At 55.3% G+C, this 58,355-nt stretch overlaps 1 protein-coding gene across 1 annotated transcript; it reads left to right on the top strand.

Annotated features, from left to right (window-relative positions):
• Positions 1-660: 660 nt before the first annotated feature.
• Positions 661-55,493, top strand: SRRM3 (serine/arginine repetitive matrix 3). Its single transcript, XM_077908151.1, is given in 17 exon segments — positions 661-794; positions 20,799-21,063; positions 27,139-27,240; positions 36,009-36,137; positions 36,224-36,304; positions 36,767-36,796; positions 37,198-37,260; positions 37,380-37,415; positions 39,216-39,266; positions 39,719-39,823; positions 40,219-40,396; positions 50,529-50,917; positions 51,712-51,936; positions 52,040-52,177; positions 52,505-52,550; positions 52,552-52,584; positions 53,940-55,493. Coding segments are annotated over 16 exon segments (2,340 nt in total). The 5' UTR covers positions 661-794; positions 20,799-20,830; the 3' UTR covers positions 54,441-55,493.
• Positions 55,494-58,355: the final 2,862 nt, after the last annotated feature.

Genomic DNA, 58,355 nt, shown 5'->3' with positions numbered 1-58,355 from the left:
AAGGTCTCTGGACTTCCAAAGCCTCTTCAGGAGCCGGCCCTACCCTTGAATTTCCAACTCTCAGACTGCTCACTTGTGGGGCAAGGAAAAGAAGGTGGAAACTGCAGGTCAGACAGCTGCCCAAAGTCACAAAGAGAGTAACCAAAAGGTGACTTGAACCTATGACTCCAGACGCCCAAACAAGCACCACCAAAGGTCCAGAGATTCCGTTCTCAAATTCCTCTCCCAGTTAGGATGGCCCTCCCCCACCCCACCCCCGCACCACCCCTCCCAGCCTCAGTCAGCTATCGGGATGCAGGATAACAGGGACCTCCTGAGGCATCTCCCAGTCGGATCCCAGGACCCTATTAGACACCAGCTGCGCAGTGCCCTGGAGAGAACTCAGGATAGCGAGTTCTGCTTCCAGTTCCAAATTAATAATTCCCTGGCCCCAGGAGCTTCCGGGGGCTGGAGTGCTCCCACCCGCAGGGAGTGGAACTGATGTCGCTGGGGTGGAGTCCTTGCCAGACGCCCAGTTCCTTGCCTCCGCGGCGGGGGGCCCTCCGGGCCTGCTGGGGGCGCTGTGGGGTCCGGGCCGCTCTGGCCGGCGGGCGGACAGGGAGGCCGCCTCCATGGTGGTGCGCTGTCCAGCATTTCAGCAATCGGCGGCGGCGGCGTCCGCGGGGAGACGGAGGGCGCGGGGCCGTGGGGGCCGCGGAGCTGCCCTGCCGAGCCAAGCGGAAGAAGCAGCCGGGACCAGCGGGGCCGGAGGGCCTGGCTTCAGCACCCGGCGGAGCGAGGCGGTCAGCGGGGAGGTGAGAGCCCCTAGTGGGGCGGGGGCATTTCCCAGAGGGGCTGGGGCTGGGTTGAACCTTGGGCCTCCACAGTCGGACGGGGGGCTCAGAGTCCGCAGGCCCTGGAGCAGGGGATACGTTGGGGGACTGCAAGAGTGTTTGATAGAGGGTGTGAGACACTGGGAAACAGAGATAAGGAACATTGTTCATTTCACTGAGAGGAATAGAGAAAGTGGGAACCCTACGGGGTCATGGACAGGATTCCCCTGGGCATAAATGACCATGGCCTGGCCCATGAGAGGCTAGGGAGGCCCCCAGCTGCAGTCCAGTTGCCCTCCCCCAACTGAGGAGAAGGACCTGCTCCCTAGGGAAGGGAGAGACCAATGCAGGGACCCCGTGGAGATGCTGGTCACTGGCAGGGGTGGGGGGAGCAAGCCCCCACCTGAATGCTGGGCTTCTGTCCAGCAGGAGGTGGCAGCACAGGGGACGGCCTGGCCCCTTTCCCAGCTGTCCAAATGCCCCTAGGGAGGCAGGAACTGGCAATGAGAACTGGGTCTCACACAGGATGGCATTTACTCTCACACTGGGAAGAGGATGGAGGGCATAGAAGAAAAAAATAGCCATGAGGAGTTTCGAGGGGATCTCTGTGGCTTCCCTGTATGCCCGGGGAGAGTTTCTGAAGCTCAGAGTGGGCCTGAGCTCAGAGCAAATTTCTGGTAAAAAGGAGAGATGAGAGAAGAGACGCAGCCTCTGCCTCTCCTCCTCCTCCCCCTCCCTCCCAGGGCTCCTGCCAGGGCAGTGTTGAAGCCTCCTGCAGTTCCTGCTCCTGGCAGCAGGTCCATTGTGGGGATGGGTTTGGCAGAGAGCAAGAGAAGGGCACCCAGGTCTGGCCTGGTACTCCAATACCTGTGCTGTATCTGAGCTGCGACTTCTCACTCCCTTCAGACCTCACTCACTCACCCACTTCTGGCATCAGAGGGCCTGAGCTGGCCTTTTGTCCTGCGTCAAGAGAAGAGGCAGGAACTTAGATGGAGAGCAGGACAGGGGCTGAAGACTTTCCTTGTGCTTCTTAAGGTCGTGGCCCCAACAGATACCAAATTCCTCCCCAGACAGAAATAGGACCAAGCTGGCTAGGAAATTGCTCCCACACATTACCAGCTTTTTGGTTCCTTAACTTTATGCCCCATCCTACTCACCTGTGAGGGGTGGAGGAGGAATTCTTGAAGGGTGAATAAAGACTTGATTAGATTTTAAGAAGGGATAGGTGGGTAGGGCATCATGAAGTCTGAGAGTAATGAGTTCAAACCTAAGCTACATGACTTCGGATACACCACTGATCCTTCCTGAGCCCATTTCCCAACCAGTAGAACAGGTGTCATGTTAACAGCATCTACTTTGCCATTCAAAGAAATAATCCAGACAATGGATGGGAGATTACTTTGGGGCTATAAAATACTGGGCAAGTGTTAGTCGATTGAATGAAAGTAAGAATTTTGTAAGGAGGAGCTGGATAAAGGTGGGAAACTTTTCAGCATTGTTTGAAGCCCGTCTTTCTCTTCCCAGAGGAGCTAAACGTTGGCTGACGGCCTCATACCAGGCTCCATGCTAGGCACAGTACTACAGATGACTCAGTTAATCCTCACAAAAGCCTCCCAAGGAAGATATCATTGTCCCTATTTCACAGCTGAGAAATGAGACCAGTAACTTTCCCAAGGTCATGAAGCTACCCAAGCTGTCTTCCCTGGGACAAGAGTATAGCTGATGACCTGTCCCAGCCTCTTGATAGCAAGGCCCAGTTAAATGCCAGTTTCTTGATTCATGATGCCAGCTTTCCAGGTGGGGAGCCTGAGGCGTATGAATGAGGGTGTGCGGTGCAGTGAGGAGCTGACTCCCCCAAGGTCACTGGGATATTTCGGAGGTGGAACGTGCTTTGAACTGGCCAGCTGGGTGCCCCCATCGCAATCCACCCCTGCCACTGTCACTCCTGCCAGAGGGGGACTCTGGGTCTGGCAGGCCCATCTGCTCACTGCCGTACCCACTTCTCACCTCCTCTGCCTGCCAGCCAGTCTCTTGCTGACCTCAGCAAGCCAGTGACTGCCTGTTCCTTTCTGAGCAGCTAGCCCCTACTTCCCTGAGATGGGACCGTAGTCAATAGCCACTGCCAGCACTGCTGGGGTCAGCCTCCCCTACTGACTTTTCTCTTCCTCTGTCTACTTCTCATTGCCCTGGGGGCAGAATCAAGGCTCCTCCTGTCCCAGCAGCCATCAGGGGCTCTGCTGAAAGATGAGGGGAGCCCACTCTCTCTTCCTTGACTCCTTTACACACTCCAAGCCCCTGCTGGGCACCTGTCACTTCACACACATGACCTCATTTCACCCTCACAAAACCTGGTATCAAAGGTGTTTTTGCTCCCTTTCACAAAGGAGCAGACCAGGGCATGGAAGTGACATGACTTTGCCAAGGTCACAGAGCAAGGTCTCGGTGCAGCCCATGCCCACTGCTGCAGAGGCCCAGTGTGGCTTCCACATCATTCTGTCCTCAATTCCCCAGGCTCTCCTGGGTGAGGGTCAGCCAGGGCACTGTGGCACTGTGGGCTGGCAGGAGGTGGGAGGAGGCAGGTGGTACAGGTAACTGAAGGGCTCTGGGACAGGAGTCCAAGGACCTTCTTTCTGGGCCCATCCCTAACTGACTCCTTCTGTGACCTTGAGCAGGTCCCTACCTGTCTCTGGGCCTCAGTGTCCTCAGCCATAAAACAATAGGGTTTGACTGGATGACCCCCAAGAGCCCTGCCAGCACCACAATTTTAAGATCTCTCTGCTCTGTAGATCTGTATGTTGGGAAGCCTGTGGTTCTATTGGCAAGCTAAGAAGTCACCTCCAAGTGTTTCAATGTTTGCTTTATTAGTTGGAGCTGAGATTTAAAATTCATCCGTCCCTCCCATCTACAAACTTGGGGTCTTTTTTTTTCAAACTTGGGGTCTTAACTAGAAGGTAGACCTTGAAGAGGCCCAGTAGCTTACGTGGAGACCCCAGATTCTTTGGCTGAGCCAGGATTTAGCTGTCCTGGCCCAGGATTGGAGGTGACCTGCAGTGTCACTGAAGGTATCCCACACACACTTCCCAGAGCTGTTCATCAGACTCCAGGAGCTCCCAGGACACATGTGCACAGGCCCTAAATCCAGGGAAGCATCAGTGGTGCTGTGGTTGAGGCTTATTCATAATGTCTTGGAGAGAGGGAGGGATTTTGCAGCTGATGCTCTGAAGAGCAGATGTGGGGCCCTGGAGAGGGAATGAGTCGGTCCGGTGACTAGTCCAGTCTGAATGGGGAGGGATGTCAGGCCAGAAAGTTCCTCCTCAATTCTAACACCCCCCTGGGCCCAGTGAAGGGGTAGGGAGCTCAGAGAGGTGGAAGGATCACAGAGGGTACTCAGTGAGAGTGGGTTTGGAGAGGAAGGGGTGTGATGGGCTGCTCTGTGAGAGGAGACAGAGATTGGTGAGAAGGCAGGAGGCCCAGGTGAGCAGAGGGGCTTATGATAGGGAGGGGCACATCACCAACAGTTACAGACCCAGTCTCCTGCCACCCTCACCCTGGCCTCTTGCCCACTGTAGAGGCTGCTGTGCCAGCTGAAGTTGGCAAGCAGCACCACAGCTCCCTTAGCATCCTGCTGGGGTCTTTGAGCCCTATGAGGTGGTCTGGGCCCATTGAACTGGACCCTGAAGTACAGGTAGCTTTTACTGAACTGGGGAGCCCTTGGCCTACCTGTTTTATTTCTAGCTTTGAGTATGGCCTGTGACTTGAGACCCTTCCCACACTGAACTCCATCCCTACCACCATCTCCCACAACTCCTCAGGTTGGAGACAGGTAAAAGCAAGTTTCATTGAACTCTTGTGATTCCAAGAATGGCACATCTGCCTTGTCCAAGACTTGAGAAATAGAAAAACCGAAGAGAAAATAGAAATCACCTGTAGTTCTGCCACTTGGAGATAGCCACTGAGAACATGGGGGATGTTTCTTCCAGGATTTTGTCCATGTGTTCACAGATACGTAGAGTTAAATAACTGAGAACACACTGGTGAGGGAAGCCAGCATCCTATATTTCACTCTATCATGAGAATTCTCTGATGTCTTTAAAGATTCTTCAAAAAACTTGCTTTTAATGGCCATTTGAAGGCTGGACATGGGTGGAGCTGCTTCCCAAAGGAGCTGGTGGGAGCTGAGAGGAGAACATCCCCCCCTTCCCTCCTGAGTGGAGCACACCTTTCAGGTCTTCTTGCTTTGGGTTTCCTAGGAGAGGATGGCCATGGGCCCTATGACAATCAGCCAGGGATTGAGGAGAGAAGGGCCAAAGCTGCTGGGGGAGGAGGAGCATGTGAGGGTCATGCATCTCCTGGAAAAGGTGAGAACCTGGATCCAACAAGACCTCAGAAGAAAGCTTATAAGGAGAAGTCAAGCGATTGCCAGTCTCCTGTGCTCTGATCTCATTTGGGCCCCAACCTCCACAATCAAGTCTGTTTCCTCCCCTGTAAAATGGACATATTGATATCTGCCACCTGATGTGCTATGAGAAGTGACTCAGGCAAGGATAAAATCGAGTGTACTCCCCTCAGACATGGCAGTCATCTGAATATGAGACCACACAGTCAAGATCTACTGAATGCCTCATTATAATGAATAATCTAATGTGGCCATAGCACAGAGGGCATGCCTGGGAGTAGAGGGTGGAGGGCAGCCCAGGGGGAAGTGACAGGCCCAAACAGGTCGTGAAGGATCTTAAGAACCACTGTAAGAACTGGAGATTTATCTGGAAGGCAAGGGAAGTCAAAGAAGGCTTTGGAGCATTGTCATGAAATGGTCAGATATGCACTTTAGGAAGCCCACTCTGACTGCACTGGGGCAGGGGGAAGGATGGAAAGAGACCAAGGACAAACACGCGGGCGGGGGGGTAGGAAGAGGTGACTACAAAGGGGTCAGGTACTGGAGACATGCCACTGGGAGATTTGAGAGGGGTATATGTGGATGTGGGAGAAAGAAAGAGCTGTGGGCCAGGGGCAGGGCAAGTTAGGAGGCAGCCTACCCCTATGCCCAGCTCCAGCTGCCGGCATAGCCCTCAGTATCAGAGAACTCCAGGCTGGGGGAGCCAGCTTCAAGACTGGCAGAGGAGCCAAGCCACCCCTCCTCCCATGAGGAAGCTAGGACATTCAGCAGGTCCTGCCTCTAGGCAGCCCTGTCCCCCCTCCCTGTCTGGCCTTGTCTGACATATGTTTATTGGTCCTTGTGAACCATCCATTAGTGTCCCCAGAACACTTCTGTTCCCTGCCTCAAAATTCTCCTTCTGTCCCCTGCTCCTCATGTATCAGAAAGCAGAGATGTTCATTCATTCATTCATTCATTCATCCATCCATCCATCAAACTTTTGCTCAGCAGCTCCTCTGAACTTAAAAGCTCACTTACCATTGTCATCCCCAAATTCTGTGCTAGGCACTGGAACCCAACATCTAGCGGGGAGCAGGCCCATAAACTGGTGAATGTTTTGAGACAGAATATGGGTTAATGAGGGAGCATTCCAAGGACAGCTGAGGCACTGGCAGTGGGAGAGGTTGCTTGCCCAGTTGACTTTGGAGCCAGCTTCACAGATGGACTTGATAGGAGGAGTACAGGTTTGCCAGGGGAAGGAAAGGCGGAAAGCATTTTGGGAAGAGGGAATAGCGTGAGCAGAGATATAGAGGGAAGGACACCAGGCACTTGGGGAGCAGTGTGGCTGGAGAGTCAGGGTCTGGGCTCAGGTACTGAGAACCAGGCTGGAGAGGGAGGTGTCCAGGGAGTCTGGTCCGCAGGAAGAACCAAGAGATGTTCCCAGCAGGTAAGCAAACAGCCAGAGCTGTTTCGGGAAGGTCACCCCCGAAGGGCGAGCATGATTTGGACAGATGGAGAGAACTGGGGACCTGCAGTGTATTTTCAGGACACGGGTCACATGGCCTGGGGCCTCTCCTACTGCAGCTCAGCTTCTCCCCACCCGGGCACCCAGAACCACTGCAGCCATGGTCTCTGGGTGCAGCGTACCTGCCTTGGGGTTTCCGGACCACCAGTGAAAAGCAGATTCCTGGCACCCACCCATAATGATGGAGTCAGTGTGGGTCCTAGGGGTCTGCATTTTTAAAGCTCCCAGGTGAGTGTCCATGCCAGAATTAGGAACCAGCATCTCATCACTTAGCACACACTGTTGCCTTTGCCAGGATGCCCTTCTTCCCCCTTCCTCTACTTCTCTGAACTTCAGCCTTTGCTCCCATGTCTTATGGACAATTGCTCATTCCAAGCTCTCCTCGCTCCGTGGGCCCCTAAGTGTCCTGTGCTAAGTGTCCTGTCCTTCCTTCTGGGCCGTTTTGTCCTCTGTCCTGGCTGGTTGTCTGCCCTCCCATCTCCCTCGATAATCACTGTGAACACCCATTAGGCATTTCCCAAGTGCTGGGCACCGTACACTGTACTTCCCACGTACCAACTCATCCGTCCTCACAACATCCTATGAGGGAGTCAGGTCAGGTGCCAGTGTGGGGGATCCTTGAGGCACAGGGCGGTTAATGAGGTCACCAGCATCACCCAAATAAGACCCGGTAGGAATAAAGAGGCTGCGCCGTTTGATGATAACACAGACCAGCTCTTTGAGGGCAGAAACCCCGTGTTAGTCACTGTCACAGGTCCTCAAGGCAAACACAGGGTCTAGCCAAGGGGAGGTGTTCAGTGTCCTCATCTGTAGGATGGGTTAAAGATGGTGATTTCCTTCCAGGGCTGCTTTGCAGCTTGGGAAAGTCCATGGCCCTGACAGGGTTTGAAGCATCGAGGCACAAGGTGCCTGGTCTGGAGTGCGGATGGTGGCAGCAAAGGCGGGAACTCCTCTCTGGGATTTTAGGGCAGAAGAGTTTTCCAGACAATAGCCTTCCTCTGCTGTGCTGAGGTGTGGCTTCTCCTGAATAAATCAGATCCTCTCAAACCTGGCCAGGGAGCAGGGGGCAGGGCTTGTGTTGAGGGTGGGGTCAGACGAGGCCCCAGGTGGAGACTCAGAGAACAGCCTCCCCCACAATCTGACCTTAAGGGACTCACCCCTTTCCAGAGCAAGGAGAGCCTCCCCCTTCCCGACCATTCCTGCCTCCCACCCACAATCCCTCAGGAGCCATAGGTTATTGTCAATGATGTTGTTAATTAACTGCTTAATTAACTATTTAGGCTAATCAGATTAATTGACATTAATTGGCTACCATTTGTCAAGGACCCTGGAAAGCTGTGCCTCTCAGAGTTGAAGTGTGTGACTGGGGCTGAGCAGGGGAGTCAGGGAGGAGCTGTCACCATGCTGCAGAGCTAAGGGAGCAGGTGGCAGGCAGTGGCAGGACCAAGGGCACCAAGACGGCCATACAGGGACTTTGTGTCCCCCAGTGGCTCTCAGGGGTGGGCCCCTGAACTCCTGAGTTCTGGCTCTTCATACTCTTCCTGTCTTTTTTTTTTTTTTTTTTTTTTTTAAGATTCTTTATTTATTTGTTCATGAGAGTCACAGAGAGAGAGAGAAGCAGAGACACAAGCAGAGGAAGAAGCAGGCTCCATACAGGGAGCCTGACGTGGGACTCGACCTGGGACTCCAGGATCACACCCTGGGCTGAAGACGGCGCTAAACCACTGGGCCACCTGGGCTGCCCGTCTTCCTGTCCTTAGTTGTGTTGAAAAAGGTCTGATGAGGGACCAGTGGGAAAAGGGAGATGCCTACCAATCCTAAGGGTTGTAAAGACCTTGGAGTAGGGGAGAGAGACCTTAAAATCCTAAATAAGTCAGGATCTAAGTAGGTCACCACATAACAACTGCTGGGTGGCATGCATATATTCGGTTCAAGAAAAAGAAAAAAAAGGAAAAGATGAGCAGTAAAGGGTAGATAAAATATGCATAATATTAAATGTGATCAAGTGATCAGATTTGCATTATTTAGTCAATTACAGCCCCCAAAGCCCACAGTACATTTTTATGCCTGTTTTAAAACACAACTTACAGTTTTAAATTATAGCACTTGAAACAAAAAAGAAAAAAAACTACTATGAAATGCATCCTACGTTTTAGAAAAAGAAAAAAAAAAGCCAACCCACTCAAAACTGGGAGTGTGAATTCAGAGCCGCTCTCTGAAGCTTAAATGGCTCCTACATCCAGTCCAATGCTGGGCTGGAAGTTGGTAGCCTTGACTTTTTTGCAGAACTCCTGTGGGTCCCTTCTCTTCTCCAAAATCTGGGCCTGTCTTCCTGAGAGAGTGTTTAACGTGGAGCACAGGAGGTGTGAATTTTCAGTATTCCGGAGATGAATACAAATGTGAGGGGAGAAGAGGAGTCCATTTTTGCAGGAGGGTCAAGTTGCCAGGATGAGGTGGGGGAGCACTTCCTCGGTAAGAGGAGAGCCTTGGTGACAGAGATCTCGAGTTTGGTAAGGGAAGACCTAGAGAATGAATGTGGGGTCTCTCTCTTCCCCTTTACTGCCCAATCCTGCAGCCCCTGGGGGAAGAAGGACCAGAAGAGACTGGAGGCTGTTGCCTAGCAACAGGAGGCGCATCTGGATCGATGGGAATGGCAGGCGAGGCTCCAGCCCCCCAGCCTGGCTCCCTCTTTGATCTCTCCCGGCCCAACAGAAACCTGGGGGGGATGCCCAGGGCAGCCTGCTTGATTAGAGCTGAGTCAATACAGCGAATTTTCCATAATGAGATTGTGTGGGCCTTGGAGGCAGCTGCCCTGGCTTCTCCTGTCACCCTCCCCAGTGGGTGGAAGGGGCTTGTCTCTGTCCCGTACATGTCCTTCCTGCTGAGAACCCCTGGGGCAACACATCACCACCAACTTCGATTCTTCGAAGTCTTGGACTGCCAGAGACTCAGAGCCCAGCCCGACCCTGGCCCCAACCGTACCCAGACCCCTGATACTTAATCCAGATGGGAACACTGAGTCTCAAACAGGAAAAGAGATCTAATCATACAGATTCTGGTCCACTTATCCTTCCTCAGCCCAGCTCCCAAGTGTGGGAGGGAGAAGCAAAGTAGGCTGGGTGGGATAGGGTTCCTGTTCCACTGGAGTGCAGGGGAGGGAGTCTAATATATAGACTTACCTCTTTGGGATCCGCACTGGTCTATACAGATCTGCCTCCCAGGTTGAACTCGTCTGCATTATTTTCTTTCTTCCTTTCTTCCTTTTTTTTTTTTTTTAAGATTTTATTTACTTACTCATGAGAGACACAGAGAGAGAGACAGACATAGGCAGAGAGAGAAGCAGACTCCCTGTGGGGAGCCCGATGTGGGACTCGATCCCAGTACCCCGGGATCACAACTTGAGCCGAAGGCAGATGCTCAACCACTGAGCCACCCAGGCACTCTGCATTATTTTCAATGACCGGTATTGCATGTTTGGCTCTATTACACTGGACTATAATGCTGGTCTGCATCGGTCTCTGGGTTCCCCCACTGTCCTCTGTTGATGGATCTAGTCTGAACTCCAGCTTCAGGCTGTCCATGGCCTGTCCTGGGCTATACTGGCCTGTGCTGGTCTCATCTGGCCTGTACTGCCTTTACTGTGGGTTCCTCTATGGGGAGCAGACAACAGAATCCTCCTTATCCATAGAGACCTGCCTCCCAAATCCTCTGCTCTAGGAACCTAAATCAGACCCAACAGGAACAGAGACAGAGGCCCTGGGCTGATAGGTGGGAGCCTGGGTGCCAGGCAAGTCGTTTCTGCCCATTCAAAGACAGAACTGAACTCCAAGTTTTGCAAAGTATATGACAATGTAACCTGTGCAAAAATGCCGACAATTGCAAAGTCTGGGCATATTGACAGTAGGAAACAAGGACCTTTCCTGCTGAGGTCTCTGGCAGTGGTAAAAAACAAATAGTGAGCTCCCCATCTGTGCAAACACAGACTGAATTTCAACAAAGTCTCACAGATGGTTCAATAAAGGTTCACAGCTTGGTTGCTTTGTGCCAAGCTCTGTGCTGGGCAAAAAAGAGACATAAGGTTGGATGTTACCCTTGGAGAGCCCTTGGAGCCACAGGTCTTGAAGAGCCCTCACTAGGCCAGGGAGCAGTCACAGTAGAAAGAAGTAAACGCTGAGTGGTGGCCGGAGAGCAAGTCTCTGAGAGCACAGCAGAGGTGCATCCCCCACCCGAGGTCAGGGAAGGCTTCATAGAGGAGGAGATGCTTGAGTAGCATCTTGTAGGAAAAAATGGAAGGGAAAGGGCATTCCAGGCAGAGGGAACAGCGGGGACTAGTGTGTTCTAGAGTGCCATGTGCCTGAGACACAGGGGGTCTGTACAGGTTGCTCAGGACCCAGATGCCAGCTAAGCTGCCTGGGCTTTCTCTGTAGACAGTGGGCTTGCCCTCCCTCCCTGCCTGCCCTGACTCCCCATCCTGACTCTAGGATCTTGGCCAGCCCTGCCGCATCCATTCCACAGCAAACCCAGGCTGTAGGGAGAGGACAGCTCCAAGCCCCACCCGGGCCAGACTGGATGGGAAGGAGGGGCAGGAGTTGGACCACGAGGGCTGCAGCCCAAGCTGTGGTACCAGCACCCTCGTGGGCCAGGCTGCCTGTCCTCCTGGAACTGGCCCTTCCCCCAACCCAGCCAGACCCAGCCCAGGGGCTCTGGCCAGAGCCTTCCTCTGGCTCCAACGGGGGCAGCAGGAAGCTCAGCTGCTGAATAATTAAAAGGAAGGCTTTCAGCGGTTCTCCCTACCCCCTGCAGCCTCTTCTCGTGGGTTGGGTAACAAACAGCAGTGCCAGCACCTCCCAGGAGAGACTCCAAGGAGGCAGGGAGGAAACTCACTCTGCTAACCCTCTCGTTGCCAGCCTGTCTGAATGCCTTGCTTCCCAGCCTCATGCTGCAGGATCTTCTTACCAGGGGATTCTGGTCTAGGTGGTTTGGTATCTATGAAAAGCCACCTTGTTGGCCTGCTAGTCTTTCCAAGGTGGTGCTGATTTGGGATGGTACTTATCTACTCGATCTGTTCTGATTTATACTGATCTTTATGTCTTACTGGTTAACTCATGCCTGTAGTGGTTCAGACTGGGTGGCATTGTTTATGGGTAAAACTAGCAGTTAACTTACTGCGTACCCTTAATTTAAGGGCTAATTACTTCGTCCCTAAACAGAGGAGGCATTTATATTAATCCCATTTTACAGGTGTGGAAACTAAGCACAGAGGTTGTCAGTTTAGGTTACGTCAGTTTACCTAGTAAGCGACTTGAACCCCGGGCTGGCTCTTTGGCCACTTGCTGGTCTGCACCTGGACTGGGCTATCTCTTAGGGTCAGACCTCTCTCCAGAGGGCAGGGACCCCCAAAAGTGAGAGCACTGGGCAGCAAGAGAGCTTTCCAGAATGAAATCTGACCATGACCTCCCCAGCTCAACAGCCTTCCCTGGCTCCCCATCGCCTGCAGAGTATGGTCCTAGCTCCTCTGTTCCTTCTCACCCCCTCTCTGGGCCTCTGTGCTCAGTCATGCACAAGCCCATGCTCTTCCCTCTTTTCTCTTCAAGACTTCTTCCCACACACCCCCACATTCTGCCCAGAACATCTTTCCTCCCCTTCACTGTCCCACAGCTCCTCCTTAAGCTTTAAGATCTTGCCTCCAAGAAGACCTCCCAGCTATGCTCCTCTGCAGGAACCCCAGCTCAGTTGATATCTCTGCCACATCCCCCATCCCAGAACTTATCTTGCTACATTATAGGCATCAGTGGCCACTCACTGAATAGCTGTGACATGAATAAGTGACCTGAACCTAGAGCTGAGGGGGCTGTTACCTGATCCTGTGGCCCTTAGCCCCCAGCCCTGCCCTCTTGCACAGGTTGCACAGGAAGGCTTCCAGTTTGTTCCACCCACTACTTGATTATCTTTGCCCCTCTGCCCATACTCATGCTTATGGGCTGGAGGTTGAGAGAAGGGTCCCCCAGGGAAGGGTGGGGTTAATAGGAGACAGTCCCCTACTGCTCCGGGAGACATGTCAGTGCCATGGGTGCAGCCTGGCTTCAGTGCCAGGGATGGGAGTTGGGGTAGGGACACCTTGTGGACTTCTCAGAGATGAGTTTTCTTTTCCAGCCTGATAACCACTATGGTTGCACACTCATTTTTACAAAGACCTGGACTTAGTTTCACAATCTAAGTACCTGATTTCCTGTGTGTTTGTAAGTTCCACCCTGTTTCTTTTTTTTTTTTTTTAATTTTTTTTTTAAGATTTATTTATTTATTCATTCAGAGAGACAGAGAGGCAGAGAGAGAAGCTGGCTCCATGCAGGGAGCCCGACGTGGGACTCGATCCCGGGTCTCCAGGATCACGCCCTGGGCCGCAGGCGGCACTAAACCCACCACAGGGGCTGCCCTCCACCCTGTTTCTGACAGCCACAAAGAATCTTTTTTTCTCCAAGAAGCTCAGGAGGCCTGCCCCGCCCTGCCCCCCTGTCCACACACTGGGCTTCTTCTCCAGAAGGGCTCACCCTCTGTTCACAGACCCCATCTTCACCGCATCATGCATCCCACACACCCTGGCCCTCTGTCCTAGATCCCTGGGCCCTGCCTCGCCTTTGCCATCAGCCCGTGCTATGCCCTGCCTGCATCCCCCCTTCCTACCAAGGACTGAGACTCATCCTTTGAAGGGCCCATTCAACCACCATCGCCTTTGTGAAGCCTTCCCAGAGCTTCACAAACACAGACAGACCCCCTCTGGTCTCTTTTGTTCTCCCAGCATGAGGTGAGGTGAGGAGGGTAATCAGGATCTGTCTTCATAACAAGCTTGTCACTGAAAGAACAACCATTCCATCACACTAGGAAGTAGGGGGTATTGTCTCCATTTTACAGATGAGAAAAAATGAGGCTTGGGGAGGTTTACTGACTTCCCCCTGGCTGCCCAGACACAAATGGTAGAGTTAGAATTCAAACTCAGGTGTTCTGGCTCTGAATCCAGTGATCCTTGTCTACCCACGCCCCACCTCCATCTCTGTCCTGGGCCAATGGGAAACAGCAGGAGGACCTTAGTGACAAGATGGTAATTGAATTGTGGGTGACCAGGGATCCAGGGCTTGCTTGAAGCTGTGGAAATCTGTACCTTGAGGGGGTGGTGGCACTGAGTACCAGCACTGTATCTGGGGAGGTGGTCTCTCAAGGGCAGGGGCAGGTAAAGGAGCCCCCAGGGGAAGGGTGCTGCGCTCTAGGGGAACCAAGGGGGCCCCTGGGTACCCACCTTGGGGGTGCCCCAGTGCTGGAGGCTTAGAAGATGGGGAGGGGGAGAAGTGGCCAGCAAGGAGGAAAGGGAAAGTAGGCAGAGTCAGTCCAGCAAGCTCCTTGGAGTGGTGCCCACCCACTGGCCTGGCCAGCCCCTGCCTCACCTCCCTCCACAATCAACCACCTGGTTCACTCTCGGGTTTTAGTATTCCCAATGTAATGACAACTCCTACATCAGGCCCAGATTACAGCCTCCCAAGTGCCAGACCCCTGCTCTGAGGCTTCCTAGACCTCTTCACCTGCACGTGTAGGGATTCCTCATACCCGCTATGTCCTGAAGAGGACGGTGCCACTGACAAAGCAACAAGGGTGACCCCCAGGACCACCGATGAGACACTCATCAAAATGCCAGGCTCTGTGAGGGATTTCCCAGGGGTTGGTCCTTTACAACGAACCTGGAGGGAGGATGCTATTATTAGTTCTACCTTACAGGCAAGGAAACTTGAGACATAGAGTTTTAGTCAATTGAACAAGGTCACTCAGCTCATGAGTTCCCCCCAAAGCCTCCCTATCTCCCCATCAAACTGAGGTTCTCCACGGCAGGGCCAGGGTTCCCACTCAGATGCATATGTGGTTCAGTGCCCCCTCTCCCAGACCTGGCCAGGTTGCTACTGACCTGAGCATCCTATCCTTCTGAGCCCCAGGGTGAGTGATCAGTTCATTAGCTGTGAGGCCTCTGTGACTGTCAGCCAACTGGACACTGCTGTATGGATGGGCTGCTTCGCCCTCAGTTAATCTCTACCAGCAAAGCTGGACTTGAAAGTCCTAGCAGCCAGACTGTGTTCCATCCTGTTCTCAGCCAAGCCTGCTCAGGGGAGCCTGGATTGGGTCTGAGGGAAGGAGGTCAGCCCAGGGACTCGGCCATAAGGCTTGGAGGTTAGGGCTCTGGCCCTTGAACCACTTCCTTGCCAGCAGAAGAGGAGATGCTCCCCCGGCAGCTGGTGTTCTCTTAGAGTTCCAGGATGTAATGTGCACATGGATGTGGCTGGCCCAGCATCTGGGCTTGCCCTTGGGACCTGACCTGATGCTGGGGACAGCCTTAGGGCTGAGCTCTGGGGGTTGATGGTGTGGCTCCCGCCACTGACACCCTCAGCAGGAAAAGGCTAGGCTGAAGACTTGCAGTATACATATGAGTTAGTATTACCTAGACTTGCAGAGGAGAAAAGGATTTATGGGATCTTCAAGTCCAGCATCCTCATTGTCTGGTGGAGATAACAGAATCCAGAGAAGGGGAGTGGCTTTCTCAGGGTCTCACAGCCAATCAGCAGTAGAGAAAAAAACTTCCCCATTTTCTGCCCCACCTCCAAAGAGACTAAATGTAAATGTCCCCAGGGACCTTAACATGTTAGGGTCAGGGTGAGAGTTATGGCTCTGGCCCCACAACTGTCTGCTTGATCCCCACAAACTCCTTGTTCTCAGTGTACCCCCATTTTACCCTCCATGTTCCCCATCCCAGTAAATGGCTGTACCATCCATCTGGTCTTCCAGGCCAGCCCATGAGCTCCCAGATGGCCAGGCTAGGGTCGTGTGCATCTCCAATGCTCAGCTTTTCATAGTGTAGGGCCCAGAGTAGATGCTGGGTGGGTATTTGTTGAGTGAATAGAATGTCTACCTCCTGTTCTGAACATTCCTGTGATGGGGAACTCACCTATCCTGCAAGGAACTGAACTGCTTAGTTTTTTTCTTAAAGGTTTGATTGCTAAGAAAAAAAAAAAAAATACTGTCTTGGACTCAGCTGAAATCTACTCTAGATGACTTCCCTGCAGGAGTCCTGGCTTTCTTCTGGAACAGCCCAGATTGAGGAGGTCCTTCCTCTTCTCAGTGTGATCCAGGACTGGCAGCATCAAGGGCACTTGAGAACTTGTTGCAAATGCAAATTCTCAGACACTACCCCAGATCTACTGAATCAGAAAATGAAATTGCATTTTAACAAACCCTCTGGGTGACTCTGATGCCTAAAAAATCAGAGATCTGCTGCTCCAGACACCAGATCCCAATGGCTGGTCCAGAGAGAGTCTGTATTAGAATCACTCAGGAAACATCAACAATCCCCCAGACATTCAAGTTTGGTAGGTCTGGGGTGGGTCCCAGGTAGGATTGATGTCAAGATGTAAAGATTCAAGACACCCAGTTAAGTTTCAGTTTCAGATAAACAATGATTATTTTTTTTGCCTAAGTATGCCCCAAATATGAAATTCATGAAATTCAAATTTGATTCAACTGTGCATCCTAGTATTTTTGTCAAATATGGCAACCCTACCTTTTTTTTTTTTTTTTTTTTTTGTGAGAGAGAGAGAGCACAGGCATACATGCAGGGGACAGGGGCAGAGGGAGAGAGAGAATCTTAAGCAGGCTCCACACTCAGCACAGAGCCTGTCCCAAGGCTTAATCTCATGACCCTGAGATCACGACCTGAGTGGAAATTAAGAGTCAGACGCCCAAGTGACTGAGCCACCCAGGTGTCCCAATCCTATCTAATTCTAACAAGCTTCCCCATAGATTCAGCCAGGTTTGACCTAAATCCTCTACAATCCTTCAGATATTTGAAGATAGGGATTCTGACCACCTGTATATTCTTATCACCTCCCCATTCTAGACATAATGTCTTTGTTGATGCAGCCTAAGATAACATGCACTTTTGGCAGCCACAATATGATATTGACTTCAAATTGGGTTTGTGGCCATTGAAAACCCCTAAATCCTTCATAAATATGCTGCTTCTAAATCATGTCTACCCCATTCCAATTTTAGAAAGTTAACTCGGGGCACCTGGGTGGCTCTGTGGTTGAGTGTCTGCCTTTGGATCCCGGGGTCCTGGGATCGAGTCCCACATCGGGCTCCTTGCAGGGAACCTGCTTCTCCCACTGCCTGTGTCTCTGCCTTTCTCTCTCTGTGTGTGTCTCATGAATAAATAAATATAATCTTCAAAAAAAAAAAGTTAGCTCGGGAACTGGCTTTAGAGTGAGGGATTTGTCTCTGTCCTGTTTTACTTTCTTCTATTCTTTCCATCTTTCCAGCCTACTGAGTCCTTTTAAAATTGACTCTATTTAAAAGGCTTCCCAGGCGCTGCCCTCGATGAATCTGATCATCAGATTATCAGTGTTCTATCCAGTCAGTGGTGAACATCCAGATCAGACATGGGTGAGGACCAAGCCTTGTGGTCCTCCACTAAATACCTTCATCTAATGTGACATCAACTCATTAATCAGCTCCCTTTGAGTACAGGTCAATCTATCCACCAATTACTACAGTGCAGACTATTCATTCCAATAACTGCAGTGTCTCTGTCTCCTTACACAATTTCACAAGTATTCCATAAAAGATAATGTCAGGTGCCTCTCAGAGAGATCTCCTGCCTGCAGTAAGGTGGATAGATCCCTGGTCTGCTGGCCCAGCACCAGCAGCTTGGAAGGAAGTGGGCTCCATGTGCAGTGACTGTTCTTAGGGGCCAGGCCCCTCCTCTCAGGGTTCAGGGGTCATTCTTCAATAACCTGCTTCTGATTCTTGCCTGGTGGCAGCCTCTAACACATCAGGTGAAGTTAGTAGAATCCACCAACTATCTTAGTGAAAATCCAGGCTGCCCCAGCCCCATTGCCCATATGCCCCTCTCTTTTCCTTCTAAGAGCCATTCCTGAAGATTGCACTCAGCCGGCAAGCAATCTTAGCCAGGCGTTCTCCTAGTGCTGGGGGAAGAACTGCTTGGGGTCTGGAGATCTGAGTGTGTTCAAAACTGCTCCCACCAGCTTCCCCTCCCCCACCCTCAAGGAGCTCAGGCCAACTTCCAAGCCAGGAAGCCTCGCCCAGGTCAGAGGGAAAGCATGCAGAGCAGCATGGCTCAGAACCTGGCTCCATGGGCTCCCCTGGGGCCTAAGCACTTTCTCCCCATACCCTCAGCATGCCTCTTCCATCGCCAGGTGCTGGATAGGCTCTGGGGAGCCAGAAAGAAGGGATCCCTCCTCGCAAAGGGCTCACAGCTCAGAAGGAGAATCAGATGCAAACAAGTTAAACTTCAGTATCTACAGAGGTGAGGACAAAAACTGGAGCACAAATAGATAATGGCTCATCCTTCCTGAGAAGCTGGGATAGCTTCCCAGAGGAGGTGACATTTGGGCTGGGCCCTGAAGGGTGAGCAGAAGCTCCCCAGGGGGACAAGAGAGGAAACGGAATTCCAGCACAGGGGAACCTATGGGCAGGGCCCAAAGGAATGAGAGCACATGTCTGGAGACAGATGACCAAAGCCAAGAGGCTAGATGTTGGCTGCAGGATGAGGCGCAGCAAGGGATGAAGTTGTGAGATAGCATAAGGCAAAATGTGAAGGGGTCTTGCACGCTGTATTAAGGACTGTGCCAGGTATTCCTCTATCCCACCTCCCCTTATAATTATCTTCTATTTGTTCCACCCATGTGCTTTGAGCTTCACCTGCTCACTCAGGCACTTTGCTGGCACTAGGACTTGAAAGCTAAGCTGCCCTCAGTGTAGAGGGGGCCAGACCTGTGAGCCCGCTGTAACAACAGTGAGTGGCAAGAGCTCTGGCAGGGTGGCACCAGCTAGAGGGGTAAAGGGAGCCTTCAAGAAGATGGTGATGCCTCTGAGCAGGGACTCCGAGGGCACAAAGGAGTCAGGAGAAGAGTGTCCCAGGGAAAGAGAGCACCAAGTGGAAAAGCCTGGACACAAAAGAGTTGGAGAATCTGTGTGGCCCTGTGAGTGGGGAGGGTGGTTACCACTAGACCAGGAGGCAGGCTATGCCATGACTTTAAGCAACGGAAAGCCACTAGAAGCTATTAATCAGGGCATGACATAGTCTGATTTGCTCCTGGACTGATCTGTCAGGTTGCTGATGGCGATGGGAGGGTTGGGTGTTGGTGTTGTGGGGGAGGGAGCAGGATGCAGAGGTAGCAGATCAGAGTGAGGGGCTTGGGTTTTGCTGGGGACAGGAGGGGGGAAAGTGGATAAATGGAAGTGATGTGGAGAAGAGGGGATGGGGGGCCACATTTAGTGACAGGTGAGCTGTGGTAGGCCAAGGCAACAGGGGTCTCCAACTCCACACATGTCCCTGGTGCAGGTGACCGACAGCCAAGAGAGTCACCCCTGAGCCAAGCACTAAGACCAAAGCAGGTAGAAAGCAAGGCTCCCAGAGCTCTCTGTGGAGCTTGGTGAGTGTGTGATGCTTGTGGCCTCTCACCCCAGGAGAGGCCCTGGTGGAACTGGGGTGCAGGGCTGGGCTAGGACAGAGGCAAGAAGCTGGCAGGGCTTAGGGATGAGAAAGAGGTTTGAACGAACAGTTTGGTCTGTAACGCCACCCCAAGAGCGTCCCTCTCCTAAAGAGTCAGGATGATGCTCACAGGCACAGGTAGGCACCAGAGGCTCAGAGAGGGTCAGTGACATCCTCGGGGGTCTCACAGCAAGGAGTAGAGGAGCCCATCCTAGAATCCAGGGGCTTGGGGTTTAGTGGGATGGACATGAGAAAAGACTTTATGTTCTCATCATCGTCACTGCCTGTCACTCTGTCCCCTTCCCTGCCTTCCAGGGTTTTGTGGCTCTGAACACCCCCACCCACCCCCCATCACCCAGTGAGGAGAGTGTGATTTGGGGGTTGTGTTGCAGGAAAGGCCCCATCCAGGATGTCCAGACATGCTCTTCCCACCTCCCTCCACTCTCCTCTCTCTCATCCTACTCCCTGGGAAGAAGGCCTCCGTGTTGCTTAGCAACTAGCTGGCGCCTTGGAGAAAGGAAATGGAAATAGCTGGAGGTACCTCCCCTCTGTCAAGCTAGGTCCTTGGTCTGTGCACATGAGTGTGCATTGCACCTGTGCGTGTGCATACTCTACTCTGAGCCTGGTGTGGAGCCAGGGTCTCTGACCTTTCAAGCCATGCTGACTCGCATCACCCTGAGCCTGCCGGAGGATGTGGCTGACTGGAAAGCTAATGTCACTGCCATTTTGGTCACATCTTTAGGAGCAGTGTTTCTAGAACAAAGGAGGGAACAGATCTATGGCCTTCCATCTGGACCTGGCACACACCTGGAAGGCTGGCTTTGGAGAAGTTGGCCAGATCAAACCGCCTGCGTGGTGGGAATGCAGTGGACTCCATCTTCCCATCTCCGCAGGGCTGCCCTGGGAGCAGATGGGAGGTGGGAGCACATGTAGCTTGTGACCCCATAGGCCAGCAGGACAGTGTGTGTCCAGAGGGAGGTGGAAGTTTAAGTGAGGCTGGAGGAAAAACAAAAATAAAACTAATGAATTTTACCTGGGGCGCCTGGCTAGCTCGGCTGGAAAAGCACAGGAGTCTTCATCTCAGAGCTGTGAGTTCAAGCCCCACCTTGGGTGTAGAGATTACTTAAATAACACAACAAATTTAAAAAACCAACTAACAAATTTTCCCAGAGACTGATGTGGTTGCCTGGGAAGTTGCAAGCAGGTGCCCAGGAACTGTGACAAGGGAGAGAGGGTTGCCCTAGGTGGTTACTAGGTCCCTGGAGATGACCATTCCAAGGCCAGGGCCCTAGGAGGCCCTCTAGTCCAGCCTGCATCCACCCACTTTGCAGGCAGGAAAGCCTGGTGTCTAGTCCCCCGCTCATGCCCTGAGGTGTGACCCAAAGGTGCTAACCTGACGTCCGCCCCCCTCTGCAGCATGAGGGGAAGCGGATTAGAGCCATGAGTGGGCCTTTAAATCTCCCGGATTAACCCGCGCGCAGAGGAGTTTAGCAGGTGGCCGAGAGGTGACCATCCGGCCTGGTATCTGTGTCTGTCTCGCAGGGCCGGGGCCGGCGGCTCCGGGGCCAGCCGCCATGTCCTCCACGGTGAACAACGGGGCGGCGAGCATGCCGTCCCCACCGGACGCGGCCAACGGCTTTCCGCAGCCGGGCGCCTCCTCCGGGGCCTGGCCGCGGGCGGAGGAGGAACTGCGCGCCGCCGAGCCGGGCCTGGTGAAGCGCGCGCACCGCGAGATCCTGGACCACGAGCGCAAGCGGCGCGTGGAGCTCAAGTGCATGGAGTTGCAAGAGATGATGGAGGAGCAGGGGTGAGCGCGCCCGGGGCGAGGCGGGGCCGCAGCCGGGGAGGAGCCGGGGCGGGGCCGGCGAGGGGCCAGGCCCTGATCCAGTCGGGGTAGAGCCCTCGCAAGGCGCAAGGCCCGACGACCTTCATTCATTTATTAGTTTATTCAGCCTATAAGCTGTCTTGAACGCCTGCTCTACGTCAACCTCTGAACTAAGCTCAGATTCACAGACGCCGAGGAGACAGTCCATGTCTTCCAGAAACGTCCAGTCCAGGCAGGGGTGGGGAGGAGAGAAGCATAGAAACCCCTATGACAAGTCAAGGTCTCAGTTTGCCCTTCTCTAAAACGGCTCTATTGAGCTTCCTGGACTCTGCCAGCCACGAGAGCACAATGGGCCCTTATTACCATTACCAGGGAGGCTGCCTGTGGTTTCAGCAGAGGAGTCCCTCCAGCAGCCATGCCTGGAAGCTTCAGTTTTACCTGTCCAGTTCAGAACCAGTGACAGGGAGGGACACATAAGTGTCCTAGGCACTGCGTTGGGCAATGTTGGAGAACCAGAGCCAGACTGGAGTCACCTCCTCAAAGACCACCCCTCACCCCCACCCCCTACTCCCATCTCAGAAGAGAAACAAGCATGTTTACGACCACTCCATCATAAAACAGATTAGAATCATGGTGAGGGGGCCAAGTGTTTCAGGAGCTCAGAGGAAAGATTCTGAGAAAGGATATTTGAATGGGCCTTGAGGGCTGAGTACGAGTGTGTCAGGGCTTATGTACTGATCAGTCAGTAAGGATCTTTTTAGGGACTTCCCTCGAAAGTCCAGGGGAGACAAGACAGGTCTAACACATGGAGCAGGAGGTAAAGAAGCAGAACAAAGTCATTCTTTGTGCAGCTCCAAGAAAGCTGGTGGTCCCCAAGATTCCGTTTAGCATCTTCCCTGAGTGTTTTGAAACTAGTGGGCTGGCTGCTGAGGGAGTCAAAATGGGTAGCAGGGCCCACCCATCAGACTGGCACTGTCGGCAAGCTGAAAAATCAGAAATGCCCAGTGCAGTAGGGCCTGAAGCCACATTGGGACAACAGCCTGGACCCAGCAATGCTTCCAAACCACACCTTTGTCCATCCAGGCCTCCTGGGCTCCCCAAGAGGCAGCTGAGACATGGCTCACCATTGCTGTAGCACCCAGGGAGACACAGGCTCAGAGACAGTCACTGGCTGCAGGCAGGGCCAAAGCTGAGACTGGATCCAGGGTCCTCAGGGGGGCTGCCAGGCAGGGACCCTGGGGCACAGAGACTTGGTGTTCATCTCCAGCTGGCCTGGTGACCAGGTTGGGGGGGGGGGGTGTCCCTGCAGAGAGGGATAAAAGGATGGAAGGCAGACAGAAAGGAGGCTTCCAGCTGGCAGTGAAACCAGGTTTGATGAGCCGTGGATGTGGACAGAGGAAATGATATCCCCAAGGGCAGGATCAAGTTAGGGAGTGGGAAGAGGAGAAGAGCTCAAGGACCTTAATGCAACCTATAAATCCTGCTAAATTGGGAGACTCCGGCTGTGAAGAGGTTGTGGGCAGGTGGGCAAGGTTAGGGAACAGGAGGGGTGCCTGGGCCAGAAGAGGGCCAGCCTTCTGTGCTGTATTCTTGGAAACTGCCCCCTTCCCCTCCCAGAGCCCGACCTCCTACCTGAGCCCCCTCCCTCTTCCTTGCAGAGCCCCATTCTCTCAGGGAACTCCTAAAGCCCCTATCTCCTGGCACCCCTCCCCTCCCAAGCCTCCTCCCCCTGGCTGAATCTCCTCCTCCAGAAGCCCCCAGGCCCTCACTGCACATAGAGGGTATTATCAGATGAGGGCAGCCTCAGGCAGGAAGAGATGGCATTTGGCCAGGCCCCTGATGTCAGTCCCCTGGCATCAAGGACAAACATGTCTCTCTGGGAGGGACCCACTAAGTCTCCAGGCAGGGCCCTTTCCCCCACCCAAGCCCTCACTCCAGGTGGGCCTTGCACTGGAGTCTCCCAGGAAGCTAGCTCTCAAGTTACCAGCCCCCACTCCCACCCTTTAGCAGCAGCCTAGCCAGTGGAGGCCACAGCCACTCTGGAACCCCACAATCCAGACTTGAACAAGCCTTAGCTACTGGCCTGTAAAATAAGGAGTCGTTCTGAGAGTACTGTGGGCTAAAGATGTATGGGGCTCCCCCATCTTCAGCCAATGCCCATAAGCTGCTCCACAAACACCAAGGACCCTTGCTCTGTTATAAAATCCAGTCATTAATATCCATTTCTACAAACACTGGTTCATTTGAGCTTATTTACCAGGTTCTCGGGCATTTGACAAATATTCCCACTAGTCACAGGAACACACATTCTTTGGCCCCATTAAAAAGCAATCCCTTCCCTAATATTGATGGATGGCCCGCTAATTCATTGGTGATTGATGCCGCTTTGGAGTCACCTTCCCCGGCAGCCTCCTTGTGCAGCCTGCAATCACGGTGGGGCTAGGGACAGAGCCCCAGGCCAGTGTGGTGTGCTGTTCCTACCCCAGCACCTATCCACCCCCCATACACACTCACCTGTGCCTCTTCCTGCGAGGACACGAGGACACGGGAGGCGCACAGAGAATGGCTCCGCCCCTGGGACTTAGAGCTTGGAGGTCTCCCTTCTCCCTCTTCTGTTTCCTCATCCATCAAATGGGAAGAGGAAGGCTGCCCACACCCTGAGAGCTGCTGTGGAGAACAAATCAGTGACCAAGGAAGCAACAGTGTGGGAAACTCCAGGTCTGGGCAGAAGCGGGCAGAATGGTACATGTTCTACTCTGGGGACCCCTTTTTAAATGCAGGATCTCCTTACCACACCCCAACCTCAGAGGACGGTCCAGAGAGGAACAACGAATCTGGCCTGTCCATCCTTCATGACCCATAGAGTGGAGGGGAGACAAGGGAGCCAGACTGTCACAGCCAGGAGGCAGGGACACTGAGACAGGCCTTACCACCCACCCTGTCCTCAGTTCCCTGGCCAAGCCTTCAACTTCTAGTCTGAGGCTCCAGCATGGCAGCCAGACCTCATGCATGGCTTTAAGTCAGCAGGTGCTGCCACCTCCAAGGAGTGGATGATTTGAGTACCAGCCTCCCTATCTCAGCCTTTGCCTCCAAGAGAACAGAGAGAAGAAGCCCGGGTGATTCTCGACCTGGGACAATGCTGACCTGGCAGGAGTGTGGTGTGGAAAAAGGGAGGGAGACTAGGACAACTAGACCCTCTATCCTTCCTGCACGAAGACGAATAGTCCTTGGTCACTACTATTTATTGAGCAGCTACTATGTGCTACACACTGCACAAAGTGCTTTGTAAGCATCATTTCCCTTAATCCTTGCCACAGCCTTGAGAGACAGGTTACTATCCCATTTCACAGATGTAGAGGCTAAGGCTAAAAAAACTATATTCTTGTCCAAGATCACAGAGCTAGAAAGTAGGGGGTGCTAGGACCCAAAACTAGGACTACCTGGCTCTCGGCCTCTTCCTTTAATCACTGTCCAGTGTGGCCTCAGCTGAGGGTTGACCTCAAAAGGCATGAAGGAGCAGGAGACTTGGAGGTAGTGATTGTACCAGAGATCTTTTTGTACAATAACCAGTTGTTCGTCCCGGATCCCCAGATTCTCCCAGCATGTCCTGAGGCATAGGAGGTCCTCCCCAAGCCTCCAGGTCTATTCAATCCAACCCTCTTGGCCTCCCAATGATATATGCTGGACTTAGTCAACTTGCCTTAGACCTGCCATCTCTGGGATGAATCCTAAGTCATGAACGTGTGTCCTGCTCCAGGTCTTAACGAAACCCTGATTTCTGCTCCTACCTCCCAGCCTCATATACTCCACAGACCCCAGGAGTCTGGGGAACTTGGACCCTGGCCCGAAGCCTATCCCATTCCACTGAGGATCTGGCCCAGTCTTGCTCTTGGACCATCTCCTCCCCAGCCCCACCAAGCCCAGGGCCCCATGCCTAATGGCCCGGCCAACCTGTCCCTCCCTCCCAGAGCCCTGTGAGTCAGGGGCTGGGCAATGGAGAAGGGCCCTCACTGTTTGTCTCTATGCTGGTGCCATCGACAAGCTGGTCTCTTGAGGAGCAGGTGAGATAGGAGGAGTTCCTCCATCCCTCCACTGCTCAGAAAGCGCCACCACCCCTTCTCCCTGGGCTCCAGGACAACCAAGCCAGACCAGGGTTGCACTGCCCAGCAAGCAAGGCCAAGGCGCCTCCAGCCAAATGCCCAAGTCAGAGGCTAACAGCGATTGTGGTGGACATTGATGAGCCAAGACCCCAGGCTTGGAAGAGATGCCCCCACACCCCACCGCCTGGCAGGCAGGACATAGTCCTCCCTATGGTGGGCCACACAGGAGCCTGAACCCACAAAAGGACAGACCATAGCTGGGGTCAAGGGGCACCTACCTGGCTAAGAAGCAGCTAGTGCCCCGCATGTAGCCTGTGACATATTCAGCAGGTCCCCAGGTCCTGGTCATCCTGCATCCTTGATGGTTTGTTGCTCCCTTCCTCCCCTGCATCCTCACCAGCTCTGACTTCACCATCTCCTGCACAAACCCCACCAGAGGCAAGTGTCCCAAATGAAAATCCAACCTTCAAATGGTTCAATGCCTCTCCATCACCAGCCACTCATTTGTCTAAAAAAAAATGTGGATGCCACATGTGGCAGACGCGGTGCCAGGTGCTGGGGACACAGTGGCAATCCAGATGACAAGGTCCCTGCCCTCAGGGAACTCCCAGGCCAGGGCCGGATGTGGAGAAGTCAGTCAACAGGTAAAGCTAGCCCATGAGCCACCTGCTGGCAACTAGAGGTAGAGGTTGCTATGGAAACACAAACGTTGACACCTAACTTGTTTGGGGATATCCATCCTGCTGTAAACATCCCATGAGTCCCATCTTTGTGCTTAAGCCGTGATTATTTCCACGGGGTAAACCTGGAAGTTAGTTTTATGAGTCAAAAGACGTGTTCTTTTTTTAAGGCTTTTGTAAGGAATTGCCAAATTGTTCTCCAAAAAGGCTGGACCAATCCCAAATGCTTGTTGGAGAAGGGTAGGGAAGGTGGAAGAAGAAGAGGGAGGATAGCCGTGGTATCCCCAAGGGGCAACAATGTGCCATTTTCATGGACAAGCTCAGTGCAGAGGCCTGGGTCTACTGTGTGGACAGAGCGGATAGTGAGGGCACATGACAGAGAAAAGACAGGACCCTGTTCCTATTTTGCCACCATGTTTTCCATCCAGGACACTGACCTGCAGCCCAGGAAGTGGGGAGTGAGGGGTTTAGGACCCCAGGATTCATTCAGCAACAGATATGACACCTGCTATGTGCCAGGGACAGGGCAAGGGACTGGGTGAGCAAAGACCTCCCCTCCCTTACCGCACCCCGAACCTGCCGCCGGAACAGCATGGACTCATGCTGGAGGGGACATTTCAGATGCCTGAGAGGCCTTGCAGTGGCTGTCACAGGGGCACAGTGAGAGAAGATAATGACTGACCCCAGGGCATGGGAGCAAGGGTGACCATTCTGGACTTTGGTCCCTAGCGTGAGCCCGGGCTTAGGGAGGGAGGGGGAAGGGAATAGAGAAGTCAAGGGATTCATTCAAGACCAGACTTTGCCCACCTCCTCCCACCATCACCCTCCCTCCCCAAACCGAGAAGCAATGGATCTACCACTGGGATCTGGGACAAGCCACTTGGCAGCCCTGCTCATGCAGAGGTTGGGATGTTCTGAGGACTTCCCAAGGCTATTGTCAGGATCAGATGTCCTTGAGGCCAGGGAAGCAGAAAAGGCCTGGATCTCCTTTTCTCCCTTAAACTGTCTCCAGAGAGTGACTGTAGTTTGGATGTGGGCCAGCAGTCTGCCCTGGGAGTAGAGGAGGACTGGGAGGAAGGGCACAGCCTCCTCAGGACGGTCTCCCCACCTCCAGGAATAACTCTTCCCTTGGTTCATTTGGATGAAAGCCTTGCTTGGTGGTGGGACCTTGGACAGGTCAGTGCAAGCTGGAAGGTGCACTTGTGATGGAGGGTGGGGGAGGCGAGGAGGTAAGGAAAGCCAAGAAGGCAGCCCTCACCATCCCAACATCCCTGCAGGTACTCAGAGGAGGAGACCCGGCAAAAGGTCAGGACTTTCCGGCAGATGCTGATGGAGAAGGAGGGCATGCTCACCAGGGAGGACCGGCCTGGGGGCCACATGTGAGTGCTCCCCTGCCTGGGGGAGGGACAGGGGAGTGTGCAAGCTCAGGCAGCAGCTGGGTGCCAGAAGAGCTTTCCAAGCTCCCTCTGTGGGGCTGGAGGAGAGAGCTCGAGGAAGAGGAGGAAGACAGGGTGTGCATCCCGTCCACTGGAAGCTCCAGCCTGACTCCGGGCACGGATCAAGAGCCACTGGTCCCCTGGATGTCACCCCAGTCTCCCCTGCTGCCTTGGGTTCCCTCTATGGCTCAGCGGTGGGGGAGGCAGCCCAGAGCCCAACTTGGGGAATCCTGGACTGCAAATCGGGGAAACTTAGAAATGTTCTGGCCCTACCATGGCCACCAGGCCAGTCCATCTTCCCCAACTGTTACCACCTGTAAAATGGGCCCCAGAGTAAACATAGGTTCTGGAAAGTAGGAACCAACACACCGAAGGCCATCGCTAGTGTGGCCGAAGTCTTGTCAGGTAAAGAGAGCAAGGGCTCTGTGGTGTCACATCTTGCACCGGTCATGGGGCAGGAGGAGTGCCAGTGTGTGGGGGCCCCTGGGCATCAAACAGGGATGTTATGGGGAAGCAGATTTGTCTTAGGTTAGAGAACCAGGAACCACTTGAAGCCATAGGAGGAGATTGCAACAGGCTGCCATAAGAGGGTGAAGGCAGCCTGTCCCTGGCATGTCCAGGCCCCAGGGGGATAGCTGAATGAGCCCCATGCCCAGCGGTAGGGGAGTCCCACTTTACCCCACCTACACCTCCCCTCTCTGGTTCGGGTATGGGTAGGAGCATAAAATGGTCAGAGCAGCCCCAGGCTTGTGGAGGTTCCGTGGATGATCTGGGGGAGCCAGGATCAAAGGTGATGAGGTGATGCTATCACCACCTCCCTCTCTCCACTACCCTGTACTCACAGCACCCTCAGCCACTCCTGTGCACCACCTTCAGGGATGCCCACCCAGACCTCACCCTGCAGGAGCAGGGCCAGCGCCTCTCTTCCCTTCCCAAAGCTCCTGACAACCAGATCCTCCTGCTGCTGCCGCCCGTGCCACCTCCAAACCAAGAAGTCCTGGCTTTCCAGCCTGTGTCCCCTCATCTCACCCCAGGGCTTCTCTGGAAAATCTCACTTTTCCAGACAGTGTGAGGGTGGGAGCGCTGTGTGGACTCTCCTGCCATCTTCCCTGGCCCTTCCAGCAAGAAGCCTACACTTCTTCCTTCTCTCTGGCTCCTTTTAATCAAATTCCCATCCTTCCTTCCTCAACTCCGCTTCCTCCTCCAGCCACCACCCCCAATTCTTTTCTTTCTCAATCGAATTTCTGTAGAGTGCATGCATGCGTTACATCTACTTCCTTAGGCCTCGGGAGCCATGGTGGACTTCTGCCCTAACTCCTGTGACCTGTTCTCGCACTGCAGCCTCCAGAGTCCTCCTTCCCATGGCCTGTGCTTCTCTGCAGGCCTGGCCTCTCTCTGGCAGGTGCCACCACTGTGCTTTCCCTTCTGGAAGCCTCCTTTCCTCCCTGGCTTCCAGGATGCAGTTCTATGTTTCCTCCTGTCCCTCTGGTGGCTCTCTCTCTTGATCTCCCCAGCTACTGCCCTCCTCCCAGACGTGAGACCCTTCCCTCCACCTTCCCTCGACTCCCTGGGTGGAATCTCAATCTGTGTGCCAGCTGGGACTGCCTCCTCTGGGCAGGTAACCCTCAGGTCTTCTCCAGTAGTCTTGATCTCATCTTCTCTCCAATGAAGGAAGGATGCATTTAAGAACCAGGGACGCGCTGAGAAATCTGCTGGTGTGTCCATCACCAGAAGGAATGTCCCTGAGGGTCTGTGCAGTTGCTAGGAGCAGGGAGGAGAAGGAGGAAAGGTAGGACCCCTGCCCTCTGCCACCTGAAACCAGGAATTACCAGCAACTCCCAACCAGAAGGAACAACAGCACGGCCACCTGAGCCATTTAACCTTTGTCCTGTCTGTGTCCAGTGGAGAAAGAGAGAGAGGCAGGCTGGAGTGGCCACTTTGGAAGGGTCCCTTGGAAGAGACAGTGTCTAGAAGACTTGATGTCCAGGGAGGAAGACTCCTGCTCTGGAGACAGAGGAGAGTCTAGCCTTGGCTGAGTCCTGGGATCCCACTTGCATGTTAAAAGACATTGAAGACAAGATCTTTATCAGTTTTGCTCACTCTTATATCCCTGGTGCCTAGAACAGTAAAGCTTGCCCAATTTTCCTCAGAGTCAGTTTCCTCTAGTTGGGAAAAGAGGGGGTGCACCAGAGGCTTCTCCTAGCTCACGCTGCCCAAACAGTGAGAAAATAGCACTCGGGTGACTACAGCAAGCTAAGGAGGCTGATAGCAACCTGGAATACATCTAAGGCAGAGAGGTGACAGAGAGCTGGTGACAGATTTGTCGTGTGCCTTCCTTTGGGCCTGGCCTCTGAGCAGGTCTTCAACTTCCTACCCCAGCTCAGAGCCTGGGGTAGTGGAAGGAGAGTGTGGGCTCTGGCATCAGACACCTCCCCTGTCCCAACCTCTAAGCTCAGTGTTAACCCCCGGAGCCCTGGATCCCAGCTCTGCCATACCCCAGCTCTGCAACTCGGCCAGGTCCTTGAATTCTCTGGGCCTTCACTTCTTTATGTATAAAATGGACCACCCAGCAGGCCTTGTGCTCCTACCTCTGGCTTCCTGACCCTGATACCCTACCCGCTCACAAACTGGCATTTGGAGATATGAAGAAATCCAGTGCCCTCGTAGAGTGAGGTGGCAAAGCTAGAGCCAGAAGAAGGGTCACCACACTGGGAGGAAGTGAGGAGGGCTGTCTGACTTTAACCAGATATGGACTGTAAGAGCCCATGGCACCCACCACTCAGGAAGAGTCTCAAGGGGGCAGAGTCACTCCCAGAGCTTTTTGTCCCCAGGGGTCATCTTTTTTCCTTAAGTTAATCGACTGGTCTGCGTCCTGAGACAGACCACCTTCCTCTCCACACTGGATACCAGGCCACCATATTGGTGCAGTACTGGGACCAGATTCCACAGATGGTGGGAACCCATGGAAGGTTTTTGGGAAGGTGTGATGTGGCCAAACAGTTGTTTGGGGACTTTCTTCTTGGGTAGAAGGATCAGAAGGGTAACACAGCCTAGAGACCTGTGGGGCAGCTGGCATTCTAATCTGGAAGCAGGGTGATAGAGAGGAAGTCCCAGAGGCGTTGAGAGAGGACACGCCTTTGTCCTTGGAAACTGATGGATGTGGGGAGCCTGTTTTGCCCCAGAAACCCTCTATGGTTCCCCACCATCTATGCAGCCACATCTGGACTCACTGGTCTGGCACCAGTGTAGAGGCTCTCCACACTCAACCCAGCCTGGTTCCCCACTCCCAGCCTCACACAGCAGCCAGTTCCCAGCTAGCAGTTCCCAGCTCCCTCCTGCACACTCTCCCTCCTGTCCAGCGCCTTTGTTCATACTAGCCCCTTCCGCACTGGCTCGCATTCACCCCATCATCTGGGCTGCCTCTAAAAATCACTTTACCAATATTCTCAGGATAAAAGTAAAACCTTCTCCTCCTTGGAATCCACACAATGTTTTCTTACTTCCTGTGGTTGCTATCATTCCTTTTTTTTTTTTTCCTCCCTCACTCTGATAGACAACCTTTAAGAATAATTGCTTTCACAGTTATATAACATGACAAAATGCTTGGGAGAGAGGGTTTATGGAAAATAATATGCATAAGCTACTCCCTAACACAGTGAGCAAATTCCAGTCTTTTTCTCCCCCCATGCATCTAATTTTATGCATCGTGCCATTTCTCTGTGCCTCATTAGTTTATCAAGAAGATGGGAACATTAACGGTGGTACCCATGTCACAGATTCATTCCATGCATTAATGATTAAATGAGATAAACACATCAAGCGCTTAGACTAGTACCTGACACCTGTGTTAGCAATTATCCATCACCATACACTCCAGGCACTGTAAGGAGAGAGAGGAGAGATCCCAGGCCTGCCTCATGCCCCTCCTACCACTGCTCCCCACCCCCACCCCCACCCCCAGGCAGGCCTGGCACATTGGCCAAGTGGATGAGCGAAAAGGGCAGACCCTGTGCCTGGAATCCTCCCCTCCTCTGCCTCGATTCATTCATCTGTCAATTGGCCATTATGCTCCTGACTAATGGCAAACAGAACCAATTAATTAGAGAAACTGCTGGCATGAAGAAAAGCATGTGACAGGCGGTCTTTACCCCAGGTCAGAACCTTGCCCAGGGCGGCCAGTCCAACAGTGTCCTGTGCAGTGCAGAACCCCCATCCAATTGTGGTCTCTCTGTGGTTAGACCCCACTTGTGTGGCTGGCTCTGGTTAGCATAGTGGGGCTTGGTTTGTCTTGTCACGCCTCCCCTACCTGTTCCACAGATGTGCTGAGGAGTCGACTAGGTAACAAACATGAATTTAAGAGCAGGAAGTGCTGAACAAATCTGGAACTTGGTACATGTACCCATAACTATGTCTCTAAAACAGAGTGGCTGTGGCTGAGCTAACATCTGCAACAGAGAAGGCCAGCCAGCAAAGTCAAGGCTGGTTTGCACGTGAATTCTCAAAGCCAAGTGCCTAAGTGAACTTACTTATATTCTTTACTCAAAGGTTCCAAAATCGTGGGGGATGTTTCTTCTCTGGGCCTCAGTTTACTCATCTGTAAAATGTGTGTGTGTGTGTGTGTGCAATTTCTCTCAATCAGGTAGTGGCTCTGATTGGGATATGTGAACCATAGAGAGCTATTTAAACATTAGAGAACATGACTGTTAGTGACATTATCATCCAGGAAAGGCAGGCTAGGAGAACCCAGGGTTCTAGCCTTAGGAGAACCTACAAAACAGGGGCACGTGGGTGGCTCGGTCAGTTAAGCATCCAACTCTTGATTTCAGCTTGGGTCATGATCTCCGGATTGTGAGATCAACCCCGGCATCTGACTCCTCACTCAACTGGGAGTCTGCTTGGGATTCTTTCTCTCCCTCTGCCCCTCCCCTCACTTGTTCTCACTCTCCTTCTCTCTCTCTCTCTCTCTCATAAGTAAACAAAATCTTTTAAAAAATGGGGGGGACACCTGGGTGGCTTGGTGGTTGGGCGTCTGCCTTTGGCTCAGGGGCTGATCCTGGAATCCGGGATCAAGTCCCTCATTGAGTTCCCTGCATGGAGCCTGCTTTTCCCTCTGCCTATGTCTCTGCTTCTCTCTGTGTCTCTCATGAATAAATAAATAAATAAATAATTTTTAAAGAAAGACTACAAAGCAGGTGTCCTGATACCAGCTGCACAAAGTCAGCAAGAGAAGTCACAGCCTAGGCCCAATCTATATCTCTGGAACATGCAGGGCAAGTGTTACCAGAAGATTCTGAGCCCTTGCACTTCTCCCTGAGCCCACTACTCATGCCCTATGCTTGCCTTTCAATGCTCCCAGCAGACAAGAACCCCAAGTAAACCCCTCAGAAGAGACCGGAGAGTGAGAAAGGCCACATGAGAAGAACCCAGAAACCTGTCCCTGGACCAGAAGAAGAAAAATGTCTGTAGGGGTGTGGCTAGCAGAGTGGGAGAGTACAGTGCAGGGAAGGGGGAGTTCGGATACAGGCCAAAAAGGATCCCTGCTGAGGGCAGTGCCCCCACGGAGCTATTCTATTTTGTAAATAACCTTCATCACATTTGTGTCAGGATAAACGAAGCTCCCTCCTACCATCTGCTCACCCCCACAATGTTTGAGGTGCTCTTAAGTTTTGCTAAAGACTGTGTTTTATGTGTCAGGCATTTGTGTGGCTGAGGGCTGTGTGGGGGTGACAGGGTGGGGGAAGATGGGGGGGAAGGGGAGCTGGACAGGCCAAGGAGCTGGAGATTTCAGGAACAGGAAGGAGGACGCCACTGGCTGCAGAAAGAAGAGCAAGGGGAAGAGCAGAGAGGTTTGAATGGAGGGATGTGGGGATGTTTAGCTCTGTGGGGATAAGGAGGATGACCTGAACTCCTCCTCCATCACCCAGGAACACACCTCCCATACTACCCGTATGATTTCAGGGTGGCCTGGACCAGGTGTGTGTTTAGGAATTGAATAGCATTCTTGTTATTGGCCTCAAGGCTAGCTAACCCTGTCAGGTTTGTGTTGCATTCTTTTGGGGGGAAGATACTCTTTTTGAAAAAAAAATTTAAAAGATTTTATTTATTTATTCATGACAGACACAGAGAAGGAGAGAGAGAGAGAGGCAGAGACACAGGCAGAGGGAGAAGCAGGTTCCATGCAGGGAGCCCAATGCGGGACTCGATCCCCGGTCTCCAGGACCACGTCCTGGGCTGAAGGTGACGCCAAACCGCTGAGCCACCCAGGCTGCCCTTTTTATTTTTTAAGACTTTATTTGGGATCCCTGGGTGGTGCAGCAGTTTGGCGCCTGCCTTTGGCCCAGGGTGCGATCCTGGAGACCTGGGATTGAATCCCACATCGGGCTCCCGGTGCATGGGAGCCTGCTTCTCCCTCTGCCCATGTCTCTGCCTCTCTCTCTCTTTCTCTCTCTGTGACTATCATAAATAAATAAAAATTTTAAAAATAAAGATTTTATTTATTTGTTCATGGGAGACACAGGCAGAGGGAGAAGCAGGCTCCATGCAGGGAGCCCGACGTGGAACTCCATCCGGGATCCCAGGGTCAGGCCCTGGGCTGAAGGCAGCGCCAAACCGCTGAGCCACCCGGGCTGCCCTGCCCTTCTTTTTTTTTTAAGGAGAGAGGGAGAGAGAGAGAGAGCGCGCGCACAGGGGGAGGGGCAGAGGGAGAGAGGGAAGGAAAGAATCTCAAGCAGACACCACCCCCAGCACAGAGCCTAACATGGGGCTCGATCTCATGACCCTGAGATCATGACCCGAGCTGAAATCAAGAGTCAGACACTTAACCCATGAGCCACCCAGGCACCCCCTTCTTCTTCTTCTTCTTCTTTTTTTTTTTTTGACACAAACTCAGTTTTTCAAAGATCAGGTTAGTGGATGCTCTACTGGGGAGGTGCCCCTGAAAATTCTTTCTTCTGGTAGTTGTGGTCTGACACCCTTGCTCTGTCTATCTTTCATGTGTCTGGAAGAGAAGAGAAGGTGTTGGTGTGTCAGTGTCTGACAGAGGGTCCCTCTGTTGAACAGTGGTGACCATGTGCAGGACAGCTGTTGAGGGCCAGGCCTGTGGCTGGTATCAGGAGTTTCCCAGAGAGAATCTTATTTAATCCTCTCCTCAGCTGGGATATTCTTTTCCTGCTTGTGGAGATGTAAGGACCTGGAGACTCAGTGAGCATGGTCATGCCTAGATTGAGACCTTGTCTGTGTGAATCCAAAGCTCATGTCATATGCTGAATGATCTGCCACGCGAGTTCTGGCCTGCCTTGCTCTGGGCAGGGAAAGAGGGAGCCTGAAGAACAGCCTCCAGGGGTGAGAGCAGTGATATGGAACTAGGGATGAGGCTGCATCTGGGAGGGGCCCTGTCTGAACCAGCAGACACCAGGAAGGTGGGGAGGCCACACCTTGGAGCCATTGCCTAGGAGGTGGGCCTTTGGGGGGTCGCTTTTGGGCTTGTTAAATAGAAAAAGAAGTTGCACAGTACTGGCTACCTCAGTGAATTCTCCAGCAGCCCCAAAACATAGTTATCATGGTCATCTTGCCGAAGAGGCTCAGAGAGGGCTCATGACAGGTACCCAGTCACACAAGGACTCACGGCCAGAGCATGATGAGGGCACTTCCACAGCTTCAAAGCTCATGCTTTTGCCGGAAGCCCAACTGCTTCTAGGAAGAAAGCATCCCCACCCCCACCCCCCCCCACCCCCCCCACCCCACCCCCCACCCCACCCCCCGCCAAACACACCGCAAAGTGCCTGAAGGGAGCAAACATCTTTGGCAGAAAATGGCCATGGGCTCCTGAGCAGGCAGCAGGGCCAGGACACGCAGGCGGCCCTGCTGAGTGCACGGTAGGCTCTGCAAGATGGATGGGGAGCCTTGGAGGGCTGAGGCCCACACCGCTGCCACGGAGCAGTGATTGATGACAGCCCAGCAACGGGAGAAGAGCAGCCAGGAGGCTGCAGGGACCAGGGCTAGGACAGGCCATGAATATTTCAGAGCGGCACCTGGGGCTGGGGGGCCTGGCTGGGGTGGGGATGGGGGTGGGGAGGACGAGGCGCTGGGCAGGGGAGGGGGAGGGGACTGGGCTGCGAGCCAAGTTTAGGGAAAGATTGACACCCTGACACCGGAGAGGGGAGCTAGGAGATAGGAAGGGGCTCTCCAGGAGAGAGAGGCCCACCAGGGGAAGCCTGTCTGGGCCCCCGTTTCTGCTCCTCCTGGGGATGCCATAAATAATGTGTCCACCACCCCAGAAGAAAGGCTGACTTGTCCTTTCCTTCTGGAATTGGTCTTAGCACAGGCTCCGGAGGGGGTTGGGCTGAGCGAGGGGCAGGGGGCCGAGGGTAGGACTGAGGAGGGCTCAGGAGCAGGAGTCGGTGAAAGGGGCTCTAAGGGGGGGGCGCTGGGAGGGGGGAGGAGCGCCATGAACCGGACTGAGAGGTCCAGGGAGGGGAGGGTCTCACTGAGAGGTGTGACCTTAGAAGGAGTGAGGCAGGAGGGCACCGCTGAGCCTGGGGGCCTGTCGGGGAGGCGGCCCTTCGGGTCCCCCGGATCCCCGCCTGGCCCTCCAGCGGTCGGGCCGTACCCCCCAACCTTGCTGGGCAGGTCTGGGCGCGCTGCGCTAAGAAAGGGGCAGGCGGAAGGCCCGGCCCCGGGGCGCGGGTGGTGAGCGTCCCTGTCGCCGGCAGCGTGGCGGAGACCCCGCGGCTGCTCGAGGGCGCGGAACCCGGCCTGGAGTACGCGCCCTTGGACGAGGACGACGGCCCGGTGGACTGCGACTGCCCGGTCGCCTGCTACCGCGGGCACCGGGGGTACAGGTCAGCACCCGCCGCGGCGGGGGAGGGGGTGGGGGGGACACCCGGGACCGGCCCTCCTCCCTCACCTCCCTCCCCCTCTCCCCCAGGACCCAGCACTGGTCCAGCAGCTCGGCGTCGCCCCCTCCCAAGAAGAAGAAGAAAAAGAAAGGCGGCCACCGGAGAAGCCGGTGAGAGCGCCGCCTGGCGGGAAGGGTCGGAGGGCGCGGTGCGGGGTTGAGTCCCGTCCCCGCGGCCCCCGCCCCCCCCACCCCCCCTTCGCGCGACGCATTTGGGAGCCCCACCCCTCGCTCCCCCCCACACTGGCCCCTCACCCTGCAGGGGGGGCCCTACCCTTTACCCAGTCCCCTCCCCTCACTGAGTCCCCCCAGTGGCACTCACCCAACTCCAAACCGGGACACACTGGCCCCTGGGCCACAGTCCACCTGCCCAAGGTCCCCCTTCCTCCCTTCCCCAGGGGTCCTGCACTCACCACACCAAGTGTGAGTGACCTGGGGAAGAAGGGTTTAGCTGGGTCATATATGTGGTTCTCCCTCTGTATATCCCCCTCTCCTGTCCTTAATGTGACCCTAGCAAACGTCTGGAGCCCCAGCTAAGTCTGTCTGTCTGTCCTTCTCTTTCCTGGCTCTCAGCAAAAAGAGGAGAGTGGACTCGGAGTGCAGGTCAGTGGCTGGTGGCAGTGGTGGGGATGTCTGTGGGGGGGCAAGACCCCAAGGCCTCCCTCCAGCGGCAGGAGGCTTGCCACAACAGCTGCCAAGGTGCCAGCTCCCTCCCCCCCATCCCCCAGGCCAGAAATCCCACCACTGGAGCCTCTGACATTTGGATGTGAAACAGCCCTCACTTACAATGCCAAGGAGGCTGAAGGGTGGCTAGGGAACAACACAGGCCACTGCATCACCCACCCTGAGGGACCTTGCTGACCCTCCTGGCCTCTGTTTACTTTGTGCACTGGGCAGCTGGCTTCAGCTAGATGCCCCAGGTGCCCAGACTTCTCAGCCATGTCTAGCTGCCCCTCCTGCTCCAGAGCACCAGTTCACTAGAGCCTGCCCCCCTGTGTCCACAGCTGTGGGAGCTCCTCACCTCTGCGCAAGAAGAAGAAGAGTGTGAAGAAGCACCGTAGAGACAGGTACCTTCCCTCCCCTGGGGCCTCCCCTCACTTCTGTTGGGCCAGGCCTGTGGCTGTGCAGATTTGTGTCCCCAGGCCACCCCGGACAAGCTCAAGAGAACCCTTTTGTGGCCCTCCAGGTCTGATTCTGGGTCCCGGAGGAAGAGACGACACAGGTGAGCAATGCCCTGCTGAGGATGTGGACAGAGGCTGGTGCTATCCTGCTAGGGACCAAGGCCTAAGGGAAGCAATGATGGGAGGAGGGTGGGGAGGAAGATGAAAGCCAATTGTTTGCAACATTTGCTGGTCCCTTGAGTCAGCCTTGACTTGCGGGGGCCCTAAGAATTTCCACACAACACAGCAGGTCATTATCCAAGGGCTGTGTCTATAGAGGTGTTGGGAAGAGAGAAGCATCAGGACCCCCAATTTGCAGGGAAAGAGCATCCATACAGAAGGAAAGCTCAGTGGGTTGGAGACCTGTAGGCAGGCTGAGGCTAGCAGTGGTGTCTGAGGGATAGCCCCCAAAAGGCCTGACTGCCAGGCCAAGGAGCTGGCTCTGAGCAGGACAGTGACTTGTTCAGGATGGATTGGGGGTGGGGGGATGAGGAGATTAAAGTCAAGCGCCCTGGCAGAGACTGGGGTGGGGAAAGTAGAAAACTCTCAGCATGGAGGGAAGGAAGAGGTAGTGCAGTCACATCCCCACGGCTGGCCTGGGAGCCAGAGCCCCGCCCAGGGGCCCAGAAGAGGGATTAGAGTCCCTAGTCTCATTCCTGCAGTGGGAATTTGCCCATGGCCACTTGCCAGGTGGGGTAGGAGCCTAAATAAACACCAAAATCCTGATCCTCCAATTTCTCAACCCACCCCCTTCCCTTCCTGGCCTCCTCTCCTCTCAGGGGCCAGTGTGGGCCCCTACTGCCCCCCAGGGGTCACCATCCATTTGCACAGATCCTCTGACTGGCTCCCAGTGGTCCTGAGAAGGACCTAGAGGTGACCTAGGGCTATACCAGCTCCAGATGAGGAGACTGAGGCCCAAAGCAAGCAGCATGAGTTCTAGAACTGAAATCTTTGGCCTCCTGAGCCTGCCCCCACCCACTATGCTCCTGTGAGAAATACATCCTGTTGTTTCTTAGCATCACCTGGATGTTTGGTCAGAAGAAGGCATCCGTTCAGGGATAGAAGGATCCAGCTGGAATCTGGTGGCGTCAGGGAGGGTGAGGCTGAGGGGTCTACAGGTGTCTAAAACCTTAGACACCTACTAGTAAACTATTCAATCCTTTTGTCAAAGGTAGGAGAAGGACTGTGGGGCCTGCCCCAGGGAGCTGGATGAGATGGGACAGGATGGGACAGGATGAGGTGGGATTGGTGGGATGGGAAACTTTGGGGGCAGCCCTTAGAGGAGAATCCAGAGGACCCAAATGCAGAAAGATCATGCCCAAGGGAGAGTACTTCTTTCCTAACCCTCTGGGGAGCTGGCCCAGAGCTGAGCCACAGTCTGAAGGGGCAAAGAGGTAGGAAAGCTGGGGCTCTGCCCTAGGAAGCCCCATCTCAGGGGACCTGGGACCCAGCAGACACAAATGAGGTGTGGAGGGGCCACCCCAGCACAGTGACTCATAGAGGGACCTGTGCTAAGACCAATTCCAGAAGGAAAGGACAAGTCAGCCTTTCTTCTGGGGTGGTGGACACATTATTTATGGCATCCCCAGGAGGAACAAAAACGGGGGCCCAGACTGGCAGCAACTGTGGGACAGGGCTTACAGGAGAAAGAAGGAAGAAGGCTTGGCTGAGTCAAAGGAACGAAAGCAGTGGGGGTAGGATGAGCATGTCCACACCAGTGGGGCTAGGGGTGGGAGGCTCAGGTCCCAGACAGGAATAAATCTCAGATCCACACCTTGGCACAGCTCTCCACCGGCCCCCACCCCACCCTGCCGCCTGCTGGGCTCAGGCTAAGCGCTCATCTTAGCCTCTGCTTTCTGCAGATCTCGAAGCCCCAAGAGCAAAAGAAAAGAGAAGAACAAAGAGAGGAAGAGGTGAGAACCCTTCACCATTCTCTAGCTCCTCCCCCTCCCCACTTCTAGAATTACAGAGTTGGGCCCTTGGAGATAGTTCATTTTGTCCCCACTGCCCAGATGGAAAAAGTCAGAGCCAGAGAAGAAGCCAAGAGCCCTTGTGAGTCAGACACAGAGCAGGAACTGGAACTCAGGCCCCTTGCCTCCTAGTCCAGAGTTCTTTCAAGCTTGGCTCTGGTTACTCCCCACGTCCCCTCTACCCCCCACATCCCACCCCCACCCCCAGTCACAAGAGCACCTGCTGAGGGGTCGGTGAGGTCTTGAGGAGACAAAAGAACAAAAGAAGGCCTTTTCCTAATTTCCACAAACGACCCACTTGGACTGGCAGGGCTATTTCTGTGGGAGACTACAGGGGGTGGGGTCCCCTTGGGGAGTTCAGGCAGAACTTGGGTACAGGCTGATTTCTCTCCCAGGCCGCACACAGAGTCCCCAGGTCGCAGGTCCCATCGCCACAGCAGCGGCAGCTCCCAGAGCCCCTCCCTCTCCTCCCATTACAGCGATTCCAGATCACCCAGCAGGTAGGTCCTGGACCCCTGGGGGCAGTCCTGGGGTGGTTTGGCTCAGCTTTGTGCTGGGGCGGGGAGGGGGACTTGCAGATTGAACACTCCGGAGGGCTGGGAAGGGGGCTGAGGCAGAGGCTGGTGGACCAAACAGCAGTCGGTGGGTGAAGTCTACCGGGAGTGTGCAGGTGCCCACCCACCTGGAAGTGGGCGAGGAAGAGCTTTGGCCTCTGCCCAGAGGCGCCCCACATCCTGAACTGGAAATCGAGGCAGTGTGCGGGCTAGGGCCTCGATCTCTAAATGCAAGTGAGCGGGCGCGTGAGGGGCTGCCTTTCGTGCGGGGGCAGCGGTTCCACTTGCAGAGGGGGCGTCCCACGCCGGCTCCCCCCATCTCCCGTCCCCCCCCCACCAAGGCTGAGCCCCAAGCACCGAGATGATGGGCGGAAGACGGGCAGCCAGCGGTCCAGCGGGAGCCGGTCGCCCTCCCTGTCCGGCGGCAGCGGATGGGGGTCGCCCCAGCAGAACGGCAGCAACAGACAGCGGAGCGGAGCGCACGGGGGCCGCCCCGGCTCGGCGCACAGCCCGCCAGATGTACGTACGCTTCGCTTTGCCGAGGGTTCCCGCGCCGTGCGGGCTGCGCCGCGCTGGGCGGGTAGGGGGGTGGAGGGGGGAGTCACCGCGGGGGAGGGCGCGGTGAGGGGTCACCGGGGAGGGAGGCGCCGCTGCCCCCTCCCGGCTCGGCTCGGCTCGGCTGGGGGGCGGCCTGGAATGCCTGGTCGTTGCGCCCACCTGGCCTAGCGTCAGGGTGGGGGAGGCCTGCGGGCTTGGGCCAGCCCTGAGCTTGGCGAACTGACGCCCGGGGGGGGGGGGGGGGGGGGGGGGGCGCTTGACCACTGGGGCTCTCAGCCGGTGGGGAAGAGAGCTGAGGAGAACCCGGGGTCTCCGGCCCCCCTCCCCCCTCCCCCCGAGGCATAATGCGGTGGGAGGGGCATGGACGATGCTGGGGTCGCAGTCAGGAGCCGGATTCAAGGGACAGGATCTCCCCTGGGCGTTCCTTAGGCCCCCCGAGTCTCCCTCTCCCCCACCAAGCCTCCTCCCCACTCCGAGCGTCCCTCCTCCCCCAACCGCCTCACTCCCCCTCCCTCAGAGCCCTCCCCTTTCTCTGTCCCCAAGCCCCGCTGAGCTGCATTTCAAAAGTCCCTGCTCCAAGGAGAGTCTGTCCTTTTCCCCGGGGCCGCCCACGCGTGGACAGATGTCCCCGTGCTCCAACCTGCCTCAAGCGCCTGCCAGTGTACCCGTTACTCCCTCAGAGACTCCACACCAACACCACTCAAATAAACAGCCCCCACTCATCCTCCAGGAGGGGCACGCAGTCCCTGAGAGCCACCAGCAGGTGTGGTGATGGTAGAGGCTGGCAGACAGACGTGCTTGTCAGACTTGCCCTGGTGGCCGGGCTGCACTGGGGGTAGGGGGGCCCTCCCGAGCCCCAGGGGAGGCCCACATCCCCTTTTGTCTGTTGGTCTTAGAGTACAGGATAGAGCCCGCTCAGGGAGAGGGGGCTGCAGTACCGGCAGGGGCACTGGGTGGGTCCAGGGGTCTAGGGGTGGGCAGCCTGCAGGTACCCCCCCCCCAGAGCCCAACTGTCCCAGACACTTCAGCGGGGAGGGTAGGAGCTGCCCCTCCCCAGACCTCAGGTCTCAGCAGCAAACATGTCCGTGTTGGTCAGTTTCATTTTGATTTTTGGCTGTTTCCTTCACTCCCTTTCTTTTCTCAAACACCCTTACTCCCAAGGCCTTATTGAGGAGAGCCAAAGGCAGCTGACAAAAGGCTCTTGGGCTCAAGGTTAATTTTTGTTTAAGGACATTACCTGTTTCCAGACTGCCGCACTTGGACAGAGTGCCAGGCTCCTTAGATCCCAGGGACACGGTTGGGCCACATAGGGAGGATTACACCAATGACCCAGGATCTGTTTTGGGGATGGGAGAGGACACACGGAGGTAGCTGAACACAGCCAGGGCAGAGACCTGGTGCCACAAGCCCCAGAGATGATGGATCAGTCTGGGAAAATTCATTCCCCCACCCTCACCCCCCTCCATGGGCACAGAGCCAGAGCCCCAAACACCATCTCAAGGGAGCTCCTCATCCTTCTAGAAAGGCACAGAATGCAGCCAGGGCTGATAGGGAGCTCCACATCCCACTTCTGGTCCCCTCCTCTCCCTGGGCATTAGGCCACCATGGGTCCCTAGCATGTACAGACAGAATGGCCACAGCAGCTAAAGTAGACCCCAGCAGAGAGCACTCAAGGAAGACAGCCCAGCCCAACCAAGTCAAATCTTGACTCCCTCCCAGGATGAGATTCCATTTTGGCACTGCCCTGGGAGTTTCCTGGGAGATAGCACTTTGTTACTCCTCTCACAAAGCATGCTCCCCAAATCCTCTCCCTGCCCTCGGGCCCTGCGAGATCTGGGACCTCAGGACATCCAGGCCTCTCACCTGTACCTCCTGGGAGGTGAGATGGGAGCGGGACGTAGTCTTTGCCATTCACCATAAAAACGTCTTTGGGGACCAGTATTGGGGGGACGGGGGTAATTCTTGGACGCTACCTTAAAAAAAAAAAAAAGAGAGAGAACAAACGGGGAAAAAAAGAACAGCTCACTATTTTTAATCCCGACTATGTTTTTGCTTGTTTTTTTTAGCCTCCCATTTGAACCGTGGTAATATTGTGATTCCATTTCTTGTTTAGTTGGCAAGGGAAGAGGGTGGGGAAGTTAATGTAACTTTTCCTGTTATTTTGTTTTTGTTTGTATTTTCTTTTATTTTTTTCTTTCCTTTGGTAATGTACAGAAATGCAAACTATCTCTCTGGTTTTTGTTTTTTTTTTTTCCTATCTTCTGTGTTGTTCTAGAATTTTGCTTTTGTGCGTGTTCCTGTGGGAGCCTCTCCTCCTAATGCAGAGATGGGTTTTGAATCTCAAGTGAACATTAATCGTATACATATCTCTATAGACTTATTCTTTTTTCCTTTGTAACCAGAATTTAAAAGGGAAGATAACTCTTAAAAAGTGACTCTCACACCAACAGCTCCTGCCAAATCTGCAGCAGCAGCCAATCCTCTCCTCGACCCCAGGGCAGGTGCTGGAACTGTCTCAGTTTTTAAATGAACAGAAGTGGCCCAGATTATTCTCCCAGATCCCTATCTATAAGGAACCTTGGAGGGAGACTGGGAGACCCAGGGAGGAAGAGTTGTCCCAGGTCACCTGAGGAGCATCCCAGGGCAGGGAGCACCCTGTGTCTCCCCGGTTCTGTCTAGTATAAGGTGGCTGGGCATGACAGGGACAGGTTGCTGAGCACCTTCTGTGCCAGGCCTCAGATCCTAGAGGAGGGAACTGTACACCCCTGAGATTGCTTAGCTCAGGGAGGGCCTCAAGGCCAGACACTCACAGGCAAGAGAAGTCCATCCCCATTGAGACTAAAGCCAGATGGGTGCTGGTTCCCAACACACCTCTGTGTTGTTCCATCCCAGGCCAGGGTGAAACCCCCAAGGGATTTCTGGGTTCTGCTATTAACTGTCCCCTGCAGCTCAGAGAGGTCAAGTGATCAGCTCAGGGTCACACAGCTTTTAAGAGTAGACGCAAAAGGAGACTCCAGCCTTGCAACCTCAAGACTACCAGCAACAGCCAGAATATGGAGAGAGTGCCCAATGGAAAGCACACTCTGGGAACACTGATTAAGAGGAGGAGGATTTGGGAGGTGAATGCTGATTGTCTCAGCTCCTGCCTTCCCCCTGGGAACCCCTCCAGATGTTGATGGCACACTCCCAGCTCTCAGCTCCCTGGCACTGGGATCTGCCCACACGGAGACCAGGGTGTAGGTGGGCCCAACCTCCAACAACCCCAGTTCTATATGAATGCTGCCTCAGCGACTCAGGGAACCCTATGTCCTCCCAGTTCACACACATATAGGAACAGAAATAGTGAGGCAGAGAGGGAAGGGGGCCGCTCAAGGTCACATGATTTGGGATGGGGATTTGGGAGAAGTAATAAGATGCTGAGCCCAAATTCCGGAAAAGGCATGCAAGGTTTAAGGACTTACAAGTAGCGCCTTTGCCTTGGCTCCACTTGTCCCTGGCATTGGAAGCGTCAAGGGAAGGAAGCCTCACTGTTGGGTGAGTGGGGCAGAGAAGATTCCTGAGCAAGACCCCTATAGGCTCTCTCTGGCCTCTACCTTTGGCTCAAAGTCCATCACACAATGGGCAGCCTCGGGTGACTCCAAGAAGAGGTGCCTTGGCACTGCCTGGGCTGCCCCATCCCAGGCCTCCTCCTGACTGCTCGCTGGGAAAAAGCAGTGACCACAGGTGGAGGGAGGCCATCAGAATAGGAAGGGGCATTTTGGCATTTCTTCCAGGATGAAGCCAGAAGACAGGAAGGATGAGTTTTCCTAAAATGATGCAGAGGCCCCTGGGAAAGTGGTAGATCCGGGTCTCCACACTGAATCTGTGGTTGCCTTCCCTTTTAAATGCAATGATCTTGTCACCCCATCTATCCACTCTGCCTTGTCCAAACAGCTTTTCTCTCCTTTTTCCTTCTGGACCTACCTCTCTCTATCCCCTGCCTGTCTGTTTCCTTCTGCCTTTGTTTCTCTCTCTTTCTCTCTCTCCCTGTCTCTCTCTGTGTGTCTCTGTCTCTCTCTCCATCTCTCCCCACAACATGGGCCTCTCTCCCCATGCTGCCAGCCCCTCTCAGTAGCCCACCCTCTGGTTCTTGCTTCCATCAGTTGCTTCCTGCATGCCCTCTGGAGGTTTTCTGTTGTTTAAAGAGTTAAAGAAAGCTTGGCTATTGGAGCCGTGGGTTGTCAAAAAAAAAAAAAAAAAAAAAAAGGCAAACTAATAGCTGGGCAGGAGCCCCTGCCCATCCCTGGGACTAGACCAAAAGCCACACTGGCTGCACGAGTGCCAGTTCCCGAGGGGGAGCACAGCTTAGAGTCACTGTCTTCCCCCCTCCCTTCTGCATTCCCAATGCGGAGACCTTCTTTTCTTTTTTATTATTGCATTCCTGTCCCTGACCACTGAGAAGGTAGGTATCCCAGCTCAGCTGTGCGCCCGCTCGCTCCCATCTCCAGATAAGCCCCGCCACTCTGCTTGGTTTGAATGTGGTTTTCTCTCTCTTTCTCTTGATCTCGCTCTGGTTGGTTTTCTCCCCCTCTCCTTTTCTTTCTTTATTTTAGTGACTACTCATTTGTAAACTTGCATCTTTCTCCAAATGAGCTACAAAGCTATGTTTTCTGGTTTGTCGTTTGGTTTTCTTGACCTCCCCTCCACTTCCCACCCTGACAATGTTTCTGGTTCATTTTCCCCCTCCTGTCCACTTCCCCTGCTCCTCCTTCCTCTCCCACCCCAACCCCTGCCCCCCCACCAGCCCCCTCCATTCCTTCTCTCTCTCATTTTGTTGTCCGAATGCATTTCTGTGTGGTTAGCATTCCAAATTTGTGTTCCCTTCCTGAACTGTATGCTGCGGTTGAGCCAATTTGATTTCTGTTGTCTGGAGTAGCTGCTAAGCACCCCCACCCCTCTCCCCTGCCAGCCCCTGGGGCCCATTTGGGCAATAAGCAGTGGTGGAGGCACCTGTGCCAGGCCTCTTGACCTCCAGATCCTGGAAGAAGTTCTGGCTGAGGCCAGGCGTGAGGAAAGAGCCCTCCAGGGCCAGCTGTCCTGGTAGCAGGTAGAACTTTAGGTTGGGAGCTCCAGACTCTGGGGCAGCAGCTGGCACCAGGGCTGGACCTCACATCTTTATATTTTGGGTGTAATGGTAGCTGAACTTCAGAGGACCTGAGCGGGCACTGGTCTTGGAGGACCTACTTGGCAAAGTTTCTGTGGGGCAATTTAGAGGACAGAGGGGACTCTCAGCTCACAACCCCCCCAGCTGGACCACTACCCATCCCAGACAGGGGCTCCCTCAGGCCCCAGCACCCTTCTGTCTTCTGAATTTGAGTTTAACATTCAGAGTGAGTCAGAAAGGACAGTCAGTAGGGGCTGGGTTTCCCCAAAGTGTTGGAGCCTAGGTCCTGAGACTTGCGACTCCCAGCCCAGTTCTCATCCAGTCACAGTGAGGGTACACAGCAGCAGTAGGTCCTCAGGGACCCTGCCTCTCCATCCCTGCTCTTTAAACTGTTTCCCTGTTGCATCTGGGAGTAGCTACAGAAGTTTGACATCTCAGCCCTTGTGAGGCTTCAGTGGACTTCCAGTCTCACCTTTGAGAAGAGAAGGCCTGGCTCTTCATCCTCCCCTCCCCCCATGTGGATCCCAGGGGTAGGTGGTGAGGAGCTCACCCACTCAGAACATTGCTCATCTGTAAGTGGTGTTGGGAAGGCAGACAGGAAGTTCTTCAGGAAGGGAGAAATCACTGTCGGACCCACAGGGAGACTGTGTCCCAGCTTGATGGGAGGAGTAGAGGCCCATCTTCTGGGAGGACCTGATGTGACCAGGGACCCAATAATGGGATCCTCAAATGCTGAGTTAGAGGAGGTAGTTATCTGAGGCCTGGGGGGAACAAGGGTAAAGCATGCCAGATACGCATTGTTCTGGTCCTTAAAAATACCAGGATTGGGCTAGCGCATCATCTCTCACTACTTTTTCCCATTGTCTTTTTCCCCCTCAAAAATTTCTTACATAGGCAAAAGAGAAGATAGCAGATAGCAAGTGGTACCAAGGAATAGAGGGACCCCTAGAAGCCTGGCTCAGAGACAGGCAAGGTGCAGAGCACTCACTCATTTGTTCACGCACCCGCGAACCCATACACACACACACACACACACACACACACACACACACACACACGAAGTCGGCACTTCCTGAACACACTTCCATGCCAGGCCCTGTCTGAGTGTCTATGCCTGGTGAGAGGCAGGCTTCACCTGGGTTTGAGGCCCTCACCTGCCAGGCTGGAGGATAATTAGAGAGGAAAGCTGAACTGTGGATGGGGAGCTCTGCTCAGCACTAACACAACCTGGCACAGTCCCTACTGAAACTTTGATCCCACAAGGGATCAAAGAGGAACGCACCTGACTCAGGGTGAGGGTCAGGCAGGAGAGACTTCATGGAGGAGGTGGTATTGAGCTGAGGGCCTATAAGCATTAGCCAGGCTGTGGGGTGAGGCGGTAAGGGCAGGGAAGGGGAAGAAGGAACAGCAGTCACAAGGAACAGGCTTCTAGAGGAGATCTTAGGAGGTCCCTGGTACAACAGTCCTGTCTAGCTATGAAATCCCATGGTGTCTGGACTTGGATCTCCCTAAATTCCTGGGAAGAAAGAGACCAAGCCAATCTGAGGATGAGGCTCACCCTCTGGCAGGATCATGGTGACCCTTTCTCCAGGGAGGAATGGGGTGGATAAGGCTGTGAGATTGGCCATAGGAGGCCTCCCGAAGGAAGGCACTATCTGCCATCCTGCCCAACAGTATCTTCCTCCCATCCTGCACCATCCTGGCACGTGGGAGTGCCCAGACCTTCCTGCACTGCTCTGACCCCATACATCTGTGAGGGGACTGTAAGTCACATGTGCTCTCAAAAGAACCTCTCAACCCCTATTCATACCCATCCAGCAAAGACCCCAGTTATCCCCACTTTACCAAAGGGGTGACTGAGGCCCACAAGAGTTAGGTCACTTCCTGAAGGTCTCACAGCAAACTCATATCAGGGCTGATTCCAGGGTGTTCCACTTTGCCAGTTGCTATCATCTGAAGCAATCATCCAGCACTTTGCTTGGAGGAAGGGAAAGGGTTCGACTCTGAGGCTCACCAGGTGGGAAGTGTCCAGATGAGCAGAGGGGATCTGACGCCGAAGCATGGGCCTCAGCGATTGGGGGTAGCAGCATGACGGGGTGGACATCCACCCAACCCAGACCCGACCCGTTTTGTTCCTAACATTCCTGCCACACCACCAGCCCAACAACAGTGGGAAGTAGAGAGGGCCCCCACGGTGCCTGTGGGAAGGAACATGGAAGACCCCAGTGTCCTTCTCCCACTGCCTCTCTCCTGAAGTCAGAGAAGATGGCACAGATCCAGAGTCTAGGTTAGAGGCAGGCAGGGTTCACAGCCATGTCCTGACACCCCCCTCCCACAGTTTAATAATATTCTCCCTGTTTGCCTTGCTGCCCATCCCCCTCTGGCTGCAGTACTAGCAAGGGCTTCTTAAGGGCAGGGTCCAGTGTTTCCTGGGTGTGTATGGGTCACTATGCCTTGGTTCTCAGGGCTCCCCCACCTAGTATCTGTGGACAATCCAGGAGATAGGGAAGAACTTGGAAATGTGAAGATCCTGGAGGTTTCTTTCTCATGTGCCTCCTCTGGTGGGAAAAGGATGCTGAATGAGAGAACCTAGTGCTGAGGGCTTGGGAGCTGTGGGCACTGACCACCTGCTGGGGTGGAAGGGACATGTGTCAAGGGAGCCAGAGATCTCCCCCTGACGTCTGCTGAGAATGGAACTGCCATCTCAGAGGGGCAATGGCTAGTTAGCCCAGTTCCCATGTCTCCTAGCTTAGAATGAGGAGTGAGCTGGTGATTAAGAGAGTCTGGGTGCTCAGAGGGGCACCTCAGTACCCAGTGACATCCACTCAAAGCCGAAAGGAAACACGGGCTCTCCCAGGAGGCCTTCAGGGCCCATTTGACTCTGGACAGCTGCACACACCTGCTACAGCTAGTGTTCATTGGCTGCTTCAGCCACCAATCACGAGCTCTGTGCCTTTCCACCAATGAGACTGACTTCTTGGCTCTGCCTCCAAGCCCTGGCTGGATTCGGGCTTGCACAGAAAGGCCTTGGCCCCACCCTGCCTCCTGCAGGAAGCACCAGGGCTGTGTGGGGGAAACCATCTTGCCTCCAGTTTCTTGGTAGCTAGGTGCCCTGAGGGGTGGTAGTTGGTTTGTTGGCTCATCCAAAGAGCCTGCTAAAAAAGCTTGGCCCCGACCCTGCCCCTCTTTTAGGACTTCCCGGTTTGGGCCCCTACCCTTGTAAAGACATTACTTATTCCTTCCTCAGCAAAGGGCATCAAGGCCCTACTAATGCCAAGTTCTATGATCAAAACTGAGTTTATAGAGCTGAATCCAAAAACAAAAAATCTGCCCTGGAGGTGCTCAAAGCCAAGTCGGTGCTGGTGATTGGGGGTGGGGTAGGAGTGGGGGACAGCTTTCCAAACAGATGAGTGTAATCAACTGTTATCTGATGGAAGCCCAAGGACAGGAGGAGGGGTCAGTTCTGTGAAGGGAGGAGGATGGAGAGGGTGGTCGGGGTGCACAGAGAATCCTGGAATATTTGCTCTGGAAGGGACTTCAGGAAGCAAAGCCCAACCCTCTCATTTTGTGGATGGGGAAACTGAGGCCCAGGATGGGGAAGTGACTTAGCCAGGGTGACTCAGTGAGGTAGTAGCAGGCTCTCAGACCCCCTGGTTGCCAGCCAGGGCCCTTTAGATGGTACCAGGCTCCGTTTCTGGTTTTCTGGATCCCAACTGCACTTTTGGAAAAACATTTGACATCTCTATCCGACAGTCACCCAAGAGGTGCCTGCCCAGGCCCGAGGAGCCGGGCGCTGCCAGTCCTTCCTCCAGAGGCGGTGTGGCCTCCTCTCGGCCTAGAATGGGGTGGTTGCGTTTTTCTCTCTCTCTCTCTATCTCTCTTGCATTTTTGTGAATCTAATGATGAACTTACGCTACCACACTTTTCCCTTCTCTTACACATCTTACCTACTAAAGGAGGAAGTGCCACTTTATTGGTAAGTGGACGTTAACCAAGAGGGACTTAAAAAAAAATCAGAACTTAAAAAAAAAAAAGGAAAAGAAAAGAGAGAAACAGAAAGACAGTCGGGTGCTACTGACAGCTCCACAGGTCTCTGCAGGGCCGGAAAACAAAGAAAGAAAAATGTTAACAGAAAAAAAAAAAAAAATGTCAGTTCCCCCAGGAGTTCAGACATTGTTTTTTGGTTTTGGTATCTAATGACATTTGTGGATTTTGTTTTTTATTTCTGTTTTTCCTCCCTTTCTTCGGTTCAGTTTTGAGTTCAGTTGTCCCGCCCCGCCCCCACCCCCCATCTGTGTGCCGTGTGCCCCCACCATCCCCCTCACCCCCCCCACGCGCTGGGGGGGGCTTGGCCTGGGGGGGCTGGCCCTGGCCCGGCCTCCCGGTGCCCGCCCTCTCTCTCCTCTCTGCCGGGATCGTCCGTCCCATCGGGGGCCAATGCCAGCCCCCGTGCCCGTCCTGGAGCCCCCCCTCCGTTTCAGCACCCCTCCCCTCCACCGCTCCGTCCCTCCTGTGTTTTGCATGCCGAGAACCTTGCATGAGCTGCACTGTTGAGGCCAGAAGGTGGACACTCAGGAGAGGCAGAGGCAGGGCAGGCGCGGGGAACCGTGTGTGCGATGCTCCGGGACTGGCAGCCCCCGGCCTGGGCCCGGTGAAAGCCCCCTCTCCTTCTCTCCCCCCACCCCACCCACCCGTTCTCTCACCCTCGACCTCGCTGCCTTCTCTTGGTCTGTCCTCTCTCTGCCTCTCCTTCTCTCTCTCTGCCCGGCTCCGTCTTTTCTCCTGCTTCTCTAACTTCCCTGGCTCTGCCTCTGCCTCTCTCTCTGCTCTGGCCTCTCGACCGCCTCGCTTTTCTGTCTCTGCGGGCGCCTCTCCCGGGGGCCCGTCTCTGTCCGCGCCTCCGTCCCCTCTCCACCCCCTCCGTGCCCTCTCTGCCTCTCTCCCCGTCAGAAGCCCAGCTCGCCCTCGCCCAGGGCCCGCGACCAGGCGGAGGCCGGCGCAACCACGCCGCCCGCGCGGGGCAAGGAGAGCCCGAGCCCGCGTTCGGCGCCGTCGTCGCAGGGCAGAGGAGGCCGCGCGGCGGGCGGGGCGGCCAGGCGGCGGCGGCGGCGGCGAAGGCGGCGGCGGCGCTCCAGGTCCTCGGCGTCCGCGCCCCGCCGCAGGGGCCGCCGGCGCGCCCGGCCCGCGCCGCCCCGGGGCTCGTCGCGCTCGCTCAGCAGGGCCCGCTCCAGCAGCGACTCCGGCGGCGGCGGCGGCGGCGGCGGCGGCGGGGGTGGCGGCGCCCCCGGCCCGGGACCCGAGCCCGGCTCCGAGCGAGGCCACGGCGCGCACGGGAAACGGTGAGCGGCGCGGCCCCGGGTCCGTCGGGTGCCCCCTCTCGGTCCCGAGCATCTGCCCCGCCCTGCTCGCGAGGAACACTTGCCCCCACCCGCCCCCTCCGTCCCAGTGGAACACCCTACCCGCGCTGACCCCCGTCCCTCCCCACGGAACACCTCCTCCCCCACAGCCCTGAACACCTGCTCCCCCCGGCCCGCTCCTCTCCCCCACGCGGATGCCTCCCCCTTCCCCCGCCCCCCCCGGACTACCCTTCCTGCCCCCCGAGATCCCTCTCCCCCGGTGAAGCACCCTTCCTCCCCCCCTCCCCGCCCACTGACCCCTCTCCTTCCTTCTCAACAAGCCCTCCCTTCCGTGATCACTGCCCCCCACCCCGACTACGGAGCTCCCTCCCCCACCCAGCGATCTCTCTCCCTCTTCCCCACTCACTGAGGTCCCCCTCCCTGAGCGCTCTCTCCCCACCAAGGAGCCCTCCCTTCCCCACAACGATCACCCTCCTCCCCAAGAGCCCCCCGCTCCCCAGGATTCTCCTCCCATCGAGGAGCACTCTCCTCCCTCATTTGCCGCCCTCCCTGATCCCTCTCCCTACACCGGGAACACTCTTCCACTCTTGTCACTACCGCACGCCCACCCCCCGCGCTTTCCCTCCTCTGGAATCGAGTTCGGCTCCAGCAACTCACGCACCACTACTTGCTCATCCACACCTCCTCCTCCATAGAACTCCCGTACCGAGTCCCTGGCCCTCCACGGAGCCCACTTTGTCCCTGGCTGAGTCCCTGTCGCCGTGCCCCCCCTCCAGGGCTAAGGAGCGGCCCCCGCGCGCCCGGCCGGCCAGCACCTCCCCGTCCCCGGGCGCGCACGGCAGGCACGGCGGCCCAGAGGGGAAGAGCTCGTCGCGCAGCCCCGGCCCCCACCCGCTCTCGTGGAGCTCCAGCCGCTCGCCCTCCAAGTCCCGCTCGCGCTCCGCGGAGAAGAGGACCCGCAGCCCCAGCCGCTCGCCGTCGCCCAAGAAAACCTTGAGCCGGTAAGTGCGGGCCCGCGGTCCGGCCGGGCGCAGGGGGGGCGCGGCGGGGCTGGGCCCGGGCGAGCCAGCCGGGCCACGTGGCTCACTTCGGCCGGGCCCGCAGGGACAAGGACAGCGAGGGCCGCGCGAGGCACGCCGAGGCCGAGGCCGCCCGCGCCCGGCGCCGCTCCCGCAGCTACTCGCCCATCCGCAAGCGGCGCCGGGACTCGCCCAGCTTCATGGAGCCGCGGCGCATCACCAGGTACGAAAGGGCCCGGCTAGGCCACAGGAAACCCCTGGGGGACCGACGCACTGAGCCCGGCGCTGGGAGGTGGGAGGGGAGGGGAGGTTCCCGGGAGCGAAGAGGGCCTGGAGGAGGAGAGAGGTGAGAACTGGACGTGTTGAGGAGCGCAGGACTGAGAAGCCCACAGCGGGGAGGGGGCTGTGTCCTTGGGTCTGGGTGGGCAGCCGCAGGCACCGACCTGAGCTCCCGAAGATTCCAGCCATCCCTCCTGGAGCCCCTCCCTCTCTCCATCCTCCCCACATCCATCTCCTGGCAATGATGTCTCCTTTTCTCCTTCATCTCAAGGTCCAGCCTGCAGAGTGGCCTGTGGCCGGCCTGGGGGCCGGGTGGACCCCCTCCCCACAGGCTGCAGGGGAGATGCCCATGTGAGCTGATCTGGCTCTGTTCAGCTGTCATCTGTCTGCCTCTCCTTTTGTCACTAACCTCACTGCTCACCTCCCAGCCACCCCAGGGTGGGGGAGGGAGGGATTCGGAGGAGAGAGCACCAGCAGCCTGCTCTCTGGAGCAGCTGTGGGAGGTCTCGTCCCTTCCACTCTGCCCTGCCCCAACCCAAGTCCAATGGGGCTGTGTGGAGGGTGTGGGAAAATACTGCAGAAGCCACCTCAGAGTTTCTGTGCCAGGACTGGAGGGTGTGGGCGTAGGTAACCCTGTGAAATTATGGTCTATGTTTGTGGAAATCAGCCTGAAGCCCTAGACCCCTGACTTGGGGTAGAGGGCTCCGCCACAGGCCCTGCTGGGCAGGCTACCTTGGGACATTGGTGTGTCTCTCTGGATCTGGGTTCTCATGTCTGCACAATAAGCAGGGCTCCCTGAGTGTCTTTTCAGCTCTTACATGGACTGATTCTCAAACCAACCCTTCCAAGTCCTTGGTGATACAGATTGTAGCTGAGGGAGGAAAAGGCATTACCTTCTCCCCTCAGCCCAGAACAAGAGGCCAGATGGCCAGGATTGGAACACTCCTTCGACAGGCCCACACCTCGCCCATAGGCGGAGGGTCCTAGAGGACTGCCCTGCACCTTCCACCTGGCACCTCCCTCAGCCCCTTTCCCAGGCTGCCTCCTCCTCCTCCCACTAACGTACACCTGTTTTCTTCCTCAGAATTAACCCCACGCCATGGGGCACTGTTGCTTCCTTAACCGCTCTCTTTTCTTTTCTCTGGGTCACAGCCTCCTGGCTTCAAACTAACTCTGGGCCGGTGGGAGGTAGTTGAGTGAGGAGCAGGGGCCAGCGGGACTGGGCTGGGCCTTGGGCATGGGCAGCAGCGGCCAGGGGTCTCCTTCTTGTTCCCTTGAAGTGACCTGACAAACCCAAACTCAATTCTGGGGGGGAACAGAGAAGCAGGGCTGGACTATATCCACAACCCTTTCCATGCCCAGAAACCACAGCTTAGCTTCGTTGATGGGAGCTGTTTATATTTAAGTTTCACTTATCCGACAAATATTTATTGAGCATCTACTCAGTGAAGCAGAGACTTGGTCCCCTTTCCCTGAAGACAAGGGGAGGAGAAAATGAAATGACCAATGGAAATTGGCAAGAGACCACTGAGTGTCTGATCCTTTTGGGGCAGGGGGCACTCCAAGCCAGAGCTCAGGGGAAACTGAGGCAGGGAAGCCCTGGCCACTGCTGGGGAAGGGCTGGGGCCTGAGTGAGGGCCAAGACAGAGCTCAGGGCGGAGCTCAGGGACTTGAATGGCCTATAATCAGCTTTTCCCTCCCGGCAGTGCCCGGAAGCGTCCCATCCCCTACTACCGGCCCAGCCCCTCATCCTCCTCCAGCTGCCTGAGCAGCGACTACTCAAGCCGGAGCCCCAGCCGCAGCCCCAGCCCGGGCCACAGCCACGGAAGCTACAGCAGCCGCAGCCGGGGGACCCGCAGCCGCACGCGCAGCCCCTCCCGGACCCCCAGTCCCAGTCCCAGCTATCACAGCCGAAGCAGCTCAGAGAGTGGGGGCTTCTGAGCCCAGACAGACCCAGCTTGATGCCCCCTGGCATAGGGCAAGGCAAGGGGTCAGGCTCCAGGGCCTGTGAGGGGGCCTGCACCCTACCGCTCAAAGAGGTCCCTGGGCCAGGGAAGACCTTGAGGGTGGGTGCCCTGCAGCTGAGGAGGAGCTGGGTTCTGCTGCTTCTAGAGGGTCCCCACCCCCACCTCCTGCCTGCCCACCACATCCAGGGAACAAAGAGCCGTTGCGAACACAGGGATCACCCTGTCCCCCTTTCTGCTTGATGCCAGCTAACCAGGCTGGGGACAGCTCAGTGGACCCAGGGACACCTCGGAAGGTGCCAGACCTGGGAGCCTCCCCTACCCACTCCACAGGGCCCGCGGCTCCTCTCTCTCAATGGGCAGACAAGGAGGTGGGAAGGCAAGCAGGATCTAAATTAGACAGAAGGAAGAATGGCCTAACCCTTGGTGCATCACCATCCAGGCTGGGGAGCTGCTTTCTTCTGAGCTGGCTGCAGGATCCTGGCTGAGGGCTGGAGGCAGGCCCCACAGCCTCCCCCAGCCCCTCCTCTGGCCCAGGAGTACCCAGATGACTAGGTGGGCCCCTAAGCCCCAGCCTGAAGAGCAGGGGAGCTCACTCCTGGTCCCACCTCTCCTCTCTGGGCCAGGCGCTCCCCTTCAGTCTTTGCCCCCATGCCCTGGGACAAGCAGCCAGGCCTACAGCATGACTAGAGGTGGGACAGTCAGACCACACTGCATCTGACCCTGAGGTCAAAAGGGGTTCAGATCAGGAGGTGGAAGAGAGAAGGGGTAGATGGAAGAAGAGTCTGTAAGGAGTATCGGGGGAAAGCAATGCAGTCTGATGACGGAGCAAGCCCTGGTGTCCCAGTGTGCCCTGTGTCTGGGACATGGACCAGATGGCAGCACAGGGTCACAGGCATAGAATAACATGCACTTCAGGGCCTGCCCAAGGGAGCACTTCCTTCTTGGGGTTTGGTGGGGAGGTGGTGAGTGAAGGCTACCCAGAGAAGGGTGCTACAGCTCTTTGAAGAAAGGGTAAGATCTAGACCGAGGGCCTTGGCCTGGGGCATCGATGGGGAAGCAGTGGCCCCCAGCCCTCTTCTGCTGCTCCCAGCCCACTCCTCCTGGGGCCCTCAGGGATCTCACAAAGTCTTCCTTGGCCCAACAGGGCACATGCCCTGGGCTCCCATGGGGGGAGGGGTCTGGGGTCTGGTCCGGGTTCCCCTTCTCCCTATATCCCCCTCCCTCTTTCTCCGCGGTGCGGATAAAAATTGGACTCCAATAAAACACTCGGTGCCCGGATGGCAGGTGGTGAGATCAGGCCTCTGTGGATTTGGGCACCTGGGGAGTGTGGGGAGGGCATAAGGTCCTGGGGTCCTTCCCTCCAAGAAGTGAGAGGGGTGCAGACTCTATCCCAGAGAGAAGATCTGGCACCAAGGAGCCAGAGCCCCGTGCATCCATCCCCCTGCCTCAATGCAGCAGCAGAGCACACAGCTTAGTGGGGAGGAAAACCAGGGACCCAGGAAGACTTTCCTTTCAGCCTAAACACTCTGGGGGCTTTGAACACCACCACTTCCTTTCCCATCATTGTCCTTGACACCAATACAGCTGACCTGCCTCCTTGGGCCCTCCATGCATGACCTCTCCATCTCCAAAAGTTCCAGTGAGCTCATGGTCCAAGACCTAACTCAGCTGCCTCCTACTCCAAGGAGCCTTCCTGATCCCCAGCTGCAGTGGCGACTCTCACCCAGGGGTCCCTCCAGCTCTTTTGGCTTTGTCCCTGCCTTTAGGGCCCCAAGCTCTTTTTTTGGCTTATTTGTTGATCTCTCCCTAAATCTGAGTCTCTGGAGCCCAGGCCATGCCTTCTTGGCCTCTGCCTCCCCTAAACAGGCACCCTTGAGATGTCTGTCAAATGAGCAAAGAAGTGAACCTGGGAGCCAGGAGTGAGGCGGTCCAGAAACCTTGGGGGAGGGGAGGTACCAAAGGCAAGGTGTGATGGTGGCAGATAGACACTAGAGGGCGAAAGAGAGGAGGAAAATTGCCTGTGGGTGGCGGGCCAGGAGTGGCGCAGAACAGGCTGGAAGTGAGAGGGAGAGAGCCCTGGGGGAGGGTCCATGTCAGCCTGGAAACTCCAAGCTCGTGTCCTCAGTGCCCATCCTGGCTACTTGGGGAAGCAGTGTCCACCCCCTGCCTCCCTGGGGGAAGGATGGGGAGAGTACCAAGCCCTTGCCCTCCCACGGACTGGGAGTTCAGCCTGAACTTTCTTCTAACCTTGGGAAAAGGGAAAAATATCTCCAGGAAGGCAAGCAGGAAAACAGGAAACTCTGGTAGCCAGGGGTGGGGGGATGGGGCATGCGTGTGGGGGAAGCTTCCCAGGATGTGGGCCTCTGGGGTGTCCTTGGTCCTCTCCTGGTGTCTCTCTAGTTGGGGGCCTTAGGGACCCCTCTGTCCTTCCCCTCCTGATAGACACCGCAGCCGAGACTCTAGCTGGGCAGGGCTTGCTGCGTCCTTTTAGATATTTTCTCTTCTCCTTAATTGGTTTCCTGCAGCCCCAGACCCAGGGTAGCAAGCCACAAGTGCATACGGGTGTCCCAGCAAGCATCTCCCATCCCCTGCCTCTCTGAGATGCTCTTGGAAGCCCCCTAGCCTCCCACGGGCTTCTCGGCTGAGGGTATATTCAGCAAACCCAGCCCTACCACCAGGCACCCCCACCGTCCTTCCTTCTCTAGGCCCCTCTCTGCTCAAGGACATCCAAGATGTTGAGAGTGTCCCAGCCTTAGGGCTTCCCACCCCCCCGCAGACACCACAGGGGATGCCAGGTCCTCCCTCATCCCCCCCCTCCACTCACCATACACACTCCCCCTCTAGCAGTATTAGATGGCAGAGCAGGCTGTGCAGACGGCCTGGGGGGAGTGAGGGCAAGTGGAGGAGAAACCTGATTCAACACTCTGGAAAGAGCCTTCGAGAACATCCAGTCCAATGGTCTCATTGTACAGATGAAGAAAATGAGTCACGGGAGCCGGCTCCTGGCCAAGGTCACAGAGCCAGAGACATGCAGGTCCCCAGACTCCCAAGCTAGACATATTCTTTCTGCTAGACAGCAGGGCAGGAGGGGCCAGAGAATGGATCCCTGGCTCCCCCCATGATGCCTCCTTGGCTTCCCTTCAGTGATGAAAGGAGTGAGATGACACCCAAGGCTAGCCAGAAGCTTAGTGGATGTGCAGGCCAGAGAGGGACTTCCAGAGAGGCAGTGTCTAGATGCTTCCAGAAAGATCCGGTGCCCCCCACCCCCATGTGCTCTAATTACTTCTGCCCACATTTTTAATTCCCAGTAAGCCCACTGACTGGCACAATCCATCAGCTGTCAGGTCTCTCCAGGGAGCTCCAGCAGCTGCCTGAAGGCTCTCGCGCTTTCTCTGAGGCTAAGCCAGGGAGGGAGGGGCTGACTCAGCCGAAGTTGGCAAAGGCCTTTCAAAGGTGTGGCTAGTGTGGCCAAGACCTTGGGCTCAGTGCCAGGTGAGGAGACTCGGAGGCTGGTCACAGGCTGCTGCAGAGTACGGGAGATTTGGGGGCTAGGGATGAGGGGAGGAGCCCCTCTGATCAAGGAATCCCAGACTCGCCTTTTCCCTTCCCCCCACTGCCCCTGTAGCTACTGGGAAATCCCTGGAGGTGGAGTTGTCCTCTTAATTCCAGAAAAACTAGCCCTGGCAGCTCAGTGCCCAGAATGATAGAGTGGAAGATTGTCAAAGAACACTTCGGCAGGTGGGCAAGTGGGGGCTGACATCCAGCTCTTGCTCCTCTTGCTCTGTGCCCTGGGGGACAGGGGTGCCTGGTCACAGCCAAGGGACTCCAGAGAGGCTGGCCCAACCTTCCCCGCCCCTTGACTACACACCTCCCCCTGTGCCCACCAGCCCACAGCCTACAGCCCTCCCCAGACTGCTTAGCAAATCTCTCCTCTGCTCACAGAGAGTCAGGAGGCTCAAGATCTGATCCCTCCACCCCCTTACCAACTTTGTGACCTTGCAGGAATTCCAACTCAGTTTTCTCATCTCAGAAATGGGACTCTGATAAGATACTTGGACTTGCTATAAAGTGCATACAACTGGGTAATTCTTATTAGCCTAAGTCTCAGCATCCAAAATTAAAGGCTCTTTTTCCTTAATAAAGATGAACACTTAC

The sequence above is a fragment of the Canis aureus genome, chromosome 8, assembly GCF_053574225.1.
Source record: "Canis aureus isolate CA01 chromosome 8, VMU_Caureus_v.1.0, whole genome shotgun sequence".
Lineage (NCBI taxonomy): Eukaryota > Metazoa > Chordata > Mammalia > Carnivora > Canidae > Canis > Canis aureus.
The sequence above is the reverse complement of the archived record's forward strand: the minus strand, read 5'-3'. Positions and strand labels throughout refer to the sequence as shown.